General features: G+C 34.9%; 2 protein-coding genes across 10 annotated transcripts in view; both read right to left on the bottom strand.

The window, feature by feature from the left end:
* The window catches only part of LOC121427251 (dolichyl-diphosphooligosaccharide--protein glycosyltransferase 48 kDa subunit-like), an 18,379-nt gene extending 122 nt beyond the window's left edge, over window positions 1-18,257 (bottom strand). The window contains exons 1-10 of the mRNA XM_041623572.1: window positions 18,084-18,257; window positions 13,788-13,898; window positions 10,253-10,339; window positions 9,154-9,257; window positions 8,505-8,599; window positions 5,135-5,377; window positions 4,163-4,310; window positions 3,036-3,156; window positions 2,352-2,458; window positions 1-1,626 (exon numbers count right to left, since the gene is read on the bottom strand). The exon at window positions 1-1,626 is cut by the window's left edge and continues 122 nt beyond it. Coding sequence (XP_041479506.1) covers window positions 1,471-1,626; window positions 2,352-2,458; window positions 3,036-3,156; window positions 4,163-4,310; window positions 5,135-5,377; window positions 8,505-8,599; window positions 9,154-9,257; window positions 10,253-10,339; window positions 13,788-13,898; window positions 18,084-18,222 — 1,311 coding nt within the window. The 5' untranslated portion in view covers window positions 18,223-18,257 and the 3' untranslated portion in view covers window positions 1-1,470. The remainder of the gene's footprint in view (window positions 1,627-2,351; window positions 2,459-3,035; window positions 3,157-4,162; window positions 4,311-5,134; window positions 5,378-8,504; window positions 8,600-9,153; window positions 9,258-10,252; window positions 10,340-13,787; window positions 13,899-18,083) is intronic.
* A 4,799-nt stretch (window positions 18,258-23,056) lies between these two features.
* LOC121427613 (serine-rich adhesin for platelets-like) lies at window positions 23,057-60,796 on the bottom strand. Of its 9 annotated transcripts, none has more exons than XM_041624099.1 (17): window positions 60,200-60,794; window positions 53,955-54,143; window positions 47,907-48,101; window positions 45,444-45,659; window positions 44,685-44,813; window positions 39,904-40,017; window positions 36,138-36,251; window positions 34,399-35,238; window positions 34,086-34,293; window positions 33,847-33,881; window positions 33,034-33,153; window positions 31,340-31,467; window positions 30,285-30,501; window positions 28,876-29,025; window positions 27,626-27,700; window positions 26,862-27,103; window positions 23,057-25,430 (listed from the first exon to the last, which is right to left on the bottom strand). In XM_041624099.1, the coding sequence occupies exons 1-17, from the start codon at window positions 60,282-60,284 to the stop codon at window positions 25,194-25,196; spliced, it is 3,294 nt and encodes a 1,097-aa protein (XP_041480033.1). In that variant the 5' UTR covers window positions 60,285-60,794; the 3' UTR covers window positions 23,057-25,193. The 9 variants fall into 9 exon arrangements, with proteins under 9 accessions (XP_041480033.1, XP_041480034.1, XP_041480036.1 ...); XM_041624100.1 differs by having other exon boundaries at window positions 33,847-34,085; window positions 34,290-34,314; window positions 34,585-35,238; window positions 60,200-60,793; XM_041624102.1 differs by having other exon boundaries at window positions 33,847-34,314; window positions 35,140-35,238; window positions 60,200-60,796.
* Between the last annotated feature and the right edge of the window lie 11,293 nt (window positions 60,797-72,089).

The raw sequence follows: 72,089 nt of genomic DNA, 5'->3' as shown, positions 1-72,089 counted from the left end.
ATTTGCATGTTCCACTCAATTTTTACTTTACAGAAATTGTACAAATAGAAATGGAAAGTCACAAACATTTACCATAATTCTACTCCACTAAATGATTCAGCATCGATGTCTACCTACCTCAAATATTCTGAGATCATAATGACCATGACACACGATACATTATTACAAATGACATGATCAGTGACTTTTTACTGAAAAACCATCGCAGCTGATTGGCTCAGAGCAAATTTGACAGTGAAAATTATTCAACAGTTTCATACAAATAGTGAAAATTCCCTATTTGGTAATTAGTTCACCATGTTGAGAAAGCATCAAATGATGAATGTGTGCTTTCATTGAAGCATGCTAAAGTGATGAACACAAGTTGCTTCATTTTCATTAATATGAGTCCACTTTTTGTATTAATCAATCTACATGAACTGTTGTTGGCTCATTAAGGCTTGACCTTGACGAGTGCTCATTTAGAGTGGTATCTTCTATGATAAAAGCGTGCAATATTCATTCAGTGCCCTATTGCGAATGAGTCACTGAATTAAACACAAGCAATCCACGAGACCTGCATAAACCATGGATTCAAAATCACCTTCATGAATCCTGGCTAATAGGTTTGCTCGATGAACCATAAGATAATTGCTGTGACCTCAATTCAAAAGAAACAACGTTAATAAGAGCAAAATGTACAGAGAGGCTTGATAAAGTACTACCTAAAAATATGTTCCTAACACCTATTTGACAGCTGATATTGCAGAGGTTTTGTCCAATTTTAAATGCTGGACCACAATACTCCTACGAACGGAATGAGTAGGATCTGCACATTCATGTTTTCTAAAAGTAAATACTCTCTTCAGTATAAAATTCCTGTACCCGGTACATCCCAAACCAAAATAAAATAAAAGTAAAATGAGTGAGAAAATTTTGAACTGTGAGCTGCTGCCCTCACTAATGTATGAAGCAGCCGTAGTGAGAATTGGAAGCAGAGTGGGGCATTAGTATGTAACGAAAAAAATGCATCCTATGAATATGCTGATGCAAATTCACAAATAATAACCCTTGATTTGTCCAAATTCAACTTTTCAATTTAATCCAGAATACTGCTCAGAATATATCTGCATCCATTACCCATTCATAACCCTTCTATAACTATTCAAAAGATGTTAGAATGAAGAATAAAAAAAATGCACTCTTATTTACCCTTCCTCAATGTATTTATAATTATATTTGTATTAATAAGACTAGTGTGTTTTATAAAGATATTTCCAAGAGATTATTACTGCAAACAGAGTTGGCAGAGTTACTCAAACTTTTAAAAAGTATCAAGTTGACAAAGACCCCCATAGACTCTACACACATCTATTTTTTTTTTCAAAACAGTCAACAAGTACCTCTGCCACACCTGGATGCATATAAAAAAGAAAAGGAATGGACTATCTAAAAGAACGAAGAAAAAGAAGTGAAAGAGGCAGGGGCAGATTACTCCTTTTTGCTCTTGTCGCTGTCACGATGGTGTAAAAATACAAAACTGAAGACAAAGACACCAAACATCATAGAGAAGGCACTTGCGTAGTAAGGGAATGCAGACGGGATGAAACGCTCGAACTGGGTGTGCTCAAAAGGACGGACCGAAACCTGGAGGAATTAACAAAAGGCAAGTATGAGTAACCATACTGCTGAACAATGTCCTGTAGCAATAATGAATGAATAAATTAGTGAATTAATTGATAAGTGAGTGAATGTACGAATATATGAATGAATGAATCAATCAATCAACCAATCAATGAATGAATGAATCAATCAATCAATCAATCACTCAATCAATCAACCAACCAACCATCAGTCAATCAATCAACCAACCAATCAGTCCATCAATCAACCAATCAGCCAATCAATCAATCAACCAATAAATGAATGAATTAATGAATGAATGGGATCAATCAACCAGTCAATCAATCGATTAATCAATCAATCTATTGATGAATTAATGAATGACTAAAACATAAACGGCTAACACAAGTATGTAGAATGTACAAGCCTTTGGTGGCTGACGATTCAATTTTGTAAAATAAAATTACCAAGAAATAATTCTCAATGACATTTGCCCCTCTGAAAATCTAAGGGTTTTCAACTAAAAAACTGATTGACATTTCCTGGGAATCTGAGAGGGGGTGGAGGGGAATGGCTCTAAAACATACACATGCAACATTTTATACAAGATCCATTTGGTACATACTTTTTTCATTAATACATACAAATACTTGTGGTGTCATTCTATTTTGATTCTGTCTGAACTAAGTTTTAGATAGTTGCCCCAACAGGCATTTATGTTTAGTAGATGTATATTGGTAGATACATACCTGTGTGGTGCTGAAAAGATGAGTGTAGCCAATGCGATTGTAATCCACTTTAAATTGAAACACACCATAGACATCAGGAAGCTTGAAGACTGTGGAGAAACGGCCATCTGTCAAGGGGATATCACAAAAAAATGTCTCATTAGCATAAATACAGAATCAAGACATCATATATCAAAAGTGACAACATGGCATGATCTTCAAAGTGCAACTTGATAGTTGAAGCATATAAACATATTTTTTTAGGGATAATAATAATTGTCTCACTGTGTCTAAACACTGTATGAAATGTAGCCAAGCTTTGACACACCATTTCTGAAAAAGATTTAAACATCTAGAATTATCTGCTGCACAAAAGCCAAACAAGAGAAATTCACCCAAGAGCTGACTAGCAACAGTGAGACTTCCAATCACGGTGTTAATCAGATAACAAAGTCACCAACACACTTAAGTCCATGTGGGACAGTGCATAATCATTATTGTTTTTATAGGAAAAGACCCAACATCTGACTAATATCCTATGATCATATTGTCTATTTCCCATTCATACACATTTCCTACGAGAATCTCCGGCACATAATTTTCATGTATACATACAAACATTTTGGTGGTAACTTTATTGCAATCTTTTAGTGTTCGAACTTACTTTCAGACTTTTATCACAACTGGCATTTACGTATGACTTACTGTTGCTCTTGAGCGAGGTGCGAACAAATGGATCAATACGGACAAACTCCAATTGGACATCTTTGGCAGAGAAGGGACGCCATTCGCCATTGACCAAAATGTCAAGCCAGATGTTGTACTCCTACATCGGGTGAAGATAGAAGGAAACATTTTCAATTCAACCAATTCAAAATATAAACACTAAAAAAGTGTGACATCAACATCTTGTTTGGTTCATTTCAACATTTCATGACTACCTATATACCACTAACTAATTCAAGGGCATGGATTGGCTTCAGCCTATGCCGTCTCCAGTTTCACAAACAAAAAAGTGGTTCCAGACATATCTATCTAGCATGACTCTCCTCAGTTCACCAATGGTATAAAGGCCTGTGACTTACTTCAGAGTACTGATGTAATCGGTCTAACTACTCCCTCTTCTTGCTGTGCCGTTTAGCTAACCTATACATAATTAATTCAACATGGATTGGTTCACAGTGGCAAAGGTACATGTGCAGAACTGCCAAATAAATACCAAACAAGCCTAATTTGTAATACAAGGCAAAAGCGATTTTGTGTCTCGCTCACTTATGAAAATAACCAGAAATATGATCGTGATTTGCGAGGGCACGCAACAGAATTGTATCAAAACTTCAATGTGAAATTGCTGGGATGGAATAACACTTGCAAGAAGAGCCTTGCATGTAAACTTTAATGTTGACCTGAAAATGACTTTTGACCTTGCCATGTGATCTCCCACTGCTACGTAACATGCAGGTCCCTCAAGTCCATCTACCATCCAACTTTGGATGAAAAGTGACTAACGGTTGCAGAGTTAGGTGTCATACAAGAGTCTTGCATGTAAACTTTAACGTTGACCTGAAAATGACCTTTGACCTTATCATGTGACCTCCAACTGTAGCATAACATGCAGGTCCCCCAAGTCCATCTACCATCCAAGTTTGGTTGAAAAGCGAATTACGATTGTGGAGTTATGTGTCATTAGATTTGTGACGGACGGACGACGGACAACATTTGGATCCCTAAGTCTCGCCTTCATCACTGGTGGGCGAGACAAAAAAGTCTAGAAAATATTGATTGCACCCATCTCACTCCCTTCCTCCCTCAAGGATGGTCTGGCCACCTACCACTTTATCCTCAATGGTATATGATGCAGGCGGGGTGGTCTCTCCAGCCTTGTGATGGGTGACACGGCTAACCCTGATGACGCCATGCTCTTTGAAGACCCACTGAGAGAGGGCCACCGCCAGGGCCTGGTTGCCAGACTCAGCATACCTAAATATTCAAGGAATTCAATAGAAAATGACATGAATTTAACATCAAAGGAGTGGATACTGGATAGGAGAATCAGTCTGAAAAGATTCATATTTACTTGGTTTCTACTTCTAGACAGTCTGATACCACATATGCTAAGTCTGTTTGGTCTACTCTCAGCTGGGTCTTATTGACGTATGTTCTACACTCCACTTTGTCCGATACTCAGCTTACATGTAGTCTAATTCTAGTAAAATCTCACACCCAGTGACTAATTTCCACTTTTTCTTCATGTAGTTAACCTATCTATTTCTATGTTATCAAATGGAAAATCAGTTCATAAAACAATTGATGTAACCATATACCGGTACATGTACACTAAATAGTGTTACACATGTAGTCCAATTCTAATAAAATCTCACACCAAGTGACTGAGTTTAAAGTGATTGGTTAACATTGGTTTGATTTTTTAAAAAATCTGAGCTAGAAGGTCACACTTGTCACCTGTGTCTGCGATATGTTACAAAAATGAAGCCCAGAAAAAATTGCGTTCAAAAATAATTATTTAGTGCTTCAAAAATTGAAATATAAAAGTGACCAGAAACACCATCTTAATTTCATCCCATACACTTATGTGTACTATTTAGGTGTCTATAAGACGCCTATTTACATAATCCGGGTTTGCCTTGTAGTTTTAGCTTTTCATTCTCAATAATGGTTGTTTTCAGGGTTTATTAGTTCTAATACATGCACTTGTACACATGTTTCATCTTGGCTTGAGAATTTTTTTAAATCGGCTGCTTACAAAGTTAAACAATACCTTTAACAGACTGAAGGACACTTACTTCTTGTTGCCTGACGATGCCTTCTGGACGGCCGACTGGAAGAACGCATCACTGAAGAGATCTACGGAACCACTGAAGACGACCCTGGCGTTGTTCCTGGCCTGTAGGGCAGCAACAAGAAGGGTGTTCTTGCCCACAGCCAAGGGGTAATCTTCCACGGGCTCCTGTGGGTTGTGCGAGTAGGCGGACGACGAGGCATGGAGGACGTCGATGATGAGGGGGTTGTCGGGGTCGGCGATAAGGCTGCAGAGGAAAGGGTTTTGGAATATCACCGGGTGGTATTTCATAGAGCTTTTCGTAAAGTTACACACAAGTTCATGCACACAATCTGTTGCATTTATATGTCAATACTACGAGTTACAAACACACAGAAAAAAATGGCCCAAACCATACATATAATGCAACCATATCATAAAATTACGGGCCAATGAATTCAAGCGAGAAAGTTGAGATGTTGCATAATGCCACCTGGTTGATCATATGAAACTCTCAGGAAGTTTTTTTATCTCAGAAGTGGTTAATTGTCAGTGTTTGATTGTTCTAGTGATGGAAATTGCAATGCTGACTTGCGGCATCAGTCATACACTGAAGGACCGGTTGGTTCGACTCAGCCCTGATATCAACCCAGTCAGTGAGAAATATTTCATAACATATTCAGCAATTCCTTGGGGAAAAATAATTTTGAAAGGCAAAGCAGTTAAAAATAATCCAATCTTAGTTTTCAGCATGTGTATTTCCATGAATAATTGATAAGTCATAACAAGTGGAATGCCTCTGGCCGTCTCACCTGCATCACACGATTCAACATAGCAGCAGTGCTGACTTTGAAAACTACTATAACTCGCACAAGATATTCAGTGATACTTGCTTACTCTTATTTCCACTTTTTATGAACTAGACCGATACATTTTACAGAGATAGGATGGTAATTCAATAAATACCCCCAATGTGGCCAAAGTTCATTGACCTCATATGACCTTTGACCTTGATCATGTGACCTATAACTTGAACAGGATGTTCAGTGATACTTGATTACTCTTATGTACAAGTTTCATGAATCAGATCCATAAACTTTCAAAGTTATGATGGTAATTCAACAGATACACCCAATTCGGCCAAAGTTCATTGACCTTTGACCTTGGTCATGTGACCTGAAAGGCGCACAGGATGTTCAGTGATACTTGATTACTCTAATGTCCAAGTTTAATAAACTAGACCAATAAACTTTCAAAGTTATGATGGTAATTCAACAGATACCCCCGATTCGGCCAAAGTTCATTGACCCTAAATGACCTTTGACCTTAATCATGAGACCTGAAACTTGCACAAAATGTTCAGTGATGCTTGATTACTATTATGTCCAAGTTTCATGAATCAGATCCATAAACTTTCAGAGTTATGATGGGAATTCAACAGATATCCCCAATTCGGCCAAAGTTCATTGACCCTAAATGACCTTTGACCTTGGTCATGTGACGTGAAACTCATGCAGGATGTTCAGTGATACTTGATTAAGCTTATGTCCAAGTTTCATGAACTAGGTCCATATATTTTCTAAGTTATGATGACATTTCAAAAACTTAACCTCAGGTTAAGATTTCGATGTTGATTCCTCCAACATGGTCTAAGTTCATTGACCCTAAATGACCTTTGACCTTGGTCATGTGACATGAAACTATGATAGGATGTAGAGTAATACTTGATTAACCTTATGGCCAAGTCTTATTAACTAGGTCCATATACTTTCTAAGTTATGACGTCATTTCAAAAACTTAACCTCAGGTTAAGATTTGATGTTGACGCCGCCGCCGTCGGAAAAGCGGCGCCTATAGTCTCACTCTGCTTCGCAGGTGAGACAAAAACTATATCCGAAAAATGTAAAATTATATCTTGGAAACAAAAAATATCTCAACCACTGATTGCTGATGCTGAAAATTTCCTCTTGTACATAAGGGTCACATATAGTCTACACCAGGGATTCTCAAATGGTGGCGCACAGAGCCTTGGGGAGTGGCGCTTGGAAGCCGTAATAAAAAAAGGAAAAATAAAGAAAATTAGGGAGATAAAAATGTATCTACCAGTAAACTGGAAATAAGGATTTGGTGATTATTTTAATAAAAAGAGAAAACAAAAACTCTTTACTTGACACTTAATTGACTTCCTCAACTTGACTTTTGTCCAATTTAGCACTCGACAGCCTCTATTATAGAGGATCGATGCTGTTCTTTTATTTATTCTATGCTGTAAAAAGTTTATGTGCAACACAAGTGATTTGAAAACCTGTAGGATTTCAATTTGAACGGCGAGAAATTTTGCACATCCAGAGTATCCTTTTTGTTTAAGAGTTAAACATCAAATAATGTGATATTCACAGAGCATCCTGATCATTAAAGATTATGAATTTGGGACATAACAAGCAGAAACTTTGTATCCGGAGCCGATTAAAATCCGAAGTTGTAAAAGTGAAATACATGTATGCTCAGATGTATTGCCTTCCGTGATTGCCTGCATGCACTCTTGCTTAACACAAACTGAATGAATGATACTGAGCCAAGATACTGCACGTGAGTTGTAGAGAGGGGCAGTTTGCCCTTGACTTGGAAAATCGGGGAACGTATAACTTTAGCCACTGGCGAACAGATGGGGGCGGGAATTGGGGGGCCCCCAAGTGTTTCACGACCAAGAAAACAAAAGGAGAAAAGGAAAGAAAAGGAAAGGGAAACATTGTATTATTATCTTAATAATATGTCAAAATATAGATCTTTGTATTGAAAAGTTCAATATTTTTGCTTCAGCTGCCATATCTAGCCCCCTCATTTTTTTTTACTCATTACGCCACTTGCTTCAGCCAATAGATCTTGTGCAGAACAGTCTGAACTAGTGGTATCATTGGAATGTTGTGAAAAAGTCACTGGCCGTTTTCTTTTGATATTGTGTAGTTTGTTGGCATTTGTATTTCTTCTGTTAATATTAATTAGAGCCCACCTGGGCAATTTAAAAGGCCTCATATTCCAAAACGTCTGGGGGCTCTGCCCCCTTGACCCCCACCAGGGGCGTCTGCCCCCCCCTCCCCCCAACCTCTGCTGATACATTGCTGGTTTGCGTAATGGATAGTGGAGCATTACAGATTCTCAACAAGAAATGTGGCGCTTCCAAAAAAGTAATTGAGAATGGCTGGTCTACACACATTAGAAATGTCTGAACTTGGGTTTTCCAGTAATACAGCATTACACATGTAGAAAGAAAACATATTTGTTCCCCAAAAAACAAGCAGGTAAAGCATTAATCTACATTCCTATGAACAAGCAAAATGCCAAAAATTACAAATTAAATGAACTTAACTCTGCGAAGAAATTGAATTGATACATACCCAACTCCGTTGAATAGGACAGGCTTGTTGCTTTTTGGACCTACAATTGTCTCAGCATCAATCATATTTTCTGAATCTGCCACAACCAATGTGTGCTACAAAAGATGAAAAAGTATATTTGTTTGCATGTAGGTGTATATATCCACATTCGATTGAATAATATGAAATAACAGCTGGATATGCAATAATACTTAAATATTCTCTTATATATGAAATTATGTTGATGCCAAAAGAATGCCATGATTACAGCTTGAAGAATAAAATAACAAAAAAACATTTTTTAAATCTATGTTTTCTTCAATACTTCATCAATTTCATTTATTAAAATTAACGAAATGAACTATCGGCTCAAATCTGTGGCTGGAGTATACCAATATGTAGTGTGCAAATTATTATGTAAATTTTATGTAAACCATATCAATGTTCGGACAGTATATCAAAGATATAACCTTAAATAACCTCTCCAGGGCTCCGTACCATAAAGATTGGCGATGAAATCAATATCAATGTTACACGCGCATGAAGTTCAAATACTGACCCGGGACCAATCAAAGGTGTTCTTTCATATTTGCAATTTATTGCAAACCTTTATGTTACAGATCCCCGGTCTTCAAAACATAAAAATTATGGTAACCTCCAGTACACTCACATATCCTTCATCTTTAACATCGTAATTAAGATGATCAATAACTGATGTGCCCTCTTCATCAAATTCAAGTCCACAATTACTTCCAAGTTCTCTTAATGGTTCTCCTGCAGAAAATATATACAAAAAAAATCAAATGTGAAAGGAAGGTCAAATCAGGTACATGTACAAGAACCTAAAGATATGTGAAACAAAAAAGATGTAAAACCCTTCATTAATTCAAGCAACTAATTGTGTGAGGGGTTCTACTCTTTTGTAGTTACTGAACAAAAAAACGTGAAAGCTTTTTCATTCCTCTTTACGATAAGTTAGAATTTTTTCCATCAACACTAGTCAAACTCAGTCCATTCTTGAAACAATCAATGTAACGAGTCTTTCCACACCCCCCCCCACACACAAACACACCCTATATTTTCAGACAGATTGTATGTTTGCTGTCCCCTAAATACATTTCTATGACTCTCCAGTATATGTACAACACAAAAAGGTAGACTTAATTTCTTATCTCAGGACTGACAATCTGACAGCATTACCCAATATACAGTAAAAACTTTAAAGGGGAATAAAACCCTGGTTATAAAAGGTAGTGTTGGAAAAGAGAAAATTAAGAAAACCAGAAAGGTGAAAGTTTAAAAGAAATCACGACAAGCAGTAAGAAAGTTATGGCTGCTTAAAGATTGAGATCCCTAAGACTGTAAATTTCAAATTGGCAACTGGGTATGTAAATCATGACAAGAGGGCAAGGACAACTTTATCAGGATTTTGCGGTTTTCATCCAGGTAGGCCCTACTTATACCTCTGGGGCGGTAACCAAAATATAACCTCAGGTAGCATACTGTTTATTTTGCCATTTTACATACATGTATGTTGGAGTGAGTGGAAGAGTAGTGCTTGCCTTACATCACTATGACATCAAAAACACGGTCAATTTAAAATCTCCATGGGTAAAGTGATTGCCAATTTTAACAACTTTCCGAAAATTCATAACTTCCTTATTGTTTGTCCAACATTGTTCAAACTTTGAACTTATCTGATTTTTCTTTTTCCTCTAAAAAACAACTTTTTATTTGGGTTGGTTTAACCAACTCTTCTAATCACTTACCTATATCTGAGCTACCAGCTACAAGAATGTTTCCTCCTTCATCAATAAAATCTGTTAAAGTATTTTCTCCAATATCTCCACCAAATTCTGCAAAAAGACAACGTTAGCAATTATTAAATATACCTGATATACAATGTAAATATAGAGATTTGTTTCACATGTTCTCAATGTACATTTCATGCTCTAATCGAACATCTTTACATCTCTGAAATCTAAGGGTTTTTTTAATTTTTTAAAGACCCTGACCGGTGTAAAAACAATCATATATCAAAATAAAGGTAATGATTCATACAATACAAGTATACCAAAAATATTACTTATGGCCATGCGTTTTGAGTTGGGCCCATTTCCGTTACAACTCAAATTTTCCTCGAAAATCGCACCATTCTATACAAGTGTATTTTTTCTTATGTTTGACATCCTTTACCCATAAAAGTATATATATTCTCAAAGGAAATTGTCTGAGGAATTCAAAAATGCAATCAGAAAAGGCATAGGGTAATGTCATAAAAAGTTAAAGGTCAAAATATGTGAAAAACTGTGAAAAAATCATACTTCCCAATAAATCTGAGAATCAGATAAACTTTACACCCTATAGGGAAATAACATACATATTTCAACTCTTTAGAGTGAGACCTTTCCAGTGATATATAACTTGTTGGGAATAACTCTACCAAAATAACTGGGCGCAATCATCTTTTAAGACCAAATTTCACATCACAATTTTTGCGGGTAAATATGTATCAATGCTTGATTTACCCCTAAAATATTGATTAGTCTTGCCTTTAGTTGCATAAATACACTTGCAAACACTAACCAGTATATTATAATATATTTACTGTGGTTATTTTGAATAAAAAATGATTTCATTTGACTCAAATTGTGGGATTTGTCACCTCTTGGCTCAAAGACCGGTGGACCACAGGTTGACAACTGAGAGTCAGGTTTAACTTATAGATATAGGAAAATGTGAATGCACAATGAAAAGTTCTCATTAATGCTTAAGCTTATTTAAAATTAGTGTGAACAAAAACAACTGACAAGTTATAAATAAATCCAGACACCTGGCAAAAATACTTTGTTATTTTAGAGTGTTATATTTTAAATACACCCTCTTGCTCAACATTCAGCAGGATATGGTCTCTTGGTACTGGGTCAATTGAAAGTCAATGCACAGAACATATTTCTATGGGTACATTTGCCTCTGTTTTTTATAGTTTAATTTTTGTACCAGTTTCATTCTCAAGTAGTTTTTTGTTTAGTTTTTTTTTATAATTTGGAAAAATATTCTCTGAACACTTTTGTGCCAGCCAAATATGTGTCATTTACTGATTTATAGAAGCAGTGTGATGTAACATTAAGAAAAAAGTAAATAGAATCAGATGAGGACTTTATTGAAACAAACAAGTTTTCATTAATTAAAATTGCATAAAAGGTGTATTTATATCTATTATGTTACCAGAGTAATCTGAAGATTCTGACACAAAGTTATCACTATCAGTCTTTGTTGTCAATATTGAAACCATGAGGTCATAATCATCAAAACAATAGATTAATTTATCTCTGAAGCCTTTAATTAGTTTGTGCTTTTCTTTTTGAAATTTATGCAGCTTCTAAATTTTATTCAAGGTGTAACCTACAACTGCATTTTATCTCCTCATTTCCTATACATCAGACAGTCACAATTTCAATCATGTTAATTTCATGTTTAACATCAATTAATTATACTAATTAGCTTAATTAGGTACCCTTTAAACTTAAAAGTTCAAATTTGACCCACTTATGATTGAAGAATAAGCTAGTGAGCCCCAAAACTATTACATATTTAGGTACTGTGATGAAATGAAAATTTATGCTCCCCTCGTCATGCTCCCCTCGTCTACCACCATGCAAAAATGGCCAATTGATGTTACATAATTGCTAATTACTGGTAAACGAAGTAATCTCAAGTATTTCTTTTTCTTTTAAGTAATTGGTATAAAGATTCCCTTTAATATGATACCAAATATACCCATGTAGCACATGTATTTCAAGTTTTATACCATTAATTATTTCTGTGCTTGTTGTGCAAATGTAACGATACCACCTATTTGCGGGCCCAACTTAAAACGCATGGCCTTATATCTCCTTCCAATAATTAAAAATATTAAATAAAAATCAAAGAAACTGCTCCTCCAAATTACGCTTTGATTGAGCACCCCCACGTCGCCTGGAAATGATGACGTCACGTTGTGTCTGGAGGGTTGTGATTCCATAGGTTTGTGTACAAAAGCATTGGGTATTTTCTTCCATTTCCATGTTATGAATCCATTTTTTTTCGTTTTCAGATGAAAATGGCACCCCTAAAAATTATTCACTGTTCAAATTGTTGTAAACCTACAACTATTCACTACCTTTTTTGTGATTTCTTTGTTTGGCTCTTATTGGGCCTAAATTGCTATGTCAGGAAAAGTTGTTATACATAATCAAAATGCAGATAGAATTGAAATCTGCGCCAAATAAGCAGGAAATAGAATATGGCAAAAACTAGTTCAAAACTGTAGATTTCATAAATTCAAGCTTGTGGGAAAAAATATATATGATATCCCTCTGTGATAGAAGTGAAGAGAATGAAATGCGTTATCTGGAAAACAAAAAAATCACCCAGTTTTTTTCTGTACAAACCTATGGAATCACGACGCTTCTTACACAACGTGACGTCACGGTCTCGAGGCAGGTGAAAAGCACAATAAAGCCTATTTTCTAAACGGGGTTCGAAGCCCGATAATTGGAATATTCTTAAGCAAAATACTCAGCTGGGAAGCGGTGAAAATGCATAAAGCATACCTTGCTGTATTTAGTAGCTTATAAGCTTTCGATTGGTATATAATTTGTCAGTTTCATTTTTGGGTCCGGTCTGGATCTTTAAATAAGACAAATCAGGGGGAGCATTTCATGAAACAAATAGTGTTTAAAACTATTTGTACTGAAATCATTGAATCTGATTGGCTAATCACTGACAAGAGGCTTCATGAAACATTCCTCTGATGACAAGTGTCTGATATCTTCTCAAAATAATGTTTCCTTTTATTCTCTATGTTATTGTATCGCCTTCCTATCACAAAAACCCTCACAAGAAATTTTCAGATGCACAAAATGTAAATCTAAACACTTTGATCCTAAGTTGAAGTATCACTGATATTTGCTAATACATGTATGCATTAAAAAGGGAAATATGGGAAATATATAAAGGGCTCAGATTAATATTTTATAAAGAAAAAAATTCTACAAAGAAGCATTTCATGGTGCAAATAGTCCAGTAATTTTTAAGGACAACTGTAACGTCTACATTGTACATGTAAAAGCTACTGGAATCCTTGCATCTGATTTCGGATTGGCAGAGTGCAAATTTGTAGAGGCAAGAAACTCACTGATAAAATCCTGAAACACTTCCCCATTCTACAATATACATATATATGTATACATTGAAATCACAATCTTCAGAATAAAAGGAATGCAGAAATACAAGTGAAACTGAAACAGAGGATTATCCTACCTTCTACTGATGGGCAAAATAGCACGAGATGTTCATAAAGGTATTCCCCATAGCTGCTTAGCTTCAGGTTGGGATCATCAGCAGTCTTGTATGTCAGGTCAAAACCTCTCTCTACATTACAGAAAAAAAAAATAAGACAGGAATATTGACTATGAAGAAAAGTTTTACCATGAGAGGATGCAAAGTTACCGACATGATTTTGCCACAAACAGGAAGTGAATTTAAATGTGTACATGTATATGAACATCCACCTGGTTAGACTTAACCCTTATTAAAATGGGGGGGGGGGTAAATTTGATCCCCCTCAACAAATTTTGTCACCACGCCGTCACACAAATTTCTTTGACTGCGCCGCTCACTGACTTTTTACTTTCAAGTCTTGCACATCTTTTGAGACCAAATTTGCGACGCCCGGGTCGGCGGTTCCAAAATTTTGCAATGTTTCGGAAGTGCATGTCGGACCAGAAACTGCTCAAAAACGTGAATCTGTGTAAAAAATCAATGCAAATTGTGTTTTTAACCAAAAATCATAAATATATTATTTTTAATTTTGTTGGTTTAAAATGGATTTATTTATGCTATTTATGATCGCAAAAGGGTCCTCGACAAAGTTCATCAGGAAAAACAATTTTAAAAAAGGTTTGAAAAACAAACAAATACATAAGAATTAAAAAAACAATACAATACATAAGAAATTCAGTATATTTTTGCTATTTTTTGTAGATATTTGGTAGAATTATAATAATTGACACTCCCATCAAAAAGTGGAATGCCTCTGGCCATCTCACCTGCATCACGCGATTCAAAATAGCAGCAGTGCTGACTTTGAGAACTAATATAACTCGCACAAGATGTTCAGTGATACTTGGTTATATGCATGTACTCTTATTTCCACATTTTATGAACTAGACCAAATGACCAATACAATTACAGAGATAGGATGGTAATTCAACAAATACCCCCAATGTGGCCAAAATTCATTGACCTCACATAACCTTTGACCTTGATCATGTGACCTGAAACTTACACAGGATATTCAGTGATACTTGATTGCTCTTATATGTCCAAGTTTCAAAAGTCAGATCAATAAACTTGTAAAGTTATGATGGTAATTTAACAGATACCCCCATTATGGCCAAAGTTCATTGACCTTTGACCTTGGTCATGTGACCTAAAATGCGCACATGATGTTCAGTGATACTTGATTACTCTTATGTCCAAGTTTTATGAACTAGACCAACATACTTTCAAAGTTATGATGGTAATTCAACAAATACCCCCAATTCTGCCAAAGTTCATTGACCCTAAATGACCTTTGACCTTGATCATGTGACCTGAAACTTGCACAGGATGTTCAGTGATACTTGCTTACTATTATGTCTAAGTTTCATGAATCAGATCCAAAAACTTGTAAAGTTTTTATTGTAATTCAGCAGATACCCCCTTATCGGCCAAAGTTCATTGACCCTAAATGACCTTTGACCTTGGTCATGTGACGTGAAACTCATGCAGGATGTTTGATGATACTTGATTAACCTTATGTCTTAATTTAATGAACTAGGTCCATATATTTTCTAAGTTATGATGTCATTTCAAAAACTTAACCTTAGGTTAAGATTTTGATGTTAATTCCCCCAACATGGTCCAAGTTCATAGACCCTAAATGACTGTTGACCTTGGTCATATGACATGAAAATCAGTTAGGATGTTCAGTAACACTTGATTAACCTTATGGCCAAGTTTCATGAACTAGGTCCATATACTTTCTAAGTTATGATGTCATTTCAAAAACTTAACTTTAGGTTAAGATTTGATATTGACGCCGTCGGAAAAAGCGGCGCCTATAGTCTCACTCTGCTACCCAGATGAGACAAAAATCAGCATTCTACTAGCTGTATAAATTGAGTTACAGTAAAGGCAAATACAGACATAAAAAACAAATTTATGTCAAATTTCATATGCTCATTTGCATAATTAATACAAAATATCTATAAAAAAATTTGAAAATTTTACTATACACTCTTGTAGTTTAAATCCGGCTCTATGCACTTGCAAATTTGCAATCAGCGGCCGAGATATGTATATACTGGTCCGAAAAAGCCTAGTTAAGATAGGATTAATGTACCAGTAACCATTTTATTCGAACTTAATGTGCGGCACTGGCACGAGTCCGTCAGTCCCAGATGATCTGGAAAGTTGAAACAGGAGAACAAACATCAACTCATATACTGATAAATTTAACATTCTGGATATGAAATGTTCTTCCAAAGTCAATATTTTCTTTAGGGTTATCATTAAGGAGATTCTCTGTCGATACCTCGCTAAAAATATCTTACCCATATTGATAAATTGATAACTACTGACAAAAGAAAAAAATAAGAACATAATCAATACGCAATTTTTATGCATCATAGCAATGTCATACACTCGTGTTGGTCAAAATTTGTATCTGTATTTATATACTTTTATTGAAAAAGACTTGCATTTAATTATTCAATTATGCTAATTTATTCATGAAATATAACATTTGCTCAATCAAAAATTATAGTGCCTCAAAGCTGCTAATTTTTTTATTCACAGATCAAATGTACTTTAAAAATATTTGGTATCGCAATTTTTTTCTTATGAATTATTTTGTTTTTATTTTCTTACGTATTTCTTCGCATTTTTTTCTTGTTCTTTCGATGGAAATTGTGGCACAAGATCAAATTAACAATTTAAAGTAGAAATGATACATTTATGAATTTCAGCTTATACACAATTTGCGTTGGATTTGTACATGAATTCATGTTTTTGAAGAATTTTGGGTCTTGTCTTCTTGTCTTTCCGTTAATGCCCACAATCATTATATTGATTATTATGGCATATGAACGTCAAGATTGACTTGACTTACCAGGACCGGCAGGTGCAATACACCGGGTGAACACCCTACTCTTTGACGAATAGTGTATTGGTTTTAACGTGCATAGGTTGTGATTCTCCTATACACGGGACCAACATTTGCGTCCTTTCCGATGGACGGAGTGTTTTCCAACTGCATTCACACCTGCACTGAATACAGCGGTGAGGCACGATAACACACAACGCTATAGCATCAGATTTTTTGTTAGACGCGTTTCGGCATGAGCGGGACTCGAACCCCTCACGATGAGATCTACGATCTTATCCGAAACATGCGCTCTAACCGACTGAGCTACGCTGCCTCTCCGACATGCACTTACATAATGATGGGTAATTTCGTACCCGGGCATCGTAAATGTGATCTCAAAATGTGTGCAAGATTTGAAAGTAAAAAGTCACCGAGCGGTGAGGTTGAAAAATTTTGCATGGCAAATTAATCGTGAAAAATGAGGGGGCGGAATCCAGCCTTTTAGGGTTAAAATCCGCGTTCATCGGATGTAAATGATTACAACATCTTTTCACAAACATAAATACATCCTCACCTTTCACATTATTAGCATTAGTTTTAGAGCTTGCATACTATATACTTGCATCGGTCCATAAGTCAGTAAAGGCGCACGGCCAATATTGGAGACTGTTTCCAATGTGGGAGATTATCTCCAATATCAGAGACTTCTGTGAAGAATTTGGGTATCCAATTTCAGAGACAGTCTCCAGTTTTGGAGACTAATTTCCTTTGTTTACATTTGCGGCAAAAGGATTACCTTGGCGGCAAATAAAAATGTGATAAGCAGATTCCTCATGAAAAATTACACCTTTTCACCGTCTACTTTAAAAATTCACCATCTACTTTTGTTTTGATAAGGATTTTTGTTGTCATCCACACACAAAACAAATGGGCTTCTGACCTCAGCGAGACAAAATTTTGGGTGGAAAAAATTATGCTTTTGTTGGTGTTGTTTCTTTTGTCCTTTTGCAAAGCAAGTCTCCAATGTGGGAGATTGTCTCCCCTATTGGAGAGAGTCTCCCATATTGGCCGTGCGCCTCTACTGTAAGTCATGTAAGTTTAAAGTTATCAATAAATATGAATCATGAATTCTATTTTAAATAGAATTTATTTTTTATGATGCAAAAATACAATTCATATTTATCGGCTGATGCAACTTGCAAGTATTTTTTAAATCTAAGTTGGCAGCTATACACGCGTGCCTGTGCTCCCTGGGTTAACTCTCCAGACTAGGTTAGAACCGTTAGTTAGTTAGGATTAATTGTAGTCTGTACATTCATGAATAACGCCCAACATGATTTATTGCATGTGGGACTGTGGTCAGGTGGTGAATTTAAAAGTTCAAACATCTGATTCATCGTGAAAAAAATAACACTGTTATTACATACCCTGTAGAGATTTGAAGAACATCGAATGCGACTCTCGCATAGTCATTGAATCTAGGAGAACCAGGGTCTTTCCTCCACCCTGAACACTGCTAAGGATGGCCAGAAGCCCGCAGAGAACAAGTGCCACGCCGACTGCCATTTTGGTCAAAATACTGAAGAACTGAATTAGCCAATTTGAAGATGATATTGAATTTAAAAACTCTTTTTGAATAAAAGTAAAATGATTTGATAATCCTAATAAAATTTTAATAATAATTATAAACTCAAAAAGGTAAATTTTAATTTAAATTGCTAAGCTAAAAAGCATAATAATTTATTTTTGTACTATTCTATTTATGAACTGTACTAGTTTGACACTGAACAGAACCAATCAACTAACGCCAACGTGCAACGTGTACAAAAGTACCACTAGTATATTGTACTAGTATATGAATGATATGAAGCTGCAGTAGCCCAAGCTAGGTGCTAGTCTACAAGTACAGACCCTGATTGGAATTTTGATCAACAAGTGTGCCTCCACGCAAAGACTAGTTACTAAATAAACTTGCTGTTCCTATGGCCTTCAGTACACAAGGCATGAGTAGGCTGCCATTCAGACCCTTTGCTCGAGTGAAGGGTTTGCCCACTAGCAGACTAGCTATGTGCTGCGGAACGGTTTTAAAGGGAAAGGTCACCCTGAAGAAAACTTTGTTGTAAAATAGCAGAAAAAATAGTAAAAAATATTGGTGAAGGTTTGAGGAAAATCCATAAAGAAAGTTATTGGAGTTCAAAGTTTTGGATTTGTGACGTCATAAACGAGCAGCTGCCCCATGTGTTATGTAATATAAAATGCATGAATTTCAAATTTTGTATGGTTCCTGATGACTTAATTTTGTTTTCTATTCATGATCGGGTGTGAAATGATTTGTCTATTGATGTATACAAAAGGTTCAGTGAAAACCATTTATAATTTTCTGAGAAAATGACATTTCATTTTTTTACCGCTATGTAGGATTGCTGCTCGCATATGACGTCACAAATCAAATAATTGAAATTCTAATAACTTTTTAATTACTTGATGAATTTTTCTCAAACCTTCGGCAATATTTTTTTATTATTTTTGCCGCTATTTTTACAATAAACTGTTTGTCAGGGTGAACTTCCCCTTTAAAGTGGGGGCTGAGGCGGCCAATGATTAAAGGGTCACAGTCATCAGATGCTCATTTTTCGGATGGTTTTAGAAAAAATATGGGGGGAGGATAAAGAATGAAATAACAAGAAAGGTATGTTGTAGTCCTTTCGCGGTGGTGAAACTTACATAGAGCCGAGTACTCCTATATTTTGTTGCTGTTGGATCTTATTGCTCTTTTATTTTCAACCAGACTTTATGGTCCGAATTCACAAAGGAGGTTTAAACCAGGAGGGGGTTTAAACCACCAAAAACCAGGAGCTAGGTTTTTTGTGAATTCGGGCCTATGAGATCAACCTGTTCTTATGGTCGTGACAAATCCTTTTGCGTTTAGTTGATTGCAAATGTTATATCCACTATGGGAGTTTAGTTGATAAGTCCAATTATGAATATGCGATTCCAATATAGGACTATAATTTTTTTTCATGAACGAATGGGAGCCGGGGCATATGGTATTTCTATCATGGAAGCGGGGATTTTGTACGAACAATACTGGCCTGTATTATTCAAAATTACACGATGGGTTACTAATGACAATGATCGGGGGGGCACTTCCATTTACGAGTGGATACCATGCGCAACCATGGGGTCTCGAAAAGCACCCTGAACACGTAATTTCCATATTCTGAAAATGCACCCCTTAATAAGTATTGGCGTGTGGAAACAAAACGATACTCTTAGCAAATATTCCCTGAAATGAACCAAGTAGAGATGTTTTATTGTTACGTGTCCTTCGGTCGTCGGCTATTTGGTTTAGTACGAGCCCAGCTTCTATACACCTCACGCAAATCGGACTCTAAACACGAAGTGTTGGGGCAAAAAGGACATCCTTTATAAAACATTTAATTTTGTTTTATCATCCCCGCAAATTCGACCCTGAACACGTAATTTTCCTAGCGAAATAGATACCTCTTTTTTCATTAATTTTGTGTAATTTGACACCCTTATCACGTTACGTACGTAACGTGCCCTATCGTGAAAAAGACATCCTTTTTATTACGTGTTTTTTTTGGTCGCGCTTGGTATATCCACTCGTCAATGTAAGTGCCCCCCCCCCGGGCGCCGTTAAACCAAACATTCACCTTTACCATTTTATCCATTTATAGGGGACTTTAATCATATCAATTGACACAACAATGTTCTGAATATTTTATGAATAAATTTGCTCAAAATTTTGAATGTTGCATCATCTCCAAATATAACCTTAAGATCATTCGAAATCTTTCATTGTCATATATACATCATTGTGATATTCCCACGTTTTGGAAGTATATATTGTGGCCTGTGATCAATTCATGTGGAACCATTATTCCTGATAATCAGTGGCGTATTGGCATGGGGGCACGTACACCCCCCCCAAAAAAAAAAAAAAACGCAGCAAAGGGAGAAAGGAAGAGAAACGTAATGGGAAAGAAAAACATTGTTGTACATTATTATATTATATTACATATGTATGATTTTACATTACATAAGAAATATTTTTATAACTTTTTGAAATATAATTTGCCCATGGCCTATGTGTTTATCATTCTTAATTGGTGCCCGCATTGTCTGTTTAAAGCTATAATCCTGTTGTACTAAAACATACTGTTGTCAAGTCAATATACACCAAATATATTCCTTCGCACTTCGAGTTACTATTGTTTTGTGTAGTGACATATGCTTCTTTTTCATGGCTACTTAAAGCTAGTGATTGTCCTATTTAAAGGTCTGCATATAAACATTTTGCTGGTGCCCCCTTTCAATGCCGTGAGCCACGGTACGCCACTGTTGATAACCAGGATCCTATTTATGTTTTCATTCTCATCTCACATTTGACCAGTGGGCAAGTGAGTTTTCATTGAACAAAACTCGACTATTTAATCCCCATTTGCTCTTTTTATATACGACAAATGAAGGCCCCCAATCGACCGCACCACGCCATTGGTGAGGATTGTATGGCTTTTGTATAGGGTTCCAGGGCAATGTGAGCAGTTCGATGAATTCAAAGTAACTCGGACCAATGCAAAATAGGGGGATGGGTAAGGAATGCAGGTAGGGCGAAGTTCCAGAGTATTGCTATGAACCAAAATAGCAAAAGAATAACTCGTAAAATAAATCTGATTTAATAACACATATATTCAACAGACAGATGAAGCTGCTAAAGTCATTTCGATTTTTTTTTCATTTTCATTTAATAGGTAGAATGCATTACAAAATTATTTAAACCCAGTTTCAGGCCCCTATGTATCTATGTTACCTACTACCCCAAAATCATCAATAAAAAGCCAAAATAGTAATTAAGTCTCGAAAAACCGATAAAAAAGCTTATCTGAAAGAGCATTTCTTCTTCTTTACTCTGTAAAAAATTTGAAGCCGTAAAGTTGAAGAGAAAAGATACAAGACTTTCAAGGACACTACTTTTTCGGACTGCTTGAAATTTTCACTGAGACTACATGTATGCACATCCCATACTTGAGTGACCCCAAACTTCCAACCTTATTTTCTCCTTATTTTTTAATATAAGCTCTTGCTGAATTTCGTTTGCATTCAATCAAGTACTTGTAATGGTCATTGCTAGTCAATTTTAACATATTATTATATACCATTTTAAGGCTTAGGATTTTCAAGCTCAATAAAAATATCAATATTTTGATCGACTGATTGTTGGTTTTGGGGTGGCGGGTTACATCAATCGGATCGGGCTCGCCCTAGCCACTAACCCGTCTCTGTGGTCAAGGCACCGGCGTTCAAAGCTGGGGGCCCGGGTTCGATTCCCGGCAGGGACATTTTTTCGACATCACCAATTTTTCCAAAGGGTATATAGTTCTGGGGAACCTTGATTTAAGCTACGCCTATATACCACTGTTCTCTTCGTCCATTTCTTTCACACAATATTAAAAAAAAGAGTTGCCAGAGCTGTAGTACAAGTAACTTCACACATTTGTATACTTTCTCCCATACGTGTACTGTATCAAAGCAATAGCTTTCATCCAGCTGAGGCATGGCGGCTTGTTATTGTTCAAATCCCACCTTCACCCGACAAAGGAAATTATAATTGGTATGGTGTCGAAAATTTGTCTATCTAATCTACGGTAAATCGGATCGGGCTCGCCCTAGCCACTAACCCGTCTCTGTGGTCAAGGCACCGGCGCACAGTGGGCCAGAATGAGTTGAAAGTGTGCCAAATTATATTCCGTGTTAGATTTGTACTTTAACATGTTGATTATAGGTAATCTTGGGCATAGAATCGACTGAACATAATCTAAAGCCGATATGACGTCACCTTGATACCAAATTTTGATTGGCTACTTAAAACCTATCTGTGAAAAGGCAAATTAGGCTAAACAATTTGTAGTATATAAATTTTGTGTTATGTGCTACTTTAAGATTGACCAGAGTGAATGTTGGTTTATCCTTCTCACATGCCTATAAAGTGTGTATGAAATGCCGAAAATAATTTTATGGCATCAAAATGATCACTTATTAGATTTATAAAAAGAAAAAAATTAAAATCTGAAAAATATTAACCGTGCTTTATGAAGCTGTGTTGACTTGGGTAAAACGCAGAGTATAGCACCACGAATGTATCACTATGAGGAGGGTATTTTTTCGACATCACCAATTTTTTCAAAGGGTAGATAGCTCTGGGGAAGCTTGGTTTAAGCTACGTCTACCACCGTTCTCTTCATCCATTTCTTTCACACAATATTCAAATAAAAGAGTTGCTAAAGCTGTAGTACATGTATAACTTCACACATTTATATATACATATATATATATATATATATATATATATATATATATATATATATATATATATTGTGAAAGAAATGAATGAAGAGAACAATAGTAGACGTAGCTTAAATCAAGGTTCCCAGACCTATCTGCACTTTGGAAAACTTTGGTCATGCCGGAAAAATATCTCTGTCGGGAATCGAACCCGGGGCCCCAGCTTTGAACGCCGGTGCCTTAAACACTAGACCACAGAGACGAATTCTAGTGGCTCGGGCGACCCTGATCCGACTGACCGTCAGATAAACAGATTCTCGACACCACCAGTTCGGTAACTAAATATCAATTAAATGTTTCAAATGATAACCTAATTTTCTTTGTTCTTATCAAGGTGAATGGAAAAAATGCAAAAAATTAAAAGCACATATAGACACGATTTACAGCATTCTAAAATTAGTATTGTACTAATAGATTACCCCCCCCCTTTTGTTTGTCCGTTTGTATTTATTTAAATATAAAATAATTAAATATATACATATTCCAATTTGTATTCATCATATAAAATATGGATGGCCCATTTCAGCGGTATTAACAAAATATCACTGTACCTCATTGGGGTCCTTTAAAACGTAAATACATGCATATGCAACACACACACACACATATATATATAATTACGAAAATAAACCACTGAACTTAATCGAATACATTTCAAGAAAGAATATACAAACACAATCACCACAGCCCTCCCACCCCTAAAAAAAACATTTAAAAGAGAAACATTTAGAGCATCGTAAAAGATGGTTAAACAGTCTGTTTTTTGTAATTTAAATTGACAGTATTATTATTTACCCAATGAGAGTAAAAGACAAACGTCCTCCTTTCTATCATTCTAGAATAAGATTTATCTCAATAGAAAGTATGTGAAATAAATGAAAACCGTCATGCATGTTAAACATGGCAAAAAAACGAATTAAGAGGTCAATAACTTTGACCAAACTGTCAAGTCAGTCAGAACCAATGGACATTCTGAACATCAATAGATGGTTTAAAATCTGATTCTGGATTTCAGGATATTTATCCTAAATTAGAATGTAAAAAACAATAGTCTCAATCATTCCAAGAAAAAGAACTGTATCCCCACAGAAGATAAATACACAGAACAGAGATATCGTCATGCATGTTGACCATTATAATATAATAAGATAATAGGAAGACCAATAAGTAGGTTAAAAACGTTTAAACAGAGCTAATTGAACTTTTTTTTCTAGATAAGCTATGTAACAATGACCATCCTAGCTGGACATAAAAGATGGTTGAATAATCTAATTTAGAATATATATATCATATTTATATTAACTCCATATGAATAAGGTCATATTGTCTATTTATAGTATTTGATCCAATAAATTACCAATTAGTCTAATATCAGGCTATTCAAATCACTGTACTAACTCATCCAGTTTGCCTAATATAACGAGTACTGAAATAGATCAAATGGTGAAATGGTGATATACACATATGAAATGAAAATAATATATGGCGAACAATACAAGGAATCCGAAAAAAATATTATTCAGATACATGTTAAAATTCCAACATAATGTATAAAATAATAATCATATTAGTGGGACGTATATTCAGGCTACCCCATGCATTACAATGAGCATGATTAAGTATAACATAATCATAATAAGAATCGGACGGAGAAACAAAAATCCATTTGATAATTGTCTTGATCAACCAAAAACATTAAAGTCGAGACAATATAATTCCAAATTCAGAGAAAGGGGACGGCGAAAGAGAGGGGGGGAGGGAGAAAGAGAGAGAACTCTAATATGTTGTCATTCTTGATGTTAGCCATGCAAGGATTGTATTTAATTAAGTCAATCACAGAGTCTTTTTTGCCCTGCGCCCTGTTTAAAAATACTCAATGAAATACACAATTTATTCATTTATTTCATTGCCTGGTGATCATCTAAAAGAATCGAAAATTCTGTCGAGTGTTATATATATATATAAGATGAATTTTTAGAGAAATTACATTCATTCATTTAATTTTTTCTATGATGAAGTTCATTGCATAATAATATCTCAGTTAAGATTTGTAAGGCATCATTAAATGAGATATAGTAATTTTTTGTAAGACACTACATTAAAATTCTATTTTATTTTTTTATTTTACAAATTTTATTGAAAATTTCAATAAATACTTAATTTATGTTCGTTCAGAAAAAATTGGAATGATCTATTTCAGTTGTGTTTTTTCTCGTATCGTGGTACTCGTAGGTATAGTTGTCAAATGCGCCATGGATGTTTCTCATTGGGTCATTTTCATCCGAAGTCGACCCGGAGTATTCGTTGGGGTAGTCGACCATGGGGAGCAATTGTGTTTCTCTTTTGTTGTTGTCCTGTCCGAAGACGAACTCAGCCTCGGGTGCGAAATTGCGCCACGGTAAGACCACCTATGGAAAAAACGTAGTATTCTATAATTTATCACGATGATTAAATCCTGTATTTCTGTTTTTGATTTTCTTGTTTTCTTTCTTTGAAAGTATGTGATGTTCATTTTTGTTTGTGTGAAGTATATCATGGAACGATAATAAAAGCTATGGACATGATGAAAGCGACCGATGATAGAAATAGAATTGTAGTCCTTATTACCATCAGAATACAGACAATAACGACAGTAACGAAAAATATATTCATATTGATAATTTGTGAAAATTAATACTATCATCATTAATACTCTACGTAATATTTATGATTATTATGACACTTATAATGGTAACAATAATACAGTGATAATACAAATCAAAGAAAGATGATAAAAATATGGAAACCTCTATCGCATGAGTTCACAATGTATTCATATACATGTACAGTATCTCACAGTCACGTGTTTTGCACTGAAAAGTAATCGAATTTTATAGTATGAATGCTGTGTACAGTACGACAGTGCGATTGTTCACAGTGTGTAAAGACCATGGACACGGTGGGGTATGTGATTCACACTGTTAAACTGCTTGAATTTCACTGAGTGAAGATAATTCCATACTGTGGATACCTCAATATTATGAGTGTTAACAGTATATTCATAATTTTCGACAAGGTAATAACGCGTTTCACGGTGTTACAATTCTCAAATATAACAGTGTGAATGTGATTTGACACCTCTATAGTGAGAGTGTTTAGTGTGTTTACACGGTGGAGTATGTGGTTATTCACACTTAAACTGCTCAGATTTCACAGTGTGAAGATAACTTTATACTGTGGACACCTCTTTCGTTACTGCTCATAGTGTGGTCATATAATCGCCTATGCAAAATGTATTTCACACTGCGTTCAAAATAAAATTGATTTTTTTTTTTACACTATGGACACCTCTACAGTATAAGTGTTCCTTGTGTTCATGCAATGTGAAGAGCTGATTCCTACTGCAAAGGTTAACAAAATTGACTGTGTGAAGATAATACTGTGGACACCTTTTAGTGTGTGTGTTCATATTGTGCTCATTATACTCAACTATGCAAAAATGTGTTTCACACTGTTAGAAATTCTCGAAAATAGAAATGTGAAGACACTTTCACACTGGACCCCTCTGCAGTGCGAGTGCTCAAAGTGTGTTCACAAAGTGTAGTATGAGAGGATGTGACCCCACTGTTAAAATGCTTCAAAAAAGAGAGAGGAAATGTTACTATCATGGACTCCTCTAGTAGTGTGGGTGTTTACAGCGTGTCCATATAGTCAACTATGTAATAAAGTTATCTCTAAAATGCTCAAATTTTAACAGTGTAAAGGGGATTTCATACTGCGTTCAGCACTGTGAACACACATTGGGACCTAAGCAGTGCTCACTCAAACCATGGACCTAGTAGGTCCATGTTCAAACCAACCTCTTGTACTGTGCCGTCGCTATTTATAATCCTCATACTTCCCGGTCTTCCAGACTCACGATCCAAAGAGTTTCTTTTATCCTCTTCATAATCATCATCGTATGGAAAAGTATTCAGCTTTTTCGAGGGCGACGGCGACGTCCGGTGCTGACGTCGGTACTGCCAACAGGTCAACCCGATGGTACTGATGGTCAATATACCAACGATGGGGACCGTCACGCCAACTATCACCTTCCACGGCACTGAAGAGAGATGCAAGAAATTACAGTTGAATCTTTTTCGACCACATAAATCTGTTGGACTTTATTAGGAAAAATCGAGTTAGGAATTGTGAATTAGATTTGCTGGCATAATCTGGTTTGCAAATGAAATGTTCCTACTCTTCAAATTTATCAATCAAGACCCCCTAAAGTCGAATTGCAGCTTATGGAACGTCAGACTGAACATAGTCTACTGATTGTTATTCCTATTATTCCCTCTTTCATGTTTTTGGCTCAGCGGTTTTCACTCCACTTTGACATTGCAGACAATAACATGGGATTCGACTTTATATTGATATAAAATTGCTATTACCATCGTATCTCAGCGCATTACAGATCTAATTATTTGTTTTGCATGAATTGATTTCAACATTCCATAATTATACCCATTCACTATACTATTTTATTATTTACAGGAATGGACCTTGAACTCGATTATAGTTGAGTTGAGAGTTGCTTGGGAAAGGGAGTTTAAAGTATGGAATATGATTATAGAGTACAGACCTAGTCCTGGTTCTTCAGGCTCCTTGGTAGTCTTTGGTTCAGTTGGCTGAGGCTCAGTCGTTTGAGGTTCGGTTGCTAACACAGACGGAGGAGGGGTGGAGGTAATGAATATTTAGCCATTAAATTCAATGATAATATCTTAAAAAGGGCTATAAAATGTCAAGTTCATCCACAACAAGTTGGTCTGAATATATGGAAGAATAGACTAACCGCTATAACACTGACAATCTTAAAGGAAATTCGATTCAAAATCAGATAGCTATTTTTATCAAATTTTCCACAAATTCATAAGCACATCATTTGCTGTGTGCTAATCGATGACATGATGCTGTTATTAAAACAATATATGCAAAAAAATATTTTAATTCTTCTACTGTGTCTTAAAAACAGGACACCAACTCGATCATTTGGAATCGCCATTTTTGTTTAGGTCTAATCAAGTATTTTGTTATCAAATTTTATAAATATTATAAATTTTAATATTTTTTCACGTTTCGATAATAAATTTCAAATATTGTGAATAAGGAATATCCTCAACTCTCTGTCCATCCATGGTGTGGAAATAATCGCTGATCTATTTTCATGGAGATCGACTTGGCTTTAATCAAACTTTGATCAAGAGATAAAAGGCGTTATGTTAATTTAATCTTAGATATAGCCCCCTTTTTACCATTGAAACAGCAGCTTTGTCTGGTATAAATGTTTTAACGGCAGGTAAAATAAACATAAGAATTTAAGAAAAACAATACAGAAAAAACGATAATAAGCAAAGGAAAGATATTAAGACAAGGTGGGGGAGAAAACTTAAGAAATGCAGAATAGAAAAAGAAATGGGGATGAAAAGAGGAATGAAAATATGAAAATGACAACTATACAACAAATTGGGAGAGGGTAGCAACAAAGAAGAGAAGTACAAGTATATAAGGAAAGGAGTAAAAGAAGAAAGTTACAAATCAAAGGGAAGATGCGAAAGAGAAAGAGTAAGAGACAAGAAAAAAAGAAAAACGAAAATTATTTTTTGTAAATTCTATTATAGTGCTACTCTCCTTCAATTTCGTACAGTTCTAATAATAATAATAATAATAGGCATTTATATAGCGCCATCTATCTAGAAATATTCTATTCCGAGGCGCGTTGTTATTATTATTATTACCCCGTTCAAAGAGTTCTCTGTTTCATTTGTGTTAAATAAATTCCGATTAGTGGTCAATAAATATACCGTATCAAATTCAAATTCAATTAATATTTACGTGTTCGTTCAATACAGTCTCGGCCGGGTAAACTTCCAACACTATCTTCATATCCAGGATTACATTTGCACGTGTATCCTTTTTCATCCTCATCTATGCACTTTGAGTTTTCATCACAAACGTCAAGTTTCTTGTTACATTCGTTCAAAGCTGGAAAATAAGAAATTATTATAGAATCATTAAAAAAAGTAGAGCAACAGAAGTAGGTGTAGAAGTAGTAGTAATCGCTGTTAAGCGTCGGATTGTTGGGAAGGGGAGCAAAATTGATTTAGCGCAATTTTAAAGGGCACCATTCGTCAAGGAAAGAAATATTACACCCATGGTAACAAGACCAGATAAGTGCTCAAGAGACATATACATTTAGCTCTAATCCCACCCCTTGTCCAAAGGTTGCTGCGCTCCTTCCTATATTTATTTTTTTCATTTACAAATGGTGTTTCCATCTTAAACGGGCATCACAGCGAAATAAATTCGAATGGATTGGTAGTAATTATGTTGGCCCCTTCCATGTAAATTTTAAAAAATGGCGCAATGTGATAATCTTTGGCTCTCAAAATAATACATTTTAGTATGGGCACCCGGAGCGGGGGCAGAAAGGCGCCCCAAAATTCATAAACAAAACACCATAATTGACTATTGAAACTTTAAGAATTCACAGCATCATCGGTTTAGGCATTGACATAGATTTTGTAACGTAGGCCTAATTTCTAACATGTCGAATACATTGCAAGTAATCAATGTAATCGTATGAAATAGATTAAAGGGGAATGAAACCTTTGGAACAAATAGGCTTGTGTAGAAACAGAAAAATCAAAGAATAAAAATAAAGAAAGTTTGAGAAAAATCGGACAAATAATGAGAAAGTTATGGGCATTGAAATATTACAATCACTATTGCTATGGAGATCCTCCCATTGGCAATGCAACAAGGATGTGTGATGTCACTGATGAACAACTTTCCCTTTGGTGGACTATAAAATACCCTCAAAATGTCTCTTTTTGCTTTTTCTTATGATGATACAAACTCTTTATCCATGATGTATTCTTTAAAAATATGTATTACATGCCCTAATGTAGAAAGAACACGTGATCTATGGATAGATGTGATAAAAGAGGCAATTCAAGTGAAATATATACTAAAGTATTAGACTAGTATTGGGGAGAGTTGTTCACAAGTGACATCACACATCTTTGTTGCATTGCCAATTTGCTATCTCCATAGCATTAGTGATCACAATATTCAAATGATCATAACTTTTTCATTATTTGTCCAATTTTTCTCAAACTTTTGTTGATCTGTTTCTTTGATTTTTCTCTTTTCACACAAGTTATCTTTTTCCAATGGTTTCATTCTCCTTTAAGGTAAACTAGAAAAATAATAAACCCCTCAAAACATGACTTAGCTCTTACGTTCAACGACGAGGGAATCGGGGTCAATTGTGAATTCGTCAGCAAATGATCCATTAGGATTTACAAGGTCATCCTGTATCGTCTGATTGACAGTTGAGGGATTCTGTGTTGAATTTTCAGCAAACTTCAAAACGTAGTTAACTTTAATGCTACCTTGACTGAAATTAAGTACTTGACATCCCACAAACTCAGGATCGTCGGCGTAAATTTCATTAAACTGAAAACAAGAGAATATAGACAACTAAAGATAGGGACTAATTTCAAATTAGGAAAGTATATGAAAGCGCACACAGCATTAATTTTATGTGGAAAGTCTGGTTAGACTGGTTCCCAGGAAGTGAATAAATTGCATACATTATTTGTGAGGAAAATCAGGATCTAATCACATACCAATAAAGCGCCTATATAGAGGCATCATACCGATATATCAGGCGCTACATTCAGGCGGAATATTATTATCTATTTATCAAATCGGATAATTAAGGCATGCTTCTCTTTATATCATATTATTATCATCGTTCCATCAACATATTTATTCTCATTATTACTACCATTTTCATTTATCTTATTGTTAAAATTATCAACATCATCACAAAATTAACATAATCATGATCAATATAATTATTCAAAGTTTTAGTTAGTAGGAAAGAAGATGCGAAAAGAAGGCGTGAAATAACAAAATTGCAGAAGAGCAAGTCGAAAAATTCGATGGTGATAAAAGCAGTGGAAAGGGAAGGGAGAGAGATATAGACAAGGATAAGGAGAAAAAGATGAAGAAGAAGGAAAATATGAAGATGACGAAGATGAAGAAGAAGAACAAGAAGAGCGAGAATAACAAGAAGAAGAATAAGAAAAAAGATGAAGAAGAAAATGATGAAGAAAAAGAAATAAGAAGACAGACACTGAGAGACATACAGATACATATGGACATACATGTGCACAGGAGAGAGTCAAAAATTCATTTAAAATTCTATTCAGTGGAATAGAAATGGAACCTCCAAATTCTGAATGGATCTACCGTTCAAATAAATGATAAATTGGTCAACAATAATTACCGGTTGACAGACTTTGCTTTCAAGCTCTTTGAATTCTTTACTCGTTGAATTATTTAATTCTTCAGTAAAATTAGCAGCTGTACCGTTGACCTCAGTGATCGTAAGAGTTACGTCGATACTGACCGGCTCTGGTGATACACGTTGATATAATAAAACATAAACATAAAATATATTTTAAAAAACAGATGTGCCCATCAATATTGCATACTTCTATCATATAGCCTATCTAAACCTCACACTTTATTGATGGATGAAACAAAACACCAACCGTTAAGAAATAATGCTTATACTGTAGAGTACACATCATTAGTTTCTACAGTGCGTATCAAAAAAAAGTTTACACTTTGAAAAAGCTCTGGGAATTAAAAAATACATAACATGTGGGTGATTTTCTCACATATAATTTTGGGTTAGGGTCTCATCTATCCAATGAAAGTAAAAGTTTTGACAGGATGTTACACTTGAGTGAGCACTGTCCATTTTTGTAAAGCTCGCAGAAATCTGTTTGCGCAGAAATGCTAGTTTTCACGCAGAGTCAAGGGGAAAGGGCGAAATCAAACTTACCCTTCGATACATTTTTCCTACATTTCCCTTGTACTTTAAGTCAATTAAGATAAAAACAGATACATTCAAGCATTTTTAAACAAATTTTTAGCCACCCAAATTGAAATTTCAACACTTAGTAAGCACAACTTTTACCCTTTTTCTGCCAGCTGGATCTGAGGACATAACTAAATCTGAACAAAAGTTTACATCAGACATCTCCAGCACTTTTTCACTAAGTTTTTACTATTTAAAGTGGGTTGACATTTAATTTTTCATATAATACTTGTTTATCCACACTTTTCCCAAGCTTGACAATGATTAACAAAATAAAAATCAAGCCTTATTCATTTTATGTAAATCACAGCTCAGTGTAAATAAAATATCGTCTTGATGGCCTTGGTGTGTGGGGGAGTTGGGCGGGGCGCAATGCACTTTTCGAAGTGTACTGGGCAAGGAAACAAGTTAAAAGAGGTCAAAGATATCTTCAAACCAATTTTGCTTGCTAAATTATACGTGTTCTTCATAATAAAGGTTTACTTTTATTCGCATAGCTATTTCAAACTTCTGCGCAAATCATTTTTCACTAACTTTTCAAAAATAAGTGGTGCTCACTCAAGCGGAAATATTTTTCAATAGCTATATCGTCATTTGCTTAAATGGATCTGTACCAATGATAAAATGTGGAAAAATCTTCAGGATATTACAAATGTATAATTTTACAGGATTTCTTCAAAGTGTAAACTTTTTTTTGATACACACTGTATATGATTTATTGTTATTAAAGAACACAGTAATGTATTTCCTCCTGATAAATAACTGTGCAGATGATCATTCAATTAAGTCATCGATCGGTCAAATTATATTGACCAATACAACGAGGCAGGAGAGAGAGAAAAAATACAAAATAGGGGAGGGAAGAAATGAGGACACGAGTTAAAGACAACGAAGGAAACAATAAAACCAAACGTTCAGTAATAAAAGACTAATATCAGACATCAATCCACAATGGCAGAAATGAACCTGTATTGAATTATGATTCTCATTTTAGGATTCCCGAATCGTAATTTGAAATCTGAATGAATAAAATATTATGTTGTAATGAAATTTGAGTTATTGTCACAATCAGTAACCTATAATTCATACTTTACCTTTGCACGGAATTTCTGAGTCTGTTTCATCTTCGTAGTATCCCGATCTACATTGAATTTCGCACGTGTTGTTCCTTACGTTACAAACCTGGGTGGCTAGGCACTCTCCTTTGCAAGGCACTTTTTTGAAGAAGAAAAAAGGATAAGAACAAATTAATGAGTGGACCTACTGGAATATTAAAATTGGTCAGGATGCCTGAAATCGGCACAAACATGACCCAGGTCAGGTAAATTCTGCAAAATTTTCAAAAAGACACACTGGAACTGCCGGATTCTTAAACTTATTTCCAAAGCTGTTCGTAAGATAAGAACGACTGGTGATCCTTTCTTAATAAATGGTATACACCATATAGGCGATGGTTTGGCGCGTAAGAAAGGATCACCAGTCATTCTTAAAGTCGCTCTTAACTTACGAACAGCTTTATGAAACGGCCTCCAGGAATAGCAAGGGGGTTTGAAGAAGGCTCTGAAGTATCAGGAAAGGAAATGGGCTCGATTTTATGGCTCAAACTATTTCATCTGATGTTGAGGAACGGAGTGAATACAGGGTTTTGCCGCAATTTCAGGGCTAGCTTGATCCCGTCGCCTATTTCCTAGATTATGCTTCATGATGGTCAGGTTAGGGTCTCGATCTGGAGAAAGCTTACTGGTATGTAAGATCACTTGTGTTATCAACATATTATAATATTTCTTAAGCATGTGCTATTTCGGATACTAAATTAACCAATATTTTCTGATGTAATGTGTATGTATTTTTCATTTTGGTAGAATAAATAATAATAATAATAATACAGATCAACTGATATGGCTTACAAGGAGTAGTTTGCGGCTTTTCTGTTCTCCGGGGTGTTGTTGGTTTAGTTGCCGTGGTCTCCTTTGCCTCAGGTGATGTTGATTGATTAGAGCTGGCCTCTGTCGTCTCTGGCAACGCTGTTGCAGAAGTAGTTATCTCTGGAATCGTTGTGGACGATACTGTTGTGGCTTGGTTTGTGGTAGGTATATGCGACGTTCCATCTGAAATGGCAGTGGAAGCATCCGGTGTTGTAGTGGATGTTGTTGGTTTAGTTGCCGTGGTCTCCTTTGCCTCAGGTGATGTTGATTGATTAGAGCTGGCCTCTGTCGTCTCTGGCAACGCTGTTGCAGAAGTAGTTATCTCTGGAATCGTTGTAAACGATACTGTTGTGGCTTGGTTTGTGGTAGGTATATGCGACGTTCCATCTGAAATGGCAGTGGAAGCATCCGGTGTTGTAGTGGATGCACCTGAAGTGACAGTGGAAGCATCTGAAATGACAATGGACGTATCTGAAGTGGTAGTGGATACATCAGAAATGGTAGTGGATTCATCTGATACAACAGTGGACAAACCTGACATGGTAGTGGTCGCACCTAAAATGACAGTGGACGCATCTGAAATGGTAGTGGACGCATGAATGGGAGTGGGCGCATCTGAAATGGTAGTGGACGAATCTGAAATCGTAGTGGATGCATATGGAATGGTAGTAGACACATCAGAAATGGTAGTGGATTCATCTGATACAACAGTGGACAAACCTGACATTGTAGTGGTCGCACCTAAAATGACAGTGGACGCATCTGAAATATCAGTGGACACATCTGATACAACAGTGGACAAATCAGACATGGTAGTGGTATCTCCTAAAATGACAGTGGACGCGTCTGAAATGGGTGCATCTGAAAAGGCGGTGGTAACATCTAAAATGACAGTGGACGCATCTGAAATGGTAGTGGACGCATCTGAAATGGTAGTGGATGCATCTGAAAAGACCGTGGACACATCTGACATGACAGTGCTTGTGTCGGGAAGGGAAGTGGTTGTGTCGGGAATGACGGTTGTAATGCGTGGAGTAACAGTTGTCACATCTGATGTGACACTTGTCACGTCAGAAGTGACTGTCATGGCGGTGGTCACATCAGGAGTTATCGTCGTAACATCAAACATAACAGTGGTCACGTCGGCATTAACTGTCGTAGCATCCGACATGACAGTTGAAGTATCAGGAGTGACTGTGTTAGCATCTGACGTGACGGAGACAGTTGTTACATCTAAAGTGACTGTGGTCGCGCCGGTAATTGATGTCGTCATACCTGAAGTGGTAATTGTGACATTATCAGTGACCGTCGTCAAGCCACTTTCAGTCGCTGTAACGTTTTCTGCCGTCGTCATCATCACCATGGTCGTCATTTCTGCAAAATGAAGGCAAGGAAAATAGTTTTGATATAATTGCGAATGATGCCAATGTGCACATACAGTATTACAGATACATTCGTTTTAATCTGTGTCTTAAGCCTGGGTAAAAAAATAAAAATGGTTTTGTAGGTGGTAAATGCTCCAAGAGGTTTCCCAAAGCTGCATGAACGTTATTACATTTTAATACGGTTGTACTCATCTCTAATAGCATTTATTACAGTTACAACGTGGACAAAAAGCGCAGTATTAACTATCATGTATATTTTCAGAGTCATACGCTATTTTCACATCAAAACTCACAAAGATAATTATTGGACAACCTATAATTTGATTGGATTCAATGAATTTCAGTATTTCAATGAAGCATAATATTTTTTCAAGTATTGTTAGTATTTTTAAAGGTTATTCTCTGCCCCTTTTCCATTGCGATAACACACATATACACCCCCCCCCCCTCCGTCTATTCCATCATAATTATTCTGGAGCACATGGTTAACCTTGTCTTTTTTATATCAACTGGTTTCGCAAGCGATCATTAACAGTTTTTACACTGGGAAGTAGTTGTTTTCTGCAGAGTAAATGTCATATTTTATTACGAAAAGGGAAAACTATTTTATAGCAACCCTAGATAGAGTAAAAACAGCTACGGATATCCATCGGTATACGGACAGGCGACATGAAAACATTTCATACATTGATTAGAGTACATATTTGTATCTTTTTAGATGATGCTACAGGGGCCCGTTGCAGGAAGAGTTGCAATCAATCGCAACTTTAAAAATCAAGCGCAACTTGATTTTCAACCAATCAACAGCGCGCATTTGGGACTTGCGATTGATTTTTTGACTTGCGTTTAAACGCAACTCTTTCTGCAACGGGCCCCTGATGTGCTTACCATTTTCACAACGGTAACCATTAAAACCGTCAGGGCATTGACATTCGTATGAGTCAGTTTTGTCAACACAAGTTCCTCCATTTTGGCAGGCATGACCTACACAGTCATTTATATCTAATAACCAAAACAAGGAAACAGAAATCGGTTCTTATAATTAATAGTCAGCCAGCACACTTTAATTAAAACATCATTTACGCTGCATGAATAATTTTGACTGGAAGTTTCATTCCATATATGGTTATTTAAATAGTAAATTGTCGGTTGGCCTGCATCCTCTTCGTCTACTTCACATTTGAACTCTTCCCAATTTCTCTAATCCTAATTGATCTACAACCATTTCGTCTACACAATTTACATTTAGCCCATTTACCATTTTGTATACCGATTCGAATAATATCAACTTGATCTATATGATTCAAAGAACTCTTTATGATAAAAAAAATTCCATTGTAAAATTAAAAAAAAAAGGTAAGGGGAAAATGGAGCCTCACAGTTAATGAAAATCAGACAGAGTGATGGCTAGACCATAAAGAAATTGAAGAGCAATACCAGTGCCGGTTATGACAATATCAGTTTGAAAGCTGGAAAACCAATATCTTTTAATGTAAACCATTGTCTGAAATTATTAATAAATGTTTTATCTGTGGTGTTGTTTTTTCCAGATAAATTGAAATTAGCTCTTACAGTACTTATTCTTAAAAATGGATCTCGAGAAGTGCTATCAAATCATCATCCAAATTCCGTCTTGCCAATTTTTCAAAGGTCTTTCAGAAATCCATATACAATCGTATTTTATCTTTTAAGCAGATGTGAAATAGTTTGTTTTTAAATCAGTATAGTTTTCGAGCAAGGAACTCCATATCTCATGCTTTAACTAATTTAATCACAACGTACATGTAACGAATGCTATTGATAAGGAATAAGTGATGCTAGCGTATATAAAGCATTTGACACGCTTGATTACGATATTTTGATTTACAAATTACAACTTCATGGAATTCGAGGAGCTGAGTTAGATTTGTTCAAAAATTACTTGCGAAATAGGTAGCAGTTTGGCAGTCAATGGTTTTAAATCTGAAAGGAGGCATCTGAGGTGTGAGGTACCCCAGGGGTCCATTCTTGGACTTATTTATATCAATAATTTGTGCAATAGGTTTTAAAGTACATTTTATTTGCAGACGACACTGTCTAGCATCTTTATGTCACCTAAAGATCCATTTGAATTACAAAGTATTTTTAATATTGAGCTTGATAACATTTCAAAATGGTTATACGTGCACTGTATATGAACAAACTCTCAGTTAATGTAAAGAAATCTAATTACATGATGTTTACAAATTGAAATGTTGATATCAATCGAATAACCATAGGCATAAGCCTTCCTGGATCAGAAATTAAACATGCCTCAGGTTTGAAATTTTTGGGCAAGACAGTAGATATCGAGTTGACATGGAAATCCAATCTTAACATTAATTCAAAGACCATATCAAAGAATATACATGTAGTAATATTATTCAGAATTAAAATGTTACCATGTATGATTTTAAACAGGATATACAATGCTCCTTATCTTGATCATGGTACAGTGTATTTATGTATGGGGAAGTGCAACCAAAATGTTATCTTGATAGACTTTAAAAAAGGTGCAATAAGAATAGTCACTCACTCATCATGTTTTATAATCTGAAACTTCCAAACATTTATGACGGTGACAGCCCGCTAGACCGAAGGTCCGCTAGACCGAGGGTCCGCGAGACCGAGGGTCCGCGAGACCGAGGGTCCGCGAGACCGAAGGCCCGCGAGGCCGAAGGTCCGCGAGACCGACTTTTTTCCCTTCATCGGTTGCCGAATGAAAGCTTGATATTCCAAGCATTTTGGTAACAATGATTAAGACGGGTAACTAAAAGAAGAATCGACGCAAGCGCGCAAGCTGAAAATTTTGATATTTCGATCTGAAAAAATTGACAGTTTAATGGACGTTTTTAATAAAGAACAAGATGTATATCCAACCAAATATTATTGCAAATCGAAGCGGGAGTTTTTTTTAGGTTTACCTGAAAACGGGACATTCTATTCACCTATTTAATCATGAAAAGTGTGGGTTTATTGCTAAAGAAGTGATGCGAGCGCGAAACGCGAGCTGAAAATATTCCACTCTGAAAAACGGATATTTTGAGCACGATTTTGAATAAAGAACGAGTTGTTCTTGCCGATTTCTGTCTAACATTACAATCTTATTTTATTTTTACATATCCGGAATTATTGGGGGAGTAAACAATATGTTTGCCCCCCCCCTATCCCCCAGGATTGACGCCTCTGATAGTAAGTTTATACTGTAAGTAGCAGAAACATCCCCCTCTGCACTACACCCCCTAGAGAGACGTTTCGTGCGCGCAGCTGTTTCGCACCACTGCTAGGGCGGTGGTGAGCAGGTGTGCTCGCATTATAATTTGTTGGTGAGATATGTGTCTCTTTCTCATGAGTCATGAAATCCTAGCAACACCACTGATTCTATATAGTTACCAGGAATTATTTGGCACCCCCCCCCCCCGTTAACAGGCACCTGTTACGCCACTGCAACGAGGCGTCTTAAACCACTCGACCGCGGCAACCGATGAAGGGGAAAAAAGTCGGTCTCGCGGGCCTTCGGTCTCGCGGACCCTCGGCCTCGCGGACCTTCGGTCAAGTGGTCGGACCCATTTATGACATATATCAAATCTACCTCGGATTTATTTACTTTTATGTTATCGGAGATTTTTACCAACTTCTCTATTACAATATTTTAACCAGAATTGTAATATACATTCTTGTCCTACTAAAAATGCAAGCAATTATCATATTCTTGAAATAAGAACGTTACTGTCAATCAATTCATCATTTATCATATCCAGCAATTTGGAACTCCTTAACAGAGGAAATACGTAAGGCCTAAACACTTAATTTCTTCTAAACAAATTCAAAAGTTTCCTTCTTGAGTAATACTATGACTGAAGGAATAGCAATTGCATTATCATAATAATTGTAAATATGTTAGGGCAAGGCACTTTTTATGTCTTGGTTCATTGTTTACGTGTAATTTTAAGTTATTTTGTTTGTTTTTAAACATGTTTTGCTATATCCATTTATGTTATCATCGCATTTCCTATGTCACCTTTTCTTTATTAATGGGTCGGCCTAAATATAAGGATTATTTAACCCTTTTTGGCTGCTACCCCTACGATTCTGAACCACATGTATTTTAACTTTGTATTATTTATGTAAGGTTTTACTGAGGGAATATAACAATTTGAATTTGAAATACGACCAAACTTCAAAAAGTGGGTTAGGCCATGATGGGCTATCTGAGAATTTGCCCATGTACCAGTAGACCAAACGTAAATAGTTTGAACAGTACATGACTCTTGATGCCGAATGATACAGTCACACCACAGACTCCAAAGCGGTCGATTGTCTACCATTTGTAATAACGTTATACCTTCGGTCAGTCTGGAATCAGTTTCTTCGGTGTGACTGTACAGTAAAATAGCGTAAGCAAAACACTTAAAATGCTTAACTTCTATGAAAATACATTAATGGGGAAATAAATATTACCGTGTGATAACATCAGGTTTGATTTCGGTTTGGCCTTTCCACTATCTGACTAAAGCCCCACAACGGCCACCCCGATATCACACCCCTCACTCTCCCACCTACTGATAGACCCACACACTCACACGCAAACACGCTCCACGCACACCTCCATCAATATCTAAACCTAATTGCTTACTCTCTTCGCAGTTGGTTCCATTGAATCCTGCAGCACATTGGCATCGGTATCCATTGATCCGATCCTCGCAGGTGGCGTTATTCTGGCATGGGGTCGAAGAGCATTCATCGATTTCTGTCAGTGGGAGAGCATTTCATAAATCAAATAGTAAGTGTTCACAGGCTGTATTGTTCACAGTCAATCAGATGCAATTATTTCAGTAGATTATAACAGCGTTTAGTGAAAACTATGAGAAACGCAAACAATACTGAGTTAGAGAATTGATCTACGCAGATGAAACAATGTTTCTAAACTTAATTTCTGGTTGAAATAAAATACTTTTTAAAGTGTATGAAAAGGTGGAAACTAACGCGACTGTGCAATAATGGTATACATGTAGCTAATGTCTCCTGTGTGCCGACCAATATCATTTCCAGCTCATTTCAGAGTTGTCTAAAAACACTGCTTTTTTTGTACATTGATTGACAATTTATTAGATCATATCCATTGTACTAGCTTCTCCAATTCAATGTTCAATATATTGACTAAAATATCTGGATTAGGATGAGAATAAAGTACATTTAAATCATCTGCAAAAAGAATATAACATTGTCGAAGAATTGTGGATGTCATTTATATAGGTCGAAAGTAAAAGTGGGCCCAGTATGCTGCCTTGAGGAACACCCCAATAGACCTTTAGTAAAGAAGAATTTCGTTCATTTATGTTAAGCTGTTAACGGTTTATTAGGTAATTCCTGAACCACTTCAAGACCTTTCCACGGATTCCGTAATTTTCAAGTTTGTATAGTAGTATTTCATGGTTACTAGTGTCAAAGGCCTTGGAGAGGTCCAGGAAAACACCTACTGTATGTTCAAAGTTATCATGAGCTTTTGTGATTTTTTTCAACAAATGAAAGAGTGGCATGAGAAGTACTTTTGGCGGAATCGAATTGAATGTCAGAAATTATGTTATATTCATTCAAAAAAATCTAATAGTCTTGTATATATCATTCTTTCTAGAAATTCTGATAGAGAAGGCAATAAAGATATCGGTCTATATAGCTACATACATTATTCTTATCTCTTTTTTTGTACACTGGTATTACCTTAGACATTTTCATATTGTCGGGCACGACACCATTAATTAAGGAAACATTAAATATGTGTACTAATGGATCAACAATATATTCTATTATATTCTTTATTATCAATACCATCATGACCACAACTCTTTTATTATTATCATTATTTTATTCGGCATTTCAACAAAAAAATTGCAATCAATTTACAGGAGAATATACGATTACAAAGTGAAAAGGGACGTTTACCGAACGAGTCCAGGTTGCCTGGAAAAGGAAAAAGTTACATACATTACTGTAGCCCGCAGGCTATCCTCCCCGACCTAGACTTGTATGTAAACACCCCAATAATGAAAACATGTATATAGATTATTGTATTAATACAAACAATAATTCATATAGAAAACGCTTATTGAAATTGATATGTATTGATATGTTTTTTAAGTTATTCACTGTATCTATTATTTCATTCTTATGTACTGCTAATAGAAAAAGAGAATTAGGATTTGGTCGGTGAGTAAAATCGGTAAATTTATTTTGTGGTAATGGTATATTGTCGGCAAGATATTTTCCGATCTGTGAAAAATATTAATTGAATATGTCAGCTATCAGTGCAGAATCATGAATTTCGATATCATTGTGTTTTATTGTTTTTATGTTCGATTTTACGCTATACTTGTTTAAGGCATTGTTTATAGTTTTCCATGATTTTACTATTTCATGCTTGAAACGAATTAATTGGTTTGTAAAGTATTTTCGTTTTTCGCTGCGAAAATATTTGTGAGGCTATTTTTATACATAGTGTATTTGCGATGCGACTTCTCTGAACGAGTTTATTTTGTCGGTATATTATAAATTGTTTTTACGATTTATTGACCGTAATATTGATTTCGATATCCAAAGAAGTCTTGGACTCTTTTTATAATTATAGCATTTATTGACTAGTGGAACGTGTCTATCTAAATGTGTGGTTAAATTTTTAATGAATATTTTATATGCAGTATTGGTATCTTGGGAACTGAACACCTCAGACCAGTCAGTGTCTTCTAGACCTTCTTTCAACCTCGCTATATTATTTGGCGCTACTTTTCGGAACTTTTGCTGCGGGAATGACTCTTTGTTAACCCAAACGGGACTCTTGAAAATATCGGAAAATAGTCTGAGATATCAGATAAAATAATTCCCGAATCGGGTAAAGGAGTAACATTACAAAAAATATTATCAATAAGGGTTGAAGATTGGTTAGTAACCCGGGTTGGTTTTGTAATCAATGGTAAAAAAGAAAGATGATATCATTATGTCCAAAAAAAATTGTGAGGCGTTATGGTTACAATTAAATATCTCTATCTTGAAATCTCCTGCTATATAACAATCTTTACTAATGAAAACTGAATTTTGTAGAAAATCTTGTATTAAGTATTCTAAAAAATTATGTGTGTTGGAGTTGGGAGGTCTATAAAATACTGCGATAATATTGTTTTTAGATGTTCAAGTTACCTTAAAATGACTGGAATGTCCAACAAAACATTATTAATATTCTTTTTAAGGTTCAAATTGGACTGGAAAATTTTCATTGAATTAAAAAATGCATTCATAGTCTAAATTGATATGCAAATATAACCTATGCAAACAATATTAACATGTATAAGGAGAAAATTCCATGTCACACTCTCGCCCACCACCACAAAGTAGCACACAACTTGGATCCGTCTTACACACATATTCGATACATTCAAATTTAACTTGAACTGAGTTGATCTCAATTTATATCTCGAAATTACACAATTTTGTGATCAGTTTGATTTCGATTTGAAGCCATTGCAACTCCTCGTGGTAATAATTTCTTTGCCACTGGTTTAAAATTTCTATCGTATCTCTCCTCTCGATAACCTATTTTTTTATTCAAAGACTATGTCCTGTCATTTTCAACACAACTAGTGCAATTCCTCTTTGGTTCTTCTTATACTAATTATTACACATGCATTATTTTAATCCTAATAGCTGAGGACAAACGTCCTATACTGCTTTAATATACCATGATGACTCGTACTACTGCTGCTGCTGCTACTACTACTACAACTTCTGTTGCTACGATAACTATTACTAATCCTGCTACTACTACTACTTCTACGACGAGGGCGAGTACTACCAGGGACGGCGATCCGGGAGAGTCCGGGGGGCCCAGTGCCCTCCCCCGCTTTTTGAAGCACTGAAAAAGTGCCCTGTTTACGCAATAAATATGCCCCCTCACGAACGTCGGAAAGGAACCCGTTTTAGGTGTTTCCAAGTGCTCCTTTTCGTATAAGTGCCACCCCCCCCCCCCCCGTGGACGTGTTCTGTGCCATTTTCACCTGCGAAGGACCCGTTTTTTGTCTGAAAAAGTGCCATCTTATAGGTGCCATTTCTCGTATCATAGCCCCTTTTTTATGAAAGAACAGTGCCCCTCACAAATATGTCCTGTACCCCGGACCTTCAACTGAGAAGGATCCGTTTTATGCCGTTAGCTAGTGCCCTTTTGCCATTTTGTAGGTGCCCTTTCTCGAATCAGTGCCATTTTTTACTCAAGAAATGTCCTGTGCCATCTTTCACCTGAGACGGATCTGTTTTATATGTTAACGATCCCCATTTGCCTTCTGACAGGTGCCTGTTCTTTATATCAGTTAAATTGTCCTGAGAAAAAACACTCTTTCGTGACGATGAGCGCCCGGTTTCTTTATTTAGCGCCCTATTAAATAAAGAAAAAATGTAAATATATTCCTACGTACGTGCCTTAAGTTTTATGTGTCTTGTGAGAGGGGTAAGATGAGTCATTTTAGTGGCATGGAGGCGTGTTGCCCCTCTCCCAACAAAAAACAATTCTGCATACGACCTTGTTTAACATTTTCGAAAGAAAACATTTTCGAAAGAAAAGATGCCTTCGCTCCGCCTCCCCTGACGACGACTACTATATAGTACATCTACCAGTACTCTACTACTACTACCACTACTACTACTTCTAATACTTCTACATCTACTACTACTACTACTACTACTACTTCTACTACTACTACTACTAGTTTTATTACTACTACTACTACTACATCTACTACTACTACTACTACTACTAATACTACTTCTTCTACTACTACTACTACTGCTACTATTGCTGCTACTGCTACTAGTATATATCGTGATTACTGATACTTCGACTTCTATACCATTCAAACTTCTACAACAGCTATAGTGTTTTATAATACTACGAAATATGGCTTCTACCTCTACGACTACTACGGTAGTATAACTAGCTGTAGGCTACTGCCACATTTACTTCAACTACAAATATTACTGGTACTACCACTTCTACTACTTCTGATGCAATGATTACTACTTCATCTTTTTCTCTTTCTCTTGCTTTTTCTTCTCCTTTTTTCTTCTTCTTCTTCTTTTTTCTTCTTCGTCTTTTTCCTCACCTCCTCCTTCATCATATGGTACTTCACTCCTAAAGATATTGGGTAAAGCTCAGTGGTGATGTATGATTGCAGTCAGCATTCAGGATGTACTTACCTGACTGATAGAAGTATATAGGCAGAATTATATAATATTTTATATATATTTGATTTTTTAAAAAAAGTATTCAAAAATAGCTGTCTGCTTTGTCAGCAGCATACTTTACGCAATACTATATACAGTATATATATGAAATATGTATATGACATCTAGGTGATATTATGTGAAACTATTTACCAGTAGTTGGCATTCTACGAGTACTGGTGGTAACATCATAACTCATTGAAGATGGAATTCTGGTTGATAATCTCGTTCCATCTGTAGATGTGCTGCTTGGTGTCTGTACCGTGGTATTAGCAGAGGGCCCTAGGTTTTCGTTCACAATCAAAGTCCAAAGTAATGTTCTCCAATATATCTATTACTTGTATTGATTCTGTAACTAAAAATTGTTACTGCTACTTATTTTTTGCTTCTTCTGCTTTGATGACAATATATTTCATTCTATTTTATTCATTCTAGTACAAGCTCCTACTGCTTCTACTACTGAATACCACAATCTTCTACACACCTACTATTACTACTACTACTTCTACTATACTACTATACTACTACTATAACTAAAACTAATCCTACTTCTACTACTACTAATTCTACTTATAATACTATTACTAATACTACTACAATACAACTACTACTACTACTATTAACCAATGAAACCTTCTTTTGAAATCACTGCAAGTAGTCTACAAAAATACGTCCCAAAAAGTATGAACAATATCGGAACATTGATAACTTATTCATCATAACACAAACATTTCATTATCCCCAAATTATTCATTTCGTAGCATTTAATCGTTGTACAGATACTGCAACAAAGGATCATAATAATTTATCAAATGACATCACCCTGCCATCTATATTTTACGATGATTTCATGACAATTATTTTATAGTGTCCAAGGAAGCAACCATCTTGGATATCTTGGTCATCACTCACCTACGCACACCGGAATTTCAGGTGGATCCCAAGATCCGTCTACACAAGTACTGGTGCAATCGTCGGATGTACAGTCACCATACCCGTCTGTACAGCTATATGTTACTTCATCTCCATCCCTATAGTAAATTGTAGTGGTCTCGTTGATAACTGGTGTATCGGCGACCGTAAATGAAAGACCGACACCAAGATCACTGAGGACCACTGGGCAATATGCTTGAATAGACAAGAGAAATTACGAAAAAAATCAAAAAGAAATTCCAAAATTGAAATAAAAAACGTCCAATTAGGCAACCTTGGAAATAATTTAGCGCTGAATATTTCATTTAAAAATATCATCATCAACCTCTCAAAATAGAATTTAAATGTAATCCTAAAATTAGATTATATTATATACTTATTTTCAGTAGATATTCTTGATTGGTCGAGTAAAAAAAATGAAGAATCCTACGATCATGATGATGGTTCTTTTTATTCCAAAACAATTTCATGATACCAGTTTTTACTTATAAGTGTAGTTTTAATTACCAATTTAGGCTTGTTAAAACAGATTTCTTAGAAAAAATCATAAAAGATATGATAACCATGAGAGAACTTTGAATAAGGATCTTTTATGTGATATCAATCATCCGTGACACATATGTATGTATCTCAAATCTAGTTTTTGTGTTAATAATCAATCTAATTTCAGCACCTTATTTCAAGAGTATGACATCTTTAATTTCAAAGGGTTCTCCAAACTGAAGAGAGTGTGAATTGAACAGATTTAATAAAAAATAGAAAAACAAAACACTGAAAATTTGATCAGATTTGGAGAAGGAATAACGAAGTGAAAACCTTTATAAACAGTTGCACTATTCTAGTAAAACAGTTCTTTGCATTTCTTCATGAATATTCTATGAGCAAATTAATGATTCATAATTATACCACTTGCTCTTTTGTCTTTTATTGTATGAAAATGTGTTTATTCATAATGTTGTCATCCAAGAATTAAACAAAATGGACTGACATCTGATTAATAATTGCTGCAGCTTATTCCAGTACAAAGGAGATATAACATACACATATTTATGACAATAATCCTTATTTCATGTTGGCGTAGTAATATAAGAAAAAGGAACATGGGAATATGACATCATCAGTCCGCCTAATGAATATTCATGACAATTAATGCGCATCGAACGTTTTTCACTCATTATTGTTCAACTGGGAAATTCAATGACAATTTTAGTTGTTATCAATTGTTGATATTTTAACATTTTTCTCGATAAGTTTTACTCTATTTACATTATATTTAAACATTTTCAACATGTAGCGACCGCACTGAAACGTTGTTAGCACTAATATAGCGCTAACAGTAAAGATGGTGCTAACTTGGCCGCATAGAAACATGCTGTTAGCCGAAATCGCACACATCACTGTTAGTTTAACAAATTACAAAGGCGCACAGAAGCTAACAGGACCGTTAATTTTTCGATACTCTCTAACAGTGCCAGGGGCACCGATAGCGTAGATGTTCGTGATGTTTTCTTGCAGGGTCTATAAGTTATTGTTGTCAGGGGCTCGAAATCCCTCTTCGGTTTATCCGGTGCCATTTTGTTTGAATGGGCGGCAAAAGAAGACAATATGATGATATACAGAGCGTATAAAAGGGTAATTATGGAGGGCTAATATTCAGAGACTATTGATATTATAAATTGAATTTTCCAAAATATGAAAGAGAAACTAGTTCTTTAAGCTGTATATTGAACCATTTTATTGTACCTCTTAAATTTCAATGAATCAATTTATTGAAGACATCGCATGTGTTATGTTTTCCACGTTTGGCAAGTTATTGCTAATTTAATGAAAGAAAGGTTGAAAAAGGTTGCACATTCCCCATTGACTTTATTCAATTTATCAAAATATAAAAAGTGGTATATGCAGACCTATCTTTATTCTTCAAAGTTGATTTAATTAGCCATGGATGGTATTTGTGGTTCAAGTAAAAATATCTATAAAAATATATGATTCGCCCTTCCATATCTGGTAAAAGTGTAAAAGCAAATTGTAATTTAAATTGATTTTTTTTTTTCAAATCCTTCGCGGATTGCCTTTATTTTGATACATACTTTTCAGATTTGCTATAACATGTATAATATGAATACTTCTCTCATGAAGACACCAGGGCAATGTATATGCGTTAAGCTTCAATGGGCGCCTGATTAACATCGCTTTCTATGCGGTCATCCTAGCTATGTTGTTGAGTTGTGAGGGAAATTAGCAAAAGAACTCCCACTAACAGCGTTTACATGTATGTGCGGCCGGTATTGGTCTTTCTCCCTTCAGTAACAAGTATAAAACACAGTAATTTAAATTTCCCTGCTTAATGATGCTTCGTCAAAATTTGTCATCAGACGCAATAATTTAACCATCAAAACTTGCATTTCAAGGTCAAAGTAAATACCTTTATGATGAACTTACCTAAACATGTTGGATTGGCAGCCACAAGTAAAGTGCCATTGTCACACGTTCCTAAATCTGATCCTGTGAATTGCCCTTTGTCACTACATGTAAAGCTAGCTACTTCTCCGTGGTCGAAAATTGTTTGTTGTTCATTATTATCATTAGTGACCATGATATCATCATCTTGAATTATCTCAGTTATGTTGCATTCAGCTGTATGGGCAAACAAGATGATACCGATTGAGTTGAAGGGTGACTCAACCCAATCAAGTTCTGATGATTTCCATTATTACGTCTTTATCAAGCGCAAAGGATAAGAAATTAATTGTCATCCAAAATGAATTGTAACAGGAAACAATGGGATATACAATCAAAATATTAACCTGTGAATAACAATGATAATAATCACATATTTTCTTACAAATTGAATTGTTGTTAGTGCCTATCAATACTAATAATCTGTTTATTTATGAAGCGCTTATATACCTATCTACCCAAAACTGATCTATAAATACCCCGTTCATGGGATTTAATCAGTCATTCCCGCATACAATTTTATGCAAATCGACGAAATAGTTTCACTATGTAATTTCACCGGATCTTTTTCTAAAAATTGACAATTATACATTTTTTGTAAAGGTTATTGTACAAGGAATCAGAATAGCAATGTTTCCATTTGCACCGATACCAATATGGATGCCATCTTGGATTTTTACAAAATGGCCGCCAAAAACAAGGTTTTCGACAATATCTCGACTTCTAAGTAATCATGATTTTGGAACCTAAACCATGATCATTTCTGAGGTTAACGAATCCGTTGGTCATGTTGGTATAAAAATTATTTTTGTGATATTTCTTGTCTTTTTCTACTTATTTCCAGACTCGAACTGTTGCAAATTAAGTGACCTGACATACCTTTCATGGGGGGTGTTAAACCAGGGTGTCATACATGCTTTTACTAACCATTTATCATTTGTTTCAGATCGCATGATTAGGTCATAGGTCACTTAGGGTTGAATAACTTTGGTCATGTTGGCCGGTGTATCAACTTGAAATCTTAAGTGTTTGAAAACTTACCATACCCTATAAAGGGTTTGGGTAATTAAGTATCAATGATCAGCTTGCATAAGTTTCAGGTCACATGATTAAGGTCAAGGGTCATTTCGGGTTAATGTTGTGGTTTCACTTACCAAAACTCAATTTAACCAAAATCAAGATTTACTTTCATACAATAGTCATCGTGTAGGCTTATCGGCGTATAGATGGATGACTTTCGGGTAATAGGCGAAGGTCAAAGATCAATCGAGGGTCAACTCAATTGAGATGTTTTTTAAGGTAGAATTTCTTTTTAGGCATATTTTTGTAATTATCAGTCAGGATAAAATACATATAATGGTTAATAGATTCATAAATTAGATAAGTATAATTTCAGGTTATGGTAACAATGTCAAAGGTCATTTCAGATCAATTACTAGTAACTTAGGTAAGAATGTATATTTTATTAATTACGTGCAAAATCACTTAACAACAATCAATGAAACGTGTATGAGATCGGTATTGGATATGACAAATGATGTGAACTGAAGAGCATATTTTTTAGTCAGGTTCAAATGCAATTTGAAGGAAAACTTTATTATCAAATAAATGGGGGTGGACTTTTCATGAAAGAAAAGAAAAATATTCATCTTACGAGTACGGTGGATTTTTTTCAAAGTCAGTACTGCTGCTACATGTATTATTGGATTGTACTGCAGATCTGTCAGAATTAAACTTTGTATACCTTGTCAACAATTCATTGACCCAAAATGACCATTGATCTTCGCTAAGTGCTATAAGTGACCAGAATTTTCATTCGATATGGTGATACTCGATAATTATTAAATATAATTACGTTTATATATATATATATATACCTTTGATATATACCTTTGTTCTCTTCATCCATTTCTCTGTCACATAATATTCAAATAAAAGAGTTGGGGCAATTCCAAGCAAAAGTGGACATTTTCCAAAAATTTATATTGGCTCTTTTTCAAAACTGGATCAAATTTTTCTATCAAAACTCATATGGAATTTCATGAATACAAAAGGGGAGCAAAATAAGCCACAATTTTTTTTCTTACGCATCTCCTTAAAGGAGAATCGGAACCATACAAGAAATGCTATACACGGGACTACATATATTGTTTTTACCTAATTTCAATTTAACAGAAAATTATTGCTTGTTTTTTGAAATGTTCTTTTGGATAATTTGAAGGTGATCATTTTACGTCATATCAAACAAAAATTTCAAAATATTAGTTCATTTCATGTTGTTTTATAAGTGGATATTTCTCATGTCACTCCGTAACCGGGAATGTGTTTCCGTTTCAAGTCGTAACTAATGAAATAATTTACCAATTTTTTAATGTAATGCAGCATATTAAAGCTAGAATAACATAGAATCCAATCAATAAATCAAAATTATGATAACAATTCAAAATTTACGGAGTTTAAGCAATATGTTTTCTCCTCAAATATGCATGTCCATTTTGCGTCACTCCGTAACCATGATTATGGATATTCATATCTCATTATTTCAGTGGATCAAAATAATGGATTTTATTATTTTGAAAAGTGGGTTTCATCAACTACTGTCAGGTACCATTTCTTTGCAAATAACTTTTCAGATATGGGTGATATCTTTGTTTGAATGCAAAAAAAATTGCTTTTGAATGTCACTCCGTAACCGTGGAACTGCCCGTTGCCAAAGCTGTAGTACGTGTATAACTTCACACAATTGCATACTTTCTCCCACACGTGTACTGTATCAAAGCAATAGCTTTGATCCAGCTGAGGCATGGCGGCTTGTCATTGTTCAAAACCCAACTTTACCCGACAAAGGAAATTATAATTGCATGGTGTCGAAAATCTGTCTATCTGAATGTCAATCGGATCGGGATCGCCCTGCCATTATCCTTCTCTGTGGTTTAGTGGTTAAAGCATCGGCGTTCAAAGCTGGGGGCCCGGGTTCGTTTCCCGGCAGAGACATTTTTTCGGCATCACCAAGCAATTTTTCCAAAAGGGTAGATAGCTCTGGGAAACCTTGATTTAAGCTACGCCTACTTTTGTTCTCTTCACCCATTTCTGTCCTGCAATATATATATATATATATATATATATATATATGTATATATATATATATATATATATATATATATATATATATATATATATATATATATATATATATATATATATATATATATATATATATATATTAAGAACTTAATTCTTAATTGTTGGCATTGGAAAAACTGCATTACTCGTGAATTTGTTTCTCATTCCTGATGTCTTATTATATATACATGTATATATATATAAATATATATATATATATATACGTATATAATATATATATATATACTCTCAAAACGGATTATGTAGTAATTATGTCATTATGGAGTATTATCAGTATGTCTACTACTTCATAAAATGCTAAAAACAAAATTAATCCATAATTAAAATATCTATACATTCATATATTTTGTCTCTAATATTGTAACAATGTTCTTAATCAAAACTTAATAACATAACACAACCAGTTTACTTTCATCTCAACCAGAAGATTTAGATAATGTGTCTCTTTTTGACTGGTATGTTTCTGGCGTCACTAAGGTATTGGATACCTGTGCACCATCTTCAAGTCCCGCCCTCTGAAGCGACGTAGACCCTGGTTTAATCAGTCTGTATACTTGCTGCTCGCCAGCACCAACGTAAAGCAGAACGTAAATGGCGTAAAACACGACTAGACTCAGATCGCACATTGTTCATAGAAGCTAATAGGAATGTATGACAAATCATTGATACCGCTAAAGAAGATTTCTTGAAAGATAAGTTAGGTTCGTGTTCTGTCAAGGAGGTATATCAGATCATTCATTCACTTTCGAACAAGAAGTTGAATCAACTTCCCTTATATGAATCTGCAGCCAGATTAGCTCATCAATTCTCTTCGTTTTTTGTCAACAAGATAAGGAGAATAAGAGGTGAACTTGATGCATGTACCGTACCTGTTAACATTCAGTTTACTGATATTGAAAACCAAACTATTCCACTTTTCACAGAATTTCAGGTGCTCTCTCAGTCAAATGTATCTATAATCATTAGGTCTTCTGCTACTAAATCCTCTTGTCTTGATCCCATTCCTACATGGATTTTGAAAGATAATATTGTTCATTTATTACCATTGCTCACAAATGTAATCAATCAATCTCTTTCCACAGGTATTTTCCCTGATCAAGCACATTCAGCAATCATCAAACCTTTTTTGAAGAAATCAGGGTTGGATGTAAATGATATCAGTAATTATAGACCGGTCTCAAACTTATCATTTCTAGGTAAACTCATCGAGAAGGCGGCATGTACTCAACTAGCTGATCATATTGAATCTAATAATATTCTTGATCCTCTCCAATCTGCCTATAGGCCAGGTCACAGCACCGAGTCTGCTCTGATCAAAGTAAAAAATGACATCATGTTTTCTCTCGACTCTAATAATGTAGTTTTCATGGTGCTGTTAGATTTATCTGCCGCGTTTGATACAATAGATCATAACATTTTCATATCCCGGTTATTCAATAGAATAGGCATTAGGTCCACAGTCTTATCCTGGTTTCAATCATACCTGTCTGGATGGACTTCGCAAGTTGATATTGACGGCACATTGTCAAATCCCATAACTCTAGAATTTGGACTCCCTCAGGGGTCAATAGTCGGACCCATAGGCTACTCAATATATACTCTTCCAGTTGGTGATATCATCCGAAATCACTGTATCAATTATCATTTTTACGCTGATGACATACAATTATATGTTTCTTTTGATCCGAAAACTCCTGGAGCTCTCAATAATGCACTGGTTAAACTCCAGAATTGTATATCAGATATAAGACAGTGGATGATAGTGAATAAATTAAAACTTAATGATAATAAAACTGAATTTTTTGTTGCGGCCTCTACTTATAACTTGCGCAATCTTCCAAATGTTCAACTTGATGTTGATGGTACACTCATTAGACCATCAGAAAAAAATACGAAACCTTGGTGTCATATTTGATTCCCGCATGTCAATGTCGTACCATATCTCTTATATCTGTAGCACAGTCACTTTTTATTTAAGGAACATTTCTAGAATCAGAAGGTTTATTGACCAGTCTGCCTGTCTCAATGCTGTTCATTGGTTCTGTCTCGTATCGATTATTGCAATGGGCTCCTTTCTACAATTCCCTCTAATCAATTAGTCCGTGTTCAACGACTACAAAATTGGGCAGCACGATTAATTCTACAGGTTTCCCGGGATCATCCTTCCCAACCACTCTTTAATTCTCTTCACTGGCTTCCTTTTAAACAGAGAATTACGTTCAAATTACTCGTGATTGTCTACAAAACACTGAATAAACAGGCTCCACAGTATTTAAGTAACTGCTTGAATCTGTATAGACCAACTAGAGCTCTTAGATCGGCCAGTGATCACCTTCGCCTCACATATTCATTAACTCGTACATTAGCTGGTGACAGAACTTTTACGGTGTCGGCTTCAAAATCCTGGAACAACCTGCCACTAATAATTAGACAGTCTCCATCATTAGCAATCTTCAAAAAGTCATTAAAAACTCATCTCTTTAATACTTTGTAGTTTTTAAAATAGTACATCTTATTCATTGTAAGCGCTTTGGGCCTAATGGGAAAAGCGCAGTACAAATAATAAGTAATAATAATGCACCTTTCTATACACTACGTCAAGAGTTGGACAGTCGAAATCCGTCATTTTGGAGGAGGATTATATTTTTTTACTTTTTTTTTTATTTCTCCTCCTACAATGGAACAAGACATAGTTGGGAGGAACAACCGAGCAGGGACTGAAGACAACGTAAAGAATATACTGTTTGTTCGTGATTATACAGACTGACAGACATGAAAACATCATTGATCTTAATAGAGTCCATTTACAAACTACACTAAACAACAAAATGTTATAGGATGTAATAAAAGTGGCCTAATATTGTTATATTGATGGAGATATCTTACCATAACAGACACCATCAGATATATCAACATCCCAGGCTCCATTTCCTCCGCAATATATTGCTTGCGGGAAACCACTAGAAGTGTGCCCTTCTTCGCACCTGGGACTCGTTCCTAAATTTGTATTGTAAGATTCCTGATCGGGGTCGAGGATGATTGCGTAAGGATTCATGAAAACCGGCCGCGGACATGCTAATGGAGATGTATATGCAGAAGATAAAACATTAATTTAGTGAATCATTCATCATTGCCAAACGAGTGAGCAAGTGGGGTACTCGATAATAAAAAGCACCCTGATCTACACAGCATCGTCGAATCAGATCAGCATTATAATGAACTAAGCTTCCGTGCTGTAAATTTACATTTTTGTTTACAAAATTGAACATAGCATACATAGCCCCCCCCCCCCATTGGCAGAGCAAAGCTAAATACAAAGGAAAAATGAGAATAGAAAAGAAAAGAAGGTAAAAGAGAGGAGAACAGGAAAAAAAGAAGAAAAATGAGAAATAAGAAGAAGAAAAGTAAATGAAACAAGTGGTGGGGAATAATTGGAAAATCAAAAAACAGTTCAGGTCATTAAATTAAGCTTAAAAAATCGCCAGCGCTTCGAGCTCGATCTGCCTTGGGTGAGACAATAATCTGCTCAAGCTAAGAATGGGTCTTAAAATATTTGCTGTTCAAGTCAAATAGTCTTTGAATCAGGCAACAAATCTTGAACATGGATTTTTTTCTAAGTCCCGCCGCAAAAAGACACAAATCTGCAAAAATTAACGTTTATGCCCATAGTCAGAATCCAACCTCCAACCTTCACATTAATGCACACTGGCTAATTGCTTTAAATTCGTGGTTGTTACTATATTAATGATACGTAATTGAGGACAGTGCGGCAAGTTATCTGACCGGCATTTTTAGTTGCGAAAAAATGACAATGAGTTTTTTCAAGCGACAAAAACAGGGAGAGGGTGAAAAGCTCGGCCGTTTTCTCTCCTGTATGATTAATCTAACAATCGCTTAGATTATAGCCCTATAAAATGCATAATAGGGCTTCGGAGATTTTGCAGCATTTAAAGAAATTTTTCATCGATATTTGATGGTCGCACAAAGCACAAATAAAGGGGAAATGAAGATTACACAAGGTCAAAAAGTGACAAAAGGGATTGAGTTTTGAAGGTTTGAAATAACTGATTTTCTGATGTCCATATTTTGGGCAGATCGAATAAGGAGATTTAAATTTGATATTACCTTTTCATTTAGATCGTTGTTGGGGCTTCAAATGAATGAAAACAAGTATTATCGGATGTTACACTAATCATGGTAATTATCTAGCGTTTCAGTGCATAATTGAGACGGAAAGAATGATTGTCCATTTTTTTCTAGACGACTCTGGCAGCTGTTGAAATACACTGCCATGCTGCAAGCTAGTATTTGCAATTTTCAATCCAAGTGTGAACCCCGGTACCAAATATTTTGGAAGGAGAAACTTATTTATATTATGTATGATATTCAATTGTTAACAAACAATTTTTTAGCACTTCTTTATCCAGCCGGTATACAGTGTGTATCAAAAAAAAGTTTACACGTAGAAAAAATCCTGTAAAATTATACATATGTAATATCCTGAAGGTTTTGTCACATTTTAACATTGGTACAGATCCATTTAAGCGAATGACGACTTAACTGTCGAAAAATATTTCCGCTTGAGTGAGCAACACTTACTTTTGAAAATTTAGTGAAAAATGATTTGCGCAGAAATTTGAAATAGTTTTGCGAATAAAAGTAGACGTTATCCATGAAGAACACATGGAATGTAGCTAGTAAAATTGATTTGAAGATATCTTCTACCTTTCTTAATTTTTTTCCTTGCCCAAAACAATTCGAAGATTGCTCCCCAATCCACTCCCCCACACACCGATGCCATTGTGACGATATTTGCTTTACACAGAGCTGTGATTTTTATGAAATGGCTTAGGCTTGATTTTCATATTGTTGATCAATGTCAAGCTTGGGAAAAGTGTGGAGAAACAAGTATTAATTGAAAAAAAATGAAATGTAAACCCACTTTTATGATAAAAACTTGGTGAAAAAATGCTGGAGATGTCTGATTTAAACTTTTGTTTAAATTCAATTATGTCCTCAGATCAAGCTAGCACAAAAAGGGTAGAGGTTGTGCATACTAAGAGTTAATTTCTTTATTTAGGTGGCAAAATTGTTACAAAATACTTGAATGTATCTGTTTTATTCAAATGACAAAAAGTTCAAGGGAAACGTATGAGAAATGTTTCGCAGGGTAATTTTGATTTCGCCTTTTCCCCTTGACACAACGTGAAAACGAGCATTTCTGCGCAAACAGATTTCTGCGAGCTTTACAAAAATGGACAGTGCTCGCATAAGTGTAACATTCTGTCAAAACTTTTACTTTCATTGGATAGATAAGACCCAAACCCAATAATATATGTGAAAAAAATTACCCACATGTTGTATATTTTGTAATTCCCAGAGCTTTTTCAAAGTGTAAACTTTTTTTGATACGCACTGTATAGAGCGCATTTCTACACTCATATGCTTGCTACTGATGCCAGTTGAAAGATCTGGAACATTATTTTGATTATCAGGATTGGAGTTAAAATGAGATATAATCTTATTGTTGATGTCTTCATTCTGAAATTTGATCAATGAAATATATTCAGTCACCATGTTCTTATTTCGAAACAGTAATTCAGGGGCTGATCCAGCCTTCGCCAATAGGGGGAGGGGATTTTTTGTCAACCACATTATCGCCGATCGGCCGCTCGAAGTTAATTTTTGTTTGTTTCTTTGAAGGGTAGACCTGATAGTCACTTCTAAGTTTATATATGTATATATATATATATAGGCCTATATATATATATATATATATATATATATATATATATATATATATATACATATATATAATCAAAATCCTTGTTTTTAAAAAGTACGAGCGCGAAGCGCGAGCTGAAATTTTACATTTTACCTGAAGAATGGAAAAGGATAATTATATATCTAAATAATTCATGCGAGCGCAAAGCGCTAGCTGAAAAATTCGAGAATTAAACCTAAAAATGGGACACTCTATTTATGTTTTGTAAATCATGAGAAGGATGAGTAATTGGAAATCATCCTACATTAATAATGCGAGCGCAAAGCGCGAGCAGACAATTTTTGATATTGTGATCTGAAACTGAATAATAATTTTGATAGAGAACATGCTGATTATTTGAATAAACGCGTTTTCAGATTTCGACCTTAACTTTGGGTATTCCAAAATACCTTGCTTATCATGAAAATAAATAAAGCGACCGCAAAGCGCGAGCTAAAAAAAAACGATATTCTCATCCGATAAAAAGTCAATTTAAGCTCTGTATTTCAAGCAATTTGTGGGAAAATTGTGAGGTGGATATGAATCAAATAAAAAAAGAGCTGATATGTTTCAGTATTATTACTTTGAGTTTTGATATAAGGACCAGGACATTCTATAAGGACATTATGCCATCATGTGGAAATGATGACCATCTTCCTATTTCCATCTTCCTAAGCATGAGAGCGCGAAATTTGTTAATATTATTGCCTGAAAACTTCACTTTTGTAATCATGAAGAGATACATGAGTTCATATCTTTCAAAAATCAATGCGAGCAGAAATCGTGAGCCAAAATTTTTGATAAACTGTCATCGAATGGGGATTTTAAGAAGTTTGTTTTAGGATTAATATTGAGATATACATAATTCACCAATCAAAAATGAAAATAATAATAATAAGAATAATACACAGTTCTTGTATAGCGCATAATGAATAATGTCTTTATTAAGGACTTGGATATTATTTACCCCAGCTATAGCTTGAAAATGCGAGCGTGCAGCGCTAGTTGATACGTTTGGACAATGTGACCTGAACAGGGATATTTTAATAACTTTATGGAATACACGATAACAATGCCTGACAAATCAAATTTTGCGAGCGCGCAGTGCAAGCAGAAAATGTTAATATTCAGACCATAAAACAGAAATTTTTACAGAACACTATTTAATAATCAATTTGTAAATCAAACAAAATAATGAAAGTTCAATTTCCGAGCTGAAATATGTTTTTGGATATTGACTTCAAAATTTGATATTTTAAGCTCCATATTGAGCTAAAAGGCAATGCGAGCGCGAAGCGCGAGCGAAAATCGTATATCCCAACATGAAAGATTTTTGAAATTATTTTCCAAGTCTTCCCCTCATCTTATTTTATTCACTCGTCTTCCTCCTCTTATGCTTCCCCTTATTTTCCCCTCTCTTTTCCATTCGTTTTTTTTCTTTCTTTTCCCCTTTTTCCTTTTTTTTTTGCTCTGCCAATAGGGGGGTGGGCGAGCCCCCCTGGATCTGCCTATGGTTATTATTGCATTGGGTTCAAAGAGTAATATTTCCTTTGGAAAAGCTTGACCTACAGTGTTTATTGGACACGGGTAGTTAAAGGGATGCTCCAGGTTGACTGAAGATATTCACTTCTCCATTTCTAAATAGAATAAAATTCACAAAGCAAATGCTGAATATTTGATCAAATTTGGATAACAAAACTTATTGAATTGTCAAGATTTCCATTATTCCGGTGAAACAGTTCTAGGCATGCATATCTTCATGAATGTTCATTAGGTGGGCTGATGATGTCATGTCCCGACTTTTTCTTTTGTATTTTATGATTTGAAATTAGGTTTTATATATTCAAAAAATTCTACCAAGAACTTAAACAATTGGAATGACAACTGATTAAATGCATTAGTTATAATTGCTGCAAATTATTTAATCATAAATGAAAAATGAAGCAATTATGATTTCATGTAACAACAAAAGAATGCGGAAAGTAAGGATGTGACATCATCAGCCCACTTAATGAATATTCATGAGGACATTTCTAGAATTGTTTCACCGGAGTAATGCAAATCTTTGATATAAAATTCAATAACTTTCTTATTTGTTATCTGATTTTGATGAATTTTTCAGCATTTTGCTCAGTTAATTTAAGTCTATTTATTTAGATATAAATATTTTCAGCACGGAGAACGGATTTAGAGTATTCCTTGCAAGTCTGGTTTGGCTGTTATACCACCCCCTCCTTTTTCAATGCATAGATCATGTAGATCGTTGTTTCAAATAACTATATCTGACTACAACTGAAATTCTCTTTCACAGATTTACATCAAGGATGTCTTTTTTTTAAAGATGGTTCGATATTATAATTCTTAAGGTAAAAGACATTATTTTAGATTCCAAATTCAACTAATTAAAGGAAATAGAAGTTTTATTTTTAAAAAAGTATGCAAGTCTTTTTCAAGAATATAACATTGTAATGAATGCCATACCAAATGTTTCAAAAAGGAATAAGTTTAAGTTATATTCTGAGATTCTGCAAACCTAAAGTGAAGATATTACACAGAATGTTTTGATGAATGTAAATAAGAAAAGAGGTTCAAAGTTATTTTACACCATTATTTTGAATAAGATAAGTATTAAGCCTAAAGCTGAAGAAAGTTGGGAAAATATTTTACAAGAAGAGATTGATTGGAAATCTGTATGGTTATTTAATTTACAAACTGTCAAAAGAAAATAGAATAACAGAGTTTCATTATAAGTTATTACATAACATTTTACCTCATAGATATAATTTGTATAAATGGAAGTTAATAGATGATCTTTTATGTTCACATGACAATGAAATTCAAGACAGCGTACATTTATTTGTCACTTGTAAAAAAACACAATTATTATGGAAACAATTTAGTAGCATTGTGTTTAAAGTTGTAGGCATTACTTTTGATTTTAATGTTGCTACTCTGATAAAAGGTTATGAGTTAAAAAACAAAAAGCATAGAGTTTTGAATCTCCTAATCATGTATGCAGGGTATGCTATTTATTCCATTTTTATTCGAACAGAAAGTGGGAGTTGTAGAATTCATGAGTTTGGAATACTTTGTTTATTCAAAAGGTTGATTTGTAATCGTTTAGAAATAGAGAAGGGTTGTAAAAGTAAAAAAAAAATATTTTTGAAAACAGTAAAAATATTTCATGCTTTGTATGACATTGTTTACATTTTATGTAACTATTACATGTGATTTTGTATCAATAAAATTATTTTAAAAGAAAAAAAAGAATGCCTGAAAGAATTTGCATTTATACACCACGAAACTTGTTCTATAATTTAACTTCTGACGCGGTTTTACTGCGAGAAATGCGAGAATGATAACTTACCTCCACTCACATTATGCACAAGAAATCCAATAGCAAACAGGATGAATAACAATGTTAAAGTAAACTGTTCTCTCATCAATCCCATTGTCAGAATAAGATTCGACTACCACTCCGATCTTGTCAAGTATATCCTTTATTCTACAAAGTTTAAGGCAATCCAAGCAATTTAACAAAGATACAGCATAAGTTGTATTGAATAGGTGTTCCCATGAAAAAGGGCCTTCTTACAAAGACTGTTGTTCGATAGACAGTACAAAATGAATAAAAATAAATATAACTATTATCTTTAAAAATGGTTTTAGTCATTGAGCTCAAAATATACACTCTGGTCAATCGATAGACACACACAGTTGAAATAATACTGAATCCATCAAATATGTGTAGATTCAATTAGTCCAGAAGTCATGTACGCTAAGTCCGTTGAAATAGTTGAAATAATACTTAATACATGAAATATAGGTAGATTCCTTTAGTCCAGAAAACATTTACGCCAAGTCCGTACAGAATTTGGAGGTTAGTGTAGACTTATCTCCTTCTTAACTGTTAATAAGTGTGTATTTTTTAGATCCTGTTCTGCATGTCTGAGGGATGGACTTTAAACAGGCATTTATCAATTCAGATGTCACGACTCACGACCCAAATGATGTCAGATAAAAGGTGGGTGTGGAATGTGGGGTGATTGCTCCTTTTACGCCATGGCAATATTGGCGTATTTGTTTGATTTATCCTTATTACTTTTAAAGTATATTTTTTGCCATTATCATCTTCACTTCATCTACGCAATAATAATAATTATAATATCAATGATAATAATAGTGATATCTTGTTGAGCGTACACACCGTCCAGAAATGCCCATGGAGCTAGCGCAGCAACAGTTCCTTTGGATACAAACCAAAACCATGTACAAAAACGTAAAAATTACCATACGATTGTGATTTTTTCCATGGTCAATCTTAACCTAAGGTTAAGTTTTTGAAATGTCATCATAACTTAGAAAATATATGGACCTAGTTCATGAAACTTAGACATAAGGTTAATCAAGTATCACTGAAGATCCTGCATGAGTTTCACGTCACATGACCAAGGTTAAAGGTCATTTAGGGTCAATGAACTTTGGCCGAATTGGGGGTATCTGTTGTATTACCATCATAACTTTGAAAGTTCATGGATCTGACTCGTGAAACTTGGACATAAGAGTAATCAAGTATCACTTAACATCCTGTGCGAGTTTCAGGTCACATGATTAAGGTCAAAGGTCATGTAAGGCAATGACCTTTGGCCACGTTGGCGGTATTTGTTGAATTACCTTCGTATCACTGTAAGTGTATTGGTCTATTTCATTAAACATGGAAATAAGAGTAACCAAGTATCACTGGATATCTTGTGCGAGTTACAGTAGTTTTCAAAGTCATCATTGCTCCTATATTGAATCGCGTGATGCAGATGAGACCGCTAGAGGCATTCCACTTGTTCCGTTATGTTTTCGCAATTTTTTCGCCAAGTTTGTACATTTCTGAAGCGGATAAAATTGAACGGAGCCACCCGCGAAATTTTACTCGCCCGCTGTGTATGAACACGTTTTGTGTCCGTCGGCCAGTGGGACCAGACCTTTAGGGTTTGACTTTAATATTTCATTTATTTATTTATTAATTTATGTATTTCTTATTCATTTATTTACTTGTTTATTTATTTATTCATTTGTAGTTTATTTATACAGGGTAGCATCAACTTGTCTTTCTACTGCATATCTGAAATTTCATAGGTATTTATTACAGTGTGGGTGGTGCTTTATGTAGTAATGTTTTACTGTACTGCATTTGTATGTAATATTCTCATGAATTTGAAAATGGAATAAAAATATTTAATTCTATAAATGAATAATCATCGTAATATCACAATCACTAAGTTCGTAGTGGTACTCATGTCGGTGATAATCTCAATGGTACAGTAATTTCATTGCCATTCCATGAAATAGTGTTAGTAACAGTAAAAATACTAGTAGTATAATTAGTAGGATTATAGAAGAATGATAATTATAATAAGAAGTAGTATGGCAGTAGTAGTAGTAGTGGTAGTGGTAGATATAATAGTAGTAGAAGCAGCAGCAGTTGCAGTAGTAGTAGTATTAGTAGTAGTAGTAGTAGTAGTAGTAGTATTAGTAGTAGTGTTTGTTGTAATTGGACTTGTAGAAATAATACAATTACCATATACGGTAACTATACCACGGTAATTACCATCCTTGTAAAAACTGTAATCAATTTTGTGTTCATCTCGAAAAAAAAAAATCACATCGGACACGATATCTATCATATATAATCGTGTCAGGTCGCTTCGCCAGTTAAGCGCATTAGAAGGACTGAAATTGAGACAATAATGAGTTGTTTGTATTAAAGGTGTGGGGTAATAAAAAAAAGGTTATCTCCTAAGAGTATACACGCTTACAAAGCTATACTAGAAATGATATCACGTGATCGAGATTAAAGGAGGACAACTATCAAGAAACCAGTTCACTTCAATTGAAATAAAGTATTGATCATCGAACCGGTCGAATTTACATTTAATGGTTTACCTAGTAGGATATATTTACCACGGAGAATGATATAATCTGCAAATTGTACACCAATGTTCTCCCTTCTCAAGCTAAGTTTGAAATATTCATACATAAAAACATGTGTGACTACTTTACTTTTTATCTTTCCCCTCCCCCAATTCCTCACAAAGGGTTTTTTTTTCATCAATATTTTTTTCTATACCAGCTGAATTGTTCCTAGTATAGTCTTTTATTACCTATCCTTTGTGTTTCTAGATTAACTTATAATGCTGACTTATTTGTACAGGGGACGGCAAGTTTTCAAGCCACAACATACTGGCAATAATAAGTGTTTTTGTGACTGTTATTGATAGTTTCGTATGTGTATTTGAAGAGCTCAGTTGCAAAAGGGGTCCATTTTTCATTATTTTGGGGGGGTCTCAATGTATAGATTTTTAGTAGGTCTATAGATGATACCAAAGAAAAATTAAATTTCCCATTCAAAAGTGGGAAAAAATCGAAAAAAAATCGAAATAAAAAATGGTGAACGGTGATGTTTTTTTTCTCCGCTCCACGACCGCTCCAACAATGCTCGGGTGGTGTGACCAGACCTTAACGTCGTAATTCATCGAACCGTCATAACAATGTTTCTCGCATTTTCTGTTTCTTAAACATTCAACATGATATCAGGGGGAATTTTCCCATTAGGTTCCGTTCAAATTCTAGGCATATCTTCCCGGTTGTTTATAAAGCATTGCTATCGGTTTATTTCCCTCTTTTCGTCCCATTTACGAGGCTGCCCTGCATTCAAACATGACCAAAACATCTGGTTTTATCGTTTCATTTATTTAACTTATTCATATCAGTCCCCATAAAATATGATAGTCATAAATGTACAAACAAAATATCAGAGAGCGCGAGCGACAGTAAAACGTGATTAAATAAAGAAAATTAAACACACATTTTTTATTATCGTTATTATGGGAATACGGATCCAAAATATCGAAGAGTAGTATGAGACGATACGTCCTAGAATAACCAAATAGTAATATTACAAAAATTCGCAAGTTCAGGAAATCACAAACCAAAACGAAAGCAAACAAAATTGTACAGACGTAAGCAAACAGAGAAATCTAGACAACAGTAATAACTAGAGATATATACTCTTAAAATCTGCAAGAAAACTGCATAAACCGTATTTTGTCCCAATGGCCATGTCATGGAAAAATTATACATTCGACATCTTGTATGGTTTGGTATATAAGTACATAATTACGTACTGTCTAAAGAACGTGTATTTTTTTTCAAAACTGCACTTTATTTTCGTTTTACCATGTTTAATAGTTTTTTTTTCATTGGTCTTAAGTTGTTTCCAAGATAATTTTACAATTATTCGGCAAATTCAGATGACGAGCCATTCAGACCAAATTTGATTACTGTGTATAAATTGGGGCAACTTAGGAAAAGTTTTGAGTGATAATTTACAAAGAATTCAAAATAGAACCCTCCGTTGTGTATTAGACGTAGATTGGATGTACCCATCCGAACATATATTTAAAGAATTAGAAATTAAAAGATTAATAGAAAGAAGAAATGTACGCACATTACAAACAATGTACAAGATAATGCATGGTATGCTGCCAGACAGTATTCGTAAGCAATTTATTTTAAGTGATTGTAACTACTTGCTAAGATCATCGTCTCTAAAAATCAAATTACCCTTAGTTAAAAGCAATTATAAGAAAAGAAGTTTACAGTACAGGGGGGCCAGAAGCTGGAACGCACTACCCAATGACTTAAAAGTAACTAGTTTCAACATATTTAGATTGGACGCCAGAGTGATGTAAACATGTTTGTTCTGTTTGTTTGTTTGTTTTTCTTTGTAATATTAATGATATTTTGATTGTATATTTATTTCGTATTATGTATCTTAATTGTTTATACATGTAATGTGATTTTAATATGTATGCATGGACGTTCAGAAGAACAGCCATTGGCTGAAGTTCGTTTACCGTGTTGAAATAAAATAAAATGAAATGACTAAAATCATCTGTACGAGAGAAACTTTAAAAAGATTTTAACAAGAAAAAACATTTCAAATTTGCTCACATGACCATAGAGACAATGCATATTTTGATTTCATCCATGTGTAAATAACTAACCCAACCCTCGGAAGCTCCTGCTATCAGAATTCATTGGGTCAGAGATTGTTATCAGATTTAATCATGGAATAAGTACCTAACGAAGGGCATAATTGTTTGCCAAAGCTAACTAATAAATTGCCACATCACAATATGATAATTCTCGGTTATATGCTAACATCGAAACACTTGAATATTACGCGGTCAAACTAATAAACAGATATGTGATATTACAATTACAAAGGTGATCGTCACAGGATGTTACGAGATATTTTTCTTTATTTGCGGATTTGTCGTGATGCAGTGGTTCAGTCGCCCGAATCTCAAACCAAGTGTCGAGGGTTCCCACCCCCCGGCCCTAATGTCCTTTGGCAAGGCACTTATCCATGTTTAACACTCTCCACCCAGGTGTTAAATGGGTACACGGTAGGAAGTAAAAGTCAACGTAATAAGACTGGAATGTGCAGTGCACCGACAAACGGTTGCCTGGCCAGGGTACTCCCCAGGGGAGTGATGGTGGACTTTATGTTTGGTGCAGTGATGCACTCTATGACCGGGTAATAATAATAAAAAAAAAGTAAAGAACTTAGAAACCGACGTATGAAACGCTATATAAATATTAATAAAATTACTAGTATTATTTATCATCATTATCATTTAATGGTCGATTAAATCGACAAATTGTGGTAAAAACGCCTTTTTTAAGTTTTATACAACGTTATTTCAATATTATATGAGCCTTAAAATATATATGTTTAACATTCGAAAACATGCTATATTCTGATAAGAATTAGATATTGATATTCGAAGTTGTTTGTTAAAGCATCTAAACACTCTTTTGAATTGTTTTAACAACCAATGTAAGGTTCAAGTAATAGACAGCATTGTATACACATTTTAAGTTAAGATTTTGTATTGTTATTATTGTGCGGAAGTGCATGCATGGCTGTATGTGGTTAAACTTTAAGTGAATACGGTGTTTTCTACCCTGTCTACAGTGTATCGTTCAGTTTACTTTGAAGATCAGGCGAAGAGGGGTATCTTTTGATGTAGACAATCGTATACTCCGCCTATACATCATCCCCGGTTAAAACAAATATATATTAGACAACATTTCCTTTGTTTACCATCTAAGGTCTAGGCGGACTGACCATGCTGACCAGGGCGTGGACCATACTCTTTGGATGAGTAATTATTAGAAAGAAGTTGACATCGAGGAGTAAAAACACTTATTTTTTACCACGTCCAAAATTAATTGAAAACTTCAAAGTCCAAAGCTACGCACAGAGCATCAAGGGTCACTCTACTCTTTCATAAGGTGTCTGCTTATTCTAATTAGTATACTTGATCTGATAAAACAGTCCACCCATATGGGATCATGTTTACAACCCCTTAAATAGTTCTGCAACTAAGCAGGCACGGCAGGTGTGATGGACTGGTTCATGTATTTCAAGAGGGTAGTGGGTGAATATAAAAACAGTGGCGTACCAAGGGAAAAAAGCGCCCATCGTGCCTCTTTCCATTGATTCGGTAAAAGAATTTTAGGAAACTTGCCATCAAGTGAAGCAAATGCTTCCTCTACAGACCTCGTTGGAGTCCATATTTACTTTTGAACAATCCTTTCTTTAAGGTACGATTGAATACAGAAAATCTGTCAGATATTCAAGAATTCAAATGAAAACTATGATATCAAAAATATGTATTACAGGCTACTTCTTTAAGGAGCCCCAAAATAACATTCATTTAATGAATGACAGCACAAAAAATGACTTGTACCAATTCAAGGTAGATTTTATCACCAAGACAATTTAAGCGTTTTGACTTTATATGGAATCACATATGAACAGATAGTATATTCTGTTTTACGTACAATATCAGGTTACAAAACGAGAAAATTAAAGTGAAAATGACATCTTAACATTAAAGATCCCCCCCCCCAAAAAAAAGAAGTAAATAGATAATAATTAAAAAATGTAGATAGACAAATCAATAAAACAATAGATAAATGAAATGATTTTTTATTATTATTCACATAACTACTACTACTACAGCTAATGCTAATAATGATAACAATATCAATGAAATACACCAATAAGCTACAACAAAAAGTATGAAAACTAACGTGCATACATATAGAAAAAAGAGGTAAGAGAAGAAAATCAAAACCAGAGTTGGAGTCAAATGGTGATTTATTGATATTTTTAAAGAATTATTGTGCTGGAAGTTGGATGAAGTTGAGTCTAGACCTTGTTCGATATTGGATGGATAAGCATATTCGATAAAGAAGTCAATTATATTCATTGTTTACTTGTCTATGAGCTAATTATTCATGTTTAATAAAATGAATTTAGATCTTTATGCTTGAACAGGTGCAGTATGAAGTGCAAGGTTGGGCGGGGTGCGTGCAGGGTTGAGGGTTTGTATAGATGTGCGTGTGTGTGTTTTCGTGGATCATTGGGTGTGTGCGTCTGTGTTTGGAAAAACAAAGAGATATGTTGTATTGATGGAAGGTTATATGCACGGAGTTATTGTCCATAAGTCCATGCCACATATGTATCTCTGTGTGTGAGGGTGTGTGTGAGTGTGTGTATGTGGGTAGAGATGTGTGTGAGGATGGGTGTAAGTTGCCGTAGCCGAATGGTCTCAGGCAGCTGATTACGCACAATCTGGAGATCGACAGTCGGCACTGCACGATATGCACCAAGACAATTCAAACATTTTGACTTTATAAGAAATCATATATTAACAGATAGTATATTATGTTTTACGTACAATATAAGGTTACAAAACGAGAAAATTAAAGTGAAAATGACATCTTAACATTAAAGGATCCCCTCCCCCCAAAAAAAAGTAAATAGATAAATAAATAAGAAAATATAAATAAACAAATCAATAAAACAATAGATAAATAAAATATTTTTTTTTATTATTATTCACATAACTACTACTACAGCTAATGCTAATAATGATAACAATAACAATGAAATACACTAATAAGCTACAACAAAAAGTATGAAAAATAAACGTGCATACATATAGAAAAAAGAGGTAAGAGAAGAAAATCAAAACCAGAGTTGGAGTCAAATGGTGATTTTATTGATATTTTTAAAGAATTATTGTGCTGGAAGTTGGATGAAGTTGAGTGTAGACCTTATTCGATATTGGATGTATAAGCATATTCGATAAAGAAGTCAATAATATTCATTGTTTACTTGTCTATGAGCTCATTATTCATGATTTATAAAATGAATGTAGATCTGTATGCTTGAACTGGTGCAGCATGAAGTGCAAGGTTGAGCGCGGTGCGTGGAGGGGTGAGGGTTTGTATAGGTGTGCGTGTGTGTGTGTTTGCGTTGATCATGGGGTGTGTGTGTCTGTGTTTGGAAAAACAAAGAGAATAAAAAGTTTTATTGATGGAAGGTTATATGCACGGTGTTTTTAAAAGTCCATGCCATGTATGTATCTGTGTGAGGGTGTGTGGGTGTGTGTGTTGTTGGGTGGGTGGGTGGGTGAAGATGCGTGTGAGGATGGGTGTACGTTGCCGTAGCCGAATGATCTAAGGCAGCTGATTACGCACAATCTGGAGATCGACAGTCAGCACTGCACTATATGCCTTCGAGCAAACGTTTTTAGGGGTGTAATGTAATTTTCATTTTCACATCACATGACACACTGTACCTCGAGATAGATAAAACACGATAAATCTGATAAGAACAAACGAAACTTCAAATTATTATAACTTTATTTTACATGTGGTTCTTATAAAATTTTCAGGGTTATGCTTTCTCTCCCTCTCTCTACTCATTCCGATATTTTTTATGTTGGAGTGGACTTGACTTTTATTTATGAATATTTGGCTCTGATTTTACGATTGAACTGCATTTTTACAGTCTTAGATTAACTTCGGAAAATTGTATAAGTTTAGCTCATAAAACGTCTTGTTGGACTTTGGGTGATACTTCCCAATATCAAACAATGTTCTGACCTGTATACTTCTTCCACAGTATATATCCTGCTCCGTGATATCTCTTTCTCCCTCATTTTCTTCTTTGCCTAATGAATTTTCTAATTCATGGTGTGATCAAAATGAAATGTGCCCTTTTTCGAAATGAAATACACTTTTTGAAGAACAACATAATACATTTCAGGTTATTATGTAGTAAGGTACTCGCCATTTTTCCGGTTAGAAAGAAATGCTTAGAATATCCAGTTTTCAAGTTGGAATATCATAAATTTTCAGCCCACAGATTTGAAAAAAAAATCCAAACCGCGTAAAAAAGCCTAAATATATATGATAATAATTAGAAATCACTTCAAAAAGACTTTATTTAACTTAGTTACCACACAAAACACACAACGACGTCATACACATTAAAATGTCGGATGGTGAAAATATCACCAAAAGGCTCATTTTGAAAAACATAAGTGCCCCATTTTCGCTTTGCCCCCATCAAAGGAAAATACGTTCCGCCGCGCCCTTGCCTTCCCAGCCTTCCCATCATCACAACAAGTTGAAAATGAAACGGTGTTTCGCCCCCCCCCCCCCCCCCCACACCACGCTTGCCCTTCCGGTTTTGCCGGTTTCGTCACAGATGATTTAATTTTTCGGACTTAACGAACCTTCGGAATAACGAACCTTATTTCATTTTCAGATTACGGACCTTCGGAATAATGAACCTTATTTCGTTTACGGACTAACGAACCTTCGGAATAACGAACGCTGTTTTGTTTTTGGATTAATGAACCTTCTGAATAACGAATCCTTTTTCGTTTTCGGTTTACCGAACATCGAGCTATAGGCAATTTACATGTCTCGGAAGTGTAACTATGGTAACCACAAAAATAAACAAAACTAGATTTACACAGACATGTTCGAGCATGAACGTTCACATAACAAATCAAATTAGGTTAATGAATAATTGCTTCACCTCATAGCATATGGTCGCATGTCATAAGGTGGTCCAATTTCGCGAACAGGGTAAAAATGGTCAAAAATTTTATTTTTTGATATGTTATAGCTATTACCATTCTCTAAATAATGGAAAAGTTTTAAGTCTCAAATACCTTTATTTTTCCTTAAAATGACTGATTAACAGCTAATTATTACATAGACGTCAATGTAAATGTGAATTTTGAAATGTGTTTTTCTCAAATTGGACCTGCTGCACATAAAATGGTGTCAAAAGTTAATGCAACGTTGGATCACCCTAGTAAATTGCAGTTGTAATCTTGAAACTTCAATAATTAAATCTGTACCAAAAATTGAATAATTATCTGTTAGTGTATGCATATTAATTATACTAATTAATTAACAGTATTTAATTTCACATTTTTGTCCCCAAAATACCCGTCACTGTATTTATATGCTTGGCAAAATGACAACATCATGGGTAGAAATGTTTGTTGCAATGATACACAACATTTGTACTAAAAATTAAGATTACAAATTAGATAATTAACCAAATCTCTCCGGTTTACTAATTGATTAGGTTGCAGATCAGAGCTGACATACACATGTATTCCATTGCTGCATATTTTCAAAATTGTCAAATTTTTATGACATTTAGTTGTTCCCTGCTTTAAAACGCCCAGAAATATGAGGATAACAGTCATATTACATATTATAGTATAAAGTTGTTAATTACGTTTAACTAATATTTTATCATTTACCACATCCACCGGCTCCGCCACCCCTGTTACTTCAAACTTAATGTGCTATAGTTTTTGTTCCTGATATTGTATTGATCTAATTCATAGTAATATATTTAGCCTATAGTTCTAGCTTCAAAATGAGATATTACTCAATAAATTTGGTCAAGATGCTGTGATGTAGCAACAATTTATCCATGGCACCGTGTGGAAAATTGTTCATACGCCACCCTTTTCGCATACCCAACTTATGAAATGCGACACCTCATAGCATATACATTTCTAATGAAAACGAATAAATTCTACATACCAAATAAATAATATTATTTGCAAAATTTAAGACAACCTTAAAGGACAAGTTCACCCCAACAAAAAGGTGATTAGAATTAAGAGAGAAAAATCCAACAAACATAACACTGAAAATTTAATAAAATCAGAAGTAAAATATGAAAATTATGACATTTCAAATAAAGTTTTGCTTAATTTCACAAAACAGTTTGATGCACATCCTGGTCGGTATGCAAATGAGGAGACTGATGACGTCACCCACTCACTATTCATTTTATATTTTATTATATAAAGTATGAAATATTCCGATTGTCTCCTGATCGTCAAGTGAAACACCGCTTAATCCCTCCCTGAACATGAGGAATAAGCATTGTTTAATACTATAATGGTTCAGTCAAGTTGGTCCTTATTGTCAAATCTGTAAAAATAAATGAAATATTGTATAATTCAAACAATGGAAAACAAAAGAAATAGTGACTGTCTCATTTGCATTTCACTGAGTTGTGCATATTCACTGTTTTGTAAAAAAAAATAATGCAATTTAATATGATCAAACGTTGAACTTAACAATTTGGGATAAATATCGATGTACAAGTACAAGAAAATACATTTGTTCAGCAACAAAACTCGTAGAGGATAATCGAGACCTATTTTTAAAAAAATGTAGAGTCGATGACTTCACAATTACATTGCAATGCTGTACTTCATTATTTATTAGTATTGCCATTTGTTTGTAGAGATCAAGTTTATCAAAAAATAATGATGACCACGTTATGTAATCATAAAATGGGGCAATTAAAAACAAGTCACTTAATACTTTAAAATTGTAATCTGTATAGATTAGATTTGAGTTTTAATATGGCATCTTAGTTTATGAAATGTTAAAATTGATTATTCCCTCCATAATTTTTATATCAGAAGATTGATGTATTGTTGGCATTCCATAGCTGTTTAACATGTTCAGAAAAGACTCAAATAAAATCAATTACAACAGTCATCAAATGCTTCCCTATATGCGGTTACATTTTAAGATATTCGAGCGTTCAAATTAGAAATTAAAATGATTAATGCACTGGATGTTTCACAATATTCACAAGTATAGAATATTTCTTGCAATTCAACAATTCCACTCTCCAGTAAGATTCATGGAAGGAAATAAGCCTTAGAAGTTGTTAAATTTAAAGTTTTGTACCAGCTTCATATAGGTGGTTTGAATTAAATGAAATATTGTATAATTCAAACAATGGAAAACAAAAGAAATAGTGACTGTCTCATTTGCAT

The sequence above is a fragment of the Lytechinus variegatus genome, chromosome 14 (genome assembly GCF_018143015.1).
Source record: "Lytechinus variegatus isolate NC3 chromosome 14, Lvar_3.0, whole genome shotgun sequence".
NCBI lineage: Eukaryota > Metazoa > Echinodermata > Echinoidea > Temnopleuroida > Toxopneustidae > Lytechinus > Lytechinus variegatus.
This window is presented reverse-complemented; position numbering and strand designations above follow the sequence as displayed.

Excerpts from the sequence above, each read along its gene's own strand:
- LOC121427613 (XM_041624094.1), bottom strand. The coding sequence starts at position 60,284 with ATGGGATTGATGAGAGAACAGTTTACTTTAACATTGTTATTCATCCTG. Across the intron at positions 48,102-53,954 it reads ATCTGATGGTGTCTGTTATG|CTGAATGCAACATAACTGAG; the intron begins GTAAGATATCTC and ends TTGCCCATACAG. Across the intron at positions 45,660-47,906 it reads TGCCAATCCAACATGTTTAG|CATATTGCCCAGTGGTCCTC; the intron begins GTAAGTTCATCA and ends TGTCTATTCAAG.